The sequence below is a fragment of the Oncorhynchus mykiss genome, chromosome 13 (genome assembly GCF_013265735.2).
Source record: "Oncorhynchus mykiss isolate Arlee chromosome 13, USDA_OmykA_1.1, whole genome shotgun sequence".
NCBI lineage: Eukaryota > Metazoa > Chordata > Actinopteri > Salmoniformes > Salmonidae > Oncorhynchus > Oncorhynchus mykiss.
The window spans coordinates 8,922,334-8,994,422 of NC_048577.1; the positions used below are offsets into that span (position 1 = coordinate 8,922,334).

A 72,089-nucleotide genomic window follows, 5' to 3' on the forward strand; every position below is an offset into this window, starting at 1 on the left:
CTCTGCGCTTTTAACGGACCTCTGAGACTATCACAGTGCAGGTGCATTTATACGGAGACTTGATTACACACAGGTGGATTGTATTTATCATCATTAGTCATTTAGGTCAACATTGGATCATTCAGAGATCCTCACTGAACTTCTGGAGAGAGTTTGCTGCACTGAAAGTAAAGGGGCTGAATAATTTTGCACGCCCAAGTTTTTGATTTGTTAAAAAAGTTTGAAATATCCAATAAATGTCGTTCCACTTCATGATTGTGTCCCACTTGTTGTTGAGTCTTCACAAAAAAATACAGTTTTATATCTTTATGTTTGAAGCCTGAAATGTGGCAAAAGGTCGCAAAGTTCAAGGGGGCCGAATACTTTCGCAAGGCACCGTACATTATAGGAACACCTGTAATTACAAAAGTACAATGGTTCATGTTTTGCTTTAGCTTGAGATTTAGAATCAGTGCTAGAGACTTTAAGTGTATGAAGAGATCAACTGTACAGAAGTCAGATGTCTGTGTGTTTAAACTATACTTTCAGTTCCTGTTGATACTATGTTCCAGTCTTACTTCTGCTGGCACCTGATAGCAATAGGAGGAAGAAGGATTGGTAACTAACTGCAAATAACAATAAGCTGAACTCCGCCTAGCAGAGACATCTTTGTATTAGCAACTATTAATTATGAGCTTATGGTATTAAAGTGAAGGGACATCACCCTGGGCGGTGTGATCCTCAGTAGGGGATACAAAGGGAAAACACCATCTTTTGTACTGAGTGTGTTACTTGCAAATTACTGTAAGTGTAAACTCCGTCTTGCAATCCTTAATGAACAAACTAATCTCTGATCAAATAGGTTTACTGTGGTATCTTGTATAACATAGGGCAAAATTCCCTTACAGAGGTGAACAATCCCTTATTGCAGTGTTTCCCAACCCTGGTCCTCCAGTTCCCACAACATACATTTGAATTGTAACTGGTCAAGCACACCTGATTCAACTTGCCAACTAATCGTCAAGCCCTCAATGAGTTGAGTGAGGTGTTTGTCCAGGGCTATAATTAACATGTGTACTGTTGGGGGTGTTGGAGGACCAGGGTGAGGTGTTTGTCCAGGACTATAATTAACATGTGTACTGTTGGGGGTGTTGGAGGACCAGGGTGAGGTGTTTGTCCAGGGCTATAATTAACATGTCTACTGTTGGGGGTGTTGGAGGACCAGGGTGAGGTGTTTGTCCAGGGCTATAATTAACATATCTACTGTTGGGGGTGTTGGAGGACCAGGGTGAGGTGTTTGTCCAGGGCTATAATTAACATGTGTACTGTTGGGGGTGTTGGAGGACCAGGGTGAGGTGTTTGTCCAGGGCTATAATTAACATGTCTACTGTTGGGGGTGTTGGAGGACCAGGGTGAGGTGTTTGTCCAGGGCTATAATTAACATGTGTACTGTTGGGGGTGTTGGAGGACCAGGGTGAGGTGTTTGTCCAGGGCTATAATTAACATGTGTACTGTTGGGGGTGTTGGAGGACCAGGGTGAGGTGTTTGTCCAGGGCTATAATTAACATGTGTACTGTTGGGGGTGTTGGAGGACCAGGGTGAGCTGTTTGTCCAGGGCTATAATTAACATGTGTACTGTTGGGGGTGTTGGAGGACCAGGGTGAGGAAACACTGACTTATTGAATAGATCTGTCAGTAGCTCTGTTTACACTGTATACATGATTCATTTATAGCTTCAGATGTGTAATATTCTCATAATCCTGACTATAGTACTGATACCTGGGGCTCTATCATTATCAGAAGAGATGGTGTATCACTAAATCTATCAAACACAACACTACAAGATATACAAGTCAAGTGTACTTAGAGTGAAGAGAAGGGGGGGGGGGTCAACTTACTGGCAGTGAATAGAAACAGGAAGTGCGAGTTCTGTGGTTGACATATATTTGAAATAGTCAGGACAAAAGTGGCTGATACAGAACTTCCTCTATAAGTCATTAGCCTGCATGACGCAGTCTACTTATTACTATTATAATAAGACATGGAATTTACAGAGTGCTTTTCAAAGACCTAAAGACACATGCAACATGACTAATGATGTCACATGGGCCTACAGATCTGTGCCCCAGTTAACAGAGTAGATGACTATATATTGAACAGAGAGGAGAAAGATGGTCATTATTATTATTATGTAGATTACACCTATGTCAAGTTATGCTATCGTTTGAATAAAGACAACCTATTTAATTACTGATAATGCTAATTACTGAATGCAATTAAGTGGTATCAGGCGTTTCATTAATTGGCTCCATTTTAGGACCACTATCGTTTTCACTATATATTTGACCTCTTGGTGATGTCATTCGGAAACATAATGTTCAACTTTTACTGCTATGCGGACGACACACAGCTGTACATGTCGATGAAACATGGTGAAGCCCCAAAATTGCCTGTGAAACACAGGAAGCCTGTGTTTCAGACATAAGGAAGTGGATGGCGGCATATTTTCTATTTTCAAATTCAGACAAAACAGAGATGCTAGTTCTAGGTCCTAAGCAACAAAGATATCTGCTGTTTGACCTGACAATTAATCTCAATGGTTGTACATTAGTTTTAAAACTGAAGGACCCCTGAAGGACAACGAAAAGATGGCGCCGATAGAGATGGTCGCCTCGCTTCAGGTCCTTAGAAAACTATGCAGTCATTTTTTTAAATGTATTATTTCTTACATTGTTAGCCCAGAAAATCTCAAGTGTTATTACATACAGCCGGGAACAAACCACCAAGAACAAGTAGAATGGTAATGTAAAAGGTACTTACAGAGTGAAGAGAGGAGTTTGGTAGGAGACCTTATACTGGCTGTGTGAAACAGAAGAGTGTGAGTTCTGTGGTTGACACCAACTAGATGTACTGAGGGGCTTCCTGTCCTCACAAAGCTTCTTCCTGACAACCAACAAATCAGTAAATGGCTTATAAACAATATGTGAACATCTTTTTGGAGCACACTTATTAGAAAAGGAGGAATGTTGGAAAATAACCCTATTAAAATTATTTTAAATGTTAACATAATTTGACCATACTAATAAGCCTATGGTTTCTCTGTAGTTCTGTATGTCCAACCAGCTACACTAAAACCTGGTGTTTTCAGTGTACTGTACCACAGGGCTCTCTACTGGCAGCTCAACAAAACAACCATCAATCTGACTGAAAGACAGTCTATTGAGTAGCACTGTGTCACAGCTGTTGAAGGAGGAGGACCAAGGTGCAGCGTGGTGAGCGTACATATTCCCTTTTTATTCAGGATGACGCCGACAAAAACAATAACCAATCCAAATCCAAGCTTAAGGCAATAGTGCCAACAAACAAAGACAACTTCCCACACAGAAAGGAGGGAAAGGGCTACCTAAGTATGGTTCCCAATCAGAGACACCGATGGACAGCTGTCCCTGATTGAGAACCATATCCGGCCAAAACATAGAAATACAAAATCATAGATAACAAAACATAGAATGCCCACCCCAAATCACACCCTGACCAAACCAAATAGAGACATTAAAAGGCTCTCTAAGGTCAGGGCGTGACACACTGGGGAGGTTGAATTTCACAGCAGCGTACTGGACATCCTGGTCCTGTTTCTGGGGCTGACGCAGCTGCTTCCTTCAAATATAATTGTTCCCCAACAGACAATACAGGAGTGTGGAGATTATTGTAGCCTTCTACGGTACATGAGACAAAACTGACATATTGGTTTCTCATCTATAAATAACTACTAACTACTAATAATTTGAAATAAAATTGTATTTCTACATATTTTAGGATGATTTTGTTAGCAGTTATTCTTCAATAACACAGACCCCAAAGCAAATCCGTGGGAGAAAGATATATGTATTCAAAGAGAAGAAGTTGTTATGCTGGGAAGTAGATGGTAGATGTTTATTCTTCCCTGTCCTCAGTGTTTTCTCCACTGAACAAAGAGACAGGATATAGTTATACCCAAGCCTAGTCTGTGGTTGACCAAATAGAATTCATTGCAGTAAAATTGGGCCAATGGCCAAATACCAATATCCTGTTTCAGGCCCAATGTATAGACACGATCCGGCTGTTTGGTCACACATATGACTCAGTGTAAAGCATCCTATGGGCCAGATGCGGTCCAAATGTTGAAGATATTTGCCTGGTTAAAATGTTATTTTACAGGGAACAGTGGGATAAGTGGCTTGTTCAGGGGCAGAATGACAGATTTTAACCTTGTCAGCTCGGGGATTTCATCCAGCAACCTTTTGATTACTGGCCCAATGCTCTAACCACTAGGCTACCTGCCGCTCCAAAAGTTGCGGATGGTTTGTCCTCTGAGAAATCAATGGTAAGTTCCGGTGTTCCTCAAAGTTCAGTTTTAGGACCACTATTGTGTTCACTATATATTCTACCTCTTGGTTATGTCATTCGGAAACACAATGTCAGCTTTCAATGCTTTGCAGACGACACACTGTTGTACGTTTCAATGAAACCGAAGCCCCAAAATTGCCTACCCTGGAGTCTGTGTTTCAGACATAAGGAAGTGGATGGCAGCAAATGTTTTGGTTTTAAATTCAGACAAAACAGAGATGCTAGTTCTAGGTCCTAAGAAACAAAGATATCTGCTGTTTGACCTGACAATTCATCTCAATGGTTATACATTCATTTCTAATAAAGCTGAAGGATCACTGATTTCTCTTTTGACAAAACATTTTCAAGAGCAGTTTTTTCCATCTTGGTAACAGCTAAAATGTCTGAAACCTTTTCTCCAAAAATGATGCAGAAAAGCTTATCCATGCTTTTGCACATCAAGATTAGACTTCTGCAATGCTCTACTCTCCAGCTACTCGGATAAATAACTAAATAAACTTCAGCTAGGGATAAATACGGCTCCTAGAATCTTGACTAGAACCATAAAATGTTGCTCCAGTGCTAGCCTCTCTACACTGGCTTCCTGTTAAGGTTTGCTAACCTACAAAGCATTACATGTACTTGCTCCTACCTATCCCTCTGATATGGTCCTGCCGTATATACCTGCATGTACGCAACGGTCACAACATGCAGATCGCCTTACTTTTCCTAGAATTTCTAACCTGGAGGCAGGGCTTTCTCCTACAGAGAAACATTTTCATGGAATGGTCTGTCAATCCATGTGATAGACGCAGACTTGGCATCAACCTGTAGCCTTTTCCTGCAGTCAAATGACCTAGTGGCCTCATGGGTGGAATGATATTAATATTTTTCATAATTTCATAATTAATAGACATATTTTTTGTAATGTAATGTGTATAAAGTGTAATATTGGGATGGAAACTCAAAATGGAATCAATTTAAACTCTGTAGCTGACATGGTACAGGTGTCTTCTTTTTTGTAAGCCCATAACCATGTGTTTGAGGTGAATACTTTTGTTTCAAAGTAGATTTGTTTGGCTACCAAGAAACACTCTGTGTGACCCTGATTTAGCCCACTGCAGTAACAGGTTAAGTCTTTACTGAAGACTCATCTCTTCAGTTGGTCCTATGATTGAGTGTCCCAGGGGTGCGAAGGTGAACGGCAAGGCACTGGAGTGACGAACCACCCTTGCTGTCTCTGTCTGGCTCCCCCCTCTCCATTTGGGATTCTCTGCCTCTGACCCTATTGCGGGGGCTGAATCACTGGCTTGCTAGTGCTCTCCCATGCCTTCCCTAGGAGAGGTGCATCACACCGTGCCAGGCTTTTTTCGCTATGCTCTAATTGAGTGAGTTGAGTCACTGACATGATCTTCCTGTCCGGTTCTGCTGTATTTGGGCTTGTGCAGTGGAGGAGATCTTCATGGGCTATACTCCACCTTGTTTAGTTGTATTTAGTCATTTATTGAGGACCTCACCTCATTAAACAAGGTGGCATAGCAGCTACAACCTTCAACCTGTTGAACTGGTATCATTTGTTTGGCCCTTAACAGTTAAAGTGGAAATCTGTGTCTGAAATGTCACCTGACAGTAGTTAGGGAATAGGATGCCTTTCCAGACACAGACTATGTGTAGGTTTAGTGTGGTGTATGGATGGGATGTTTAAATCACTGATTGATAGTACATTTACTATAAGATCTCATGAATAACGTTGGTTATATTGTGTTATTTAAAGCTGGAATCCTTAATGCTGAAACTGTCTGTTTGAGATATGACAACAACAAGGAAGTTACTGTAAAAAAAAAAATATCTTCCCCCGCCCCTCTCTTTTGAGCAGCACTGGGGCTGTTGAATTTCACAGTAGTGTACTGGAAATCCTCGTCCTGTTTCTAGGGGTGAGACGGTGGGACGGTGGAGTCCAGAGGCACTTCCTGGTTACTGTGTTGGATGCTGGGGTAGGTAACGTCATCCTGCTCGTCTGTGATCGCTCTCTGTGCTGCAGTAAGGGCCATGGTCATGCCTGAGATGTTGTCATACACTGGACTAGAGTCTCTCTGATGGGGAGAGAGGACAGACAACATGAGGGGTGAAATATATTACCACAGTCATTGAGTCCATCTAAATACAGATCACTGTAGCTCTTAGTCAACTGATTCCAGAAGACTCACCTGTCCGTTCTCTGCTGTGTCTCTTCTGTCTCTTGTGTCAGAGGTGGAATTGGAGGCCTTCTTCCTGTTTTGTGAATGAATGAATCAATTAATACATCAATCAACAATCAATCAAGCAATATAAATGATTTTGATCATTATAAAATATAATTTGAAAAAGGATCAATTCATCTCACTCACCTGAACCCAAAGAGACAGAGTATTAGAATCAGAACAACAACTATGATTCCTACAACATCATTCTTCAAAGACTAACGTAACAGGCAATTCTCGTAGTCTTCAACAGCACAGGAGTAGCTGCCTGTATCCTCACTGCTGACTGGGTCTAGGATCAGGAAGTTATCTTGGGTGTTTGGGTTGGTGAGAAGTTGTCCGTTCTTGTACCAGATGTAGGTGGGGTTGTCAGTTAGAGTACAGGTGGTGATACAGGTCAGTGTCACCTTCCCTTCCTCTGTGCCAGGAGTCTCCTTCACCTGCAGGTCTGAAAAGAAGGAAATTAAGACAAAATAACACAATCATCATTATTTCCACCAATCATATAATGACTTAGACTAGATTATATAATACTGTAAGGACAGTATTACCTGTGACAATCAGAGTTGTTCCAGGGAAGCTGTATCCCCATTTTACCGCAGTTGTTGTAAATCTAAACTTATATTCAGCTGAGTCACTCTCTCTCAGGTCTGTGATTCTCAGGGTGGAGCCCTTGTCTGTAGTTGGTTGGTACTTCATACTACCTGCATACTCTGGGTCCTGGCTTAGATCTGTAGTAACTCCAGACTCCCATTTGTTGAACCAGGATACTTCTGTGACGTTATGCCAGCTGGGAGGTCTATACATTCAGGTAATGTCCACTGTTGACCCCTTCATGGCACAGATACTCCTCTTGGTGTAAGTCACATTCAAACAGCTCTGACCATGAACACCAGAAACTAAATGTATCTGGTCAATTCCTCAAACGATAATGAGACTATTTTCAAGTGTTTTAGACGTATTGGACTGGTTCATTTAAAATGAATTAAATATATAGACACACACAGTGCATTCAGAAAGTATTCAGAACCCTTGACTTTTTAATTTTGTTACGTTACAGCCTTATTCTAAAACTAATTCCAAAATTATAATTCTAAAACAGTATAACAAGATAACATACCATCAGCAATGTTCTACCTTTTCTATTATACTGTATAGTTCCTACTAGTGTTACTATCCAAGAGTGCACCGATTTGTCTGTTTTCCCCACATGTTCTACTATTGGTCCACAGACCTTAATGATTGATACTTAAGATTATTATTATAGGTGAGTTCAGACTCACACAATGTAGGAGCGAGAAAATCCTCATGGCCTTTTACAGCACAGGAGTAACTGTCTGTAGAGTAACACCAGACCACTAGAGTATTACAGGAGTATTGTTGGGAAGTAGGGTCATGGAGATGTTGTCCGTTCTTGTACCAGATGTAGGTGGGGTTGTCAGTCAGAAGACAGGTGGTTCTACAGGTCAATGTTCTCTTCTATTCCTCTGTGGAGGAAGACACCTTCACCTGCAGCTCTGAATGATTCTAATGAATTATTAGAATTAGATATTATATATATTACCTGTGACAGTAAGAGTTGTTCCAGGGAAGCTGTACCCCCATTCTGCATACTGTGTTGTAAATCTGAACTTGTACTCAGCTGAATCTCTCTCTCTCAGGTCTGTGATTCTCAGGTTGCAGTCTTTCTCTTTAGTTCCAAGGTACTCAGCCCGACCTGCATACTCTGGACTGAGCTCAGGATTTTAGGCGTCTCATTATATTTATCTTGGATATACCAGTTTGGTTCTGAGACTACATGATTACTTGGATGTTGATATGTGCAGGGCAGTTCCACTGTTGAGCCCTTCACAGCACAGATACTCTGACAGGTTTAAGTCACGTTGACAGTTCTGACCCACAACACCTAAAACAGTAGTAGGCCCATTCATTATTCAATTAGTTAGTTCTATAATTATATCACTCAACAAAACATACATTTGTACGATTTTACTGAATTACAGTTCATATAAAGAAATCAGTCAATTGTTATAAATGAATTAGACCCTAATCTATGGATTTCACATGACTGGGAATACAGATACAATTAAAGTCAGAAGTTTACATACACTTAGGTTGGAGTCATTAAAACTTGTTTTTCAACCACTCCACAAATTTCTTGTCAACAAACTATAGTTTTGGCAAGTCGGTTAGAACATTTACCTTGTGCATGACACAAGTCATTTTTCCAACAATTGTTTACAGACAGATTATGTCACTTATAATTCACTATATCACAATTCCAGTGGGTCAGAAGTTAACATACACTAAGTTGACTGTCTTTAAACAGCTTGGTGTCACGTTCCTCGTAAGAACATTCGGACCAAAGCGTATTGTGATATGGGTTCCACATGTTTATTAAATGAAACGCACAAAAACAATAAAGAACGAACGGAACGTGAAGTAGATGAATTGCTGACGCAACTACACATAAACAAGATCCCACAATACACAGTGGGGAAATGGCTGCCGAACCAAAATAGAGAATAAAAAGGCTCTCTCCCGGACTGGGCACCGGCGCAGAGGAAGGCTCCTGCCATGGAGCTGGACTGGACGCCGTGCCTGGACTGGGCACCGGCGCAGAGGAAGGCTCCTGCCTTGGAGCTGGACTGGACGCCGTGCCTGGACTGGGCACCGGCGCAGAGGAAGGCTCCTGCCATGGAGCGGGACTGGACGCCGTGCCTGGACTGGGCACCGGCGCAGAGGAAGGCTCCTGCCATGGAGCTGGACTGGACGCCGTGCCTGGACTGGGCACCGGCGCAGAGGAAGGCTCCTGCCATGGAGCGGGACTGGACGCCGTGCCTGGACTGGGCACCGGCACAGAGGAAGGCTTCTGCCATGGAGCGGGACTGGTTCCGGACTGTTGACCGTCGCTGGAGGTTCCAGACTGTTGACCGTCGCTGGAGGTTCCAGACTGTTGACCGTCGCTGGAGGTTCCAGACTGTTGACCGTCGCTGGAGGTTCCAGACCGTTGACTGTCGCAGGAGGTTCCGGACTGTGAACCGTCACAGGAAGCTCTGGACTGTGAACCGTCACAGGAAGCTCTGGACTGGGAACCGTCGCCGGAAGCTCTGGACTGTGAACCGTCACAGGAAGCTCTGGACTGTGAACCGTCACAGGAAGCTCTGGACTGTGAACCGTCACAGGAAGCTCTGGACTGGGAACCGTCACAGGAAGCTCTGGACTGGGAACCATCACAGGAAGCTCTGGACTGGGAACCGTCACAGGAAGCTCTGGACTGGGAACCGTCGCCGGAAGCTCTGGACTGGGAACCGTCACAGGAAGCTCTGGACTGGGAACCGTCACAGGAAGCTCTGGACTGGGAACCGTCACAGGAAGCTCTGGACTGGGAACCGTCGCAGGAAGCTCTGGACTGGGAACCGTCGCCGGATGCTCTGGACTGGGAACCGTCGCCGGAAGCTCTGGACTGGGAACCGTCACAGGAAGCTCTGGACTGGGAACCGTCGCCGGATGCTCTGGACTGCCAAATACTAATTGAGTGTATCTAAACTTCTGACCCACTGGGTATGTGATGAAAGATATATAAGCTGAAATAAATCACACTCTACTATTATTCTGACATTTCACATTCTTAAAATAAAGTGGTGATCCTAACTGACCTAAAACAGGGAATTCTTACTAGGATTAAATGTCATGATTTGTGAAAAACTGAGTTTAAATGTATTCGGCTAAGGTGTATGTAAACTTCCGACTTCAACTGTATGCATCTGTTGGTCACAGATACCTTTAAAAAAACGGTAGTCAGTATCTGGTATGACCACCATTTGCCTCATGCAGTGCGGCATAAGATAAAGGATTTAATGTGTTTTTGTATTGAATACATGTGTCGTGGAAATTACTACCAAGGACTCAGTCAAACTTAAATTAATAATTATTTATTATCAGCCAGCTGGAGAGATTCCAACAAACTTAATGCACCATAGTACACATCGGTCAGGAGCTCTTTCAGGGCAGTCCCGTTAGTCCTCTTATATACTGCTTACACAGACAAGTTATATTTGCATGATTTACATTATTCATCATTAACATATGGTTCCTGCATGTAACTTATAGAACATATTCTGAGCGTTCTGCCAAAAGGTCTGAGGGGGTCATGACCGTCTCCCCTCATAACTCTACCTACAGGAACCAATGATTGTATGAGACAAGTACAATTCAAGGCTCTCTCTTCAGATAACATTTCCCCCACACATGAATATACACCTACCATTGGTGAAACATTTTATTATACATTATTTAATGGATAATATGAGATCATAAATTAAAAGATAGCTCTGAACACCTCCTCCCCCACCCCACCACACACAGCACTTCTACTCCAAGACGCTTGTAACATACGGATCCAGAGCTGCATATTATGCTACACATGTTACCATGGCAATCAGACTTACTAAAGTGTTAGAGAATGGGAGATGGATGACTGTTTACAAGATGTTTTCTATGTAAACTTTATTTAGGGATCTGGAACCGGTGCCAGAGAGAAGGGAGATGAAAGACGACATGTTTGTGCTTTCTGGTGTTTTATCAGTGACCCTGAACGAGCAAAGCTCTTTCCACACTGATCACAGCTATAAGGCTTCTCTCCTGTGTGTATGCATTGGTGTATAGTCAGGTCTCCTGATCGACTGAAGCTCTTCCCACACTGAACACAGCTATATGGCTTCTCTCCTGTGTGTATGCGTTGGTGTGCAGTCAGGTGTCCTGATTGATTGAAGTTCTTCCCACATTGATCACAGCTATAAGGCTTCTCTCCTGTGTGTATGCGTTGGTGTGCAGTCAGGGTTCCTGATTGATTGAAGCTCTTCCCACACTGATCACAGCTATAAGGCTTCGCTCCTGTGTGTATGAGTTGGTGTGTAGTCAAGTCTCCTGATCGACTGAAGCTCTTCCCACACTGAACACAGCTATAAGGCTTCTCTCCTGTGTGTATGCGTTGGTGTATAGTCAGGAGTCCTGATTGATTGAAGTTCTTCCCACATTGATCACAGCTATAAGGCTTCACTCCTGTGTGTATGCGTTGGTGTAGAGTCAGGTCTCCTGATCGACTGAAGCTCTTTCCACAATGATCATAGCTATAAGGCTTCGCTCCTGTGTGTATGAGTTGGTGTCTAGTCAGAGATTCTGATCGACTGAAGCTCTTCCCACACTGATCACAGCTATAATGCTTCTCTCCTGTGTGCATGCGTTGGTGTTTGATCAGGTCTCCTGATCGACTGAAGCTCTTTCCACAATGATCACAGCTATAAGGCTTCTCTCCTGTGTGTAAATCAAATCAAATCAAATTTTATTTGTCACATACACATGGTTAGCAGATGTTAATGCGAGTGTAGCGAAATGCTTGTGCTTCTAGTTCCGACAATGCAGTAATAACAAGTAATCTAACTAACAATTCCAAAACTACTGTCTTGTACACAGTGTAAGGGGATAAAGAATATGTACATAAGGATATATGAATGAGTGATGGTACAGAGCAGCAAAGGCAAGATACAGTAGATGGTATCGAGTACAGTATGTACAAATGAGATGAGTATGTAAACAAAGTGGCATAGTTTAAAGTGGCTAGTGATACATGTATTACATAAGGATACAGTAGATGATATAGAATACAGTATATACGTAGGCATATGAGATGAATAATGTAGGGTAAGTAACATTATATAAGGTAGCATTGTTTAAAGTGGCTAGTGATATATTTACATAATTTCCCATCAATTCCCATTATTAAAGTGGCTGGAGTTGAGTCAGTGTCAGTGTGTTGGCAGCAGCCACTCAGTGTTAGTGGTGGCTGTTTAACAGTCTGATGGCCTTGAGATAGAAGCTGTTTTTCAGTCTCTCGGTCCCAGCTTTGATGCACCTGTACTGACCTCGCCTTCTGGATGATAGCGGGGTGAACAGGCAGTGGCTCGGGTGGTTGATGTCCTTGATGATCTTTATGGCCTTCCTGTGACATCGGGTGGTGTAGGTGTCCTGGAGGGCAGGTAGTTTGCCCCCGGTGATGCGTTGGTGTAGAGTCAGGTCTCCTGATCGACTGAAGCGCTTTCCACAATGATCACAGCTATAAGGCTTCGCTCCTGTGTGTATGAGTTGGTGTCTAGTCAGGGATTCTGATCGACTGAAGCTCTTCCCACACTGATCACAGCTATAATGCTTCTCTCCTGTGTGCATGCGTTGGTGTTTGATCAGGTCTCCTGATCGACTGAAGCTCTTTCCACAATGATCACAGCTATAAGGCTTCGCTCCTGTGTGTATGCGTTGGTGTGCAGTCAGGTGTCCTGATTGATTGAAGTTCTTCCCACATTGATCACAGCTATAAGGCTTCTCTCCTGTGTGTATGCGTTGGTGTAGAGTCAGGTCTCCTGATCGACTGAAGCTCTTTCCACAATGATCACAGCTATAAGGCTTCGCTCCTGTGTGTATGCGTTGGTGTGCAGTCAGGTGTCCTGATTGATTGAAGTTCTTCCCACATTGATCGCAGCTATAAGGCTTCTCTCCTGTGTGTATGCGTTGGTGTGCAGTCAGGGTTCCTGATTGATTGAAGCTCTTCCCACACTGATCACAGCTATAAGGCTTCGCTCCTGTGTGTATGAGTTGGTGTGTAGTCAGGTCTCCTGATCGACTGAAGCTCTTCCCACACTGAACACAGCTATATGGCTTCTCTCCTGTGTGTATGCGTTGGTGTGCAGTCAGGTGTCCTGATTGATTGAAGTTCTTCCCACATTGATCACAGCTATAAGGCTTCGCTCCTGTGTGTATGAGTTGGTGTGTAGTCAGGTCTCCTGATCGACTGAAGCTCTTCCCACACTGAACACAGCTATAAGGCTTCTCTCCTGTGTGTTTGTGTTTGTGTTTAGTCTGGGCTCCTGACTGGTTTAAGTATTTCCCACAATCCAAGCAGGTATAAGGTCCCTCCCCTGAATTAATTCTCTGGTGAGATTTTAAGGTATTAGATGCATGCTCTAGAGTGTGAATTTGCTCATGATTTGTCAAGTCCTGTTTAGCCAAACTCTTCCCACAGTCAGAGCAGCAGTGTTGAGGTTTCTTCCCTGTACCTCTATGCTGGTGCTTCTTGAGGTGTTCTGATCTGGAGAGACTCTTCTCTTTCTTGTCAGCATCATGATGTTGTTGAGGCTCCCCAGATAAGCCCCTCCCTCTAAGAGAGCAACGATTAGGGATGTCCCCTGTGAAACAAAGGCATTGAATAGTTAGGTTTTGCAAATATGAGTCCGTAAACAGATGTGTCCTTCCATGAAATTAAGGCCTTTTGGGTCCCTTTCATATTTTCCAGCAGAAATTGTACATCAGCATTATATTTTAAATCATTGACATGCTTTGAAAGAACAATCTCTCTAATAAACCTGTTTACATGGACACATCTGAAATCAGGCTGATGGGACTTTGATAAACGCAGAAAATGGCCAATCAAAATAAACTTTCTACCACAGCCACTTATTTTTTATGAAGCAATAGGGAAAAATAAGGTTTGTATGTGCAAACTATTTCTAAGCTGCATAATTTCAGTTTTTCCTGAACTCACTGCACTCGGTCAAAAGAAGTTAGCTGGCGCTGCTTGTGTTAGCACACACACAGATTAAATACACCTCTATAACTCTGATTAAAGTGTTTACATGTCCTAATCATTCTAAAGAATTCTCAGAAAACCAGGTGTTTTTAAAGGCGTATCCTTACTTCGGTTATGACATTACACCAATTAAGATCAGCAGTGTAAGGTGTTTAATGGCAAATTATGAGTGTGCATGTAAAGCCCTAGTTATTTGGTTACTTTGACAGTCATTTCTGAACATTATTTATTTCATTTAATTAGTGATTCATTTACGTCTGTCCCTCATTTTAAGGCCATGTTGTAATATGGTGAAACTGTTCCTTACATTTTTGGGGCAAAAGAAAAATTGGACATTAAACAGTCAAATCATAGAGCAAAGGCAGGTAAGCTGGTTCTAGTCTTTTTATCAGTTATCTGGTGTTTTTTGTAGAAAACCGAGCAAGTGAACCATTTTGCCCATAAATTGATATGGTAGAATTGAAGCTTGTATTCAATGTTCAATCCCGGTGGAACAAAAGTAGCTTCCATTGACCCTGTCATAAGCACATTTGTGGCTGATTTAAAAGGACTATTTTACCAATGTAAACTAGTGGTTTTGTTGTTTTCAGTTGTCCTGTTACTTTATTTAGCACATTGGCACTTAGTACAGTATTTATTTTCATATAACTTCTGGAGAAAACATGTTTTTATGAAGTTGAACATGTGCTCTTCATGAAAGAATGTTAAAATTAGGTGAAATCTGAAAGTGTTTTGGGGGGATCTTCTCAAAATTAGGTGGAACGACCAGATATTTTCAGCAATATATAATTAACCAATTTATTGTTACAGAAGCAGACTGTAATCTAATCCACATGGTTCTTACTTAATGAAATCATATCTCCATGTTCCTCTTCTCCTCTCTCAGTTCCACTCTGCCCCGGTGTTTTCCTGCAGTCGACCAGAACCAGCAGTAAAGTACGGAGAGGCAGTTGACCTGGGGACTCCTGGAGGGTGGAGGGGGACGGGCTAGCTTTGTCCTGTTGGCCGCAAGAAGTTTTACAGTTGACCATTAAACCAAATATTGTATTAATTCAGTCTAAACCTCTGATTTGGGTGCATCCCTCGAATATCTCCTTTTTACCTGAAATGTTCAATCGTTCACTATAAGCCACAAATCTAAGAGCGTTGGATTGGTGGGTATGGGCTAGTTTCCATCACATTTCTTATACCAGTCATTTCCTATCAAACAGCGTGGAAGAGGAGAAGCAAGAGGGATAACTGGGCCCAAAATCTGGCTTCTGGCTTATTTGATCATATATACATTTTCGAAACGAGTAGGTTGTTAGGAGTGTATTGGTAAAAGTAGGCCACGTCACATCCAGGCAACTTTGAGAAAAAAAAAACTGAGGGAATGGAGACTAAAACAATTGCAAACTCTTTAGGCGAAATAGGGATCTTGTCAAGTGATAAGGATAGGATATTATTTCTGAACCAATATTCTAAAAACAAAGTTGAATTGTTATACAATATGTGCTGATTATTCCAGATATAATATATGTGTGGAGAGAAGTGATGCTTCTAAATGAAGGTTAATGACTAGAAAACCTGCTGATGAAAAGCAGAGTTTCACTGGAACTTTGTCAATAGCAAACCAACATGAAGTTAAGGCCACCAAAGTAGAAAAGGCATGATGAGGAATAAAGTTTCACATAGAAGTAGGTCTTCTTAGGAAGTGTTTTATCAAATTGATCTTAAAAGTATTATTTAAGGTAGGAATGTCCAGAAAATTCAGCCCACCATACTGATAAGTGTTCATTACAACAGTTTCCTAATGTGACGGGTTCGGTTTCTCCACAGAAAGTTAAAAAGCATCTGGTCTGTTGAAAGGGTTCTACATGGAACCCTAAAGAGTTCTACCTGGAACCAAAGAGGTTCTAACTGAAACACAAAAGGGTTCTTCAAAGGGTTCTCCTATGGGGACAGCCGAAGAACCCTTTCAGGTTCTAGATAGCACCTTTTTTTCTTAGAGTGTAGTACTGCTACACCCACTCCTCTACAACACTTCAACCGACCAAATAAATGATGTCATGGAGCATCACCATGGCGATGATGATTTGTGAGACGTCATTGGGTCGACAATCCACAATAGTGACTTAATGACATTTGGAGTTCCTGACATCATTTGTTTTGGCTTCTAACTGTTAGAGAGGATGGCTGCATCTGAAATGTCACCTGACAGTATATAGGTAATAGGATGCCATTTCAGACACAGACTCTGTGTAGGTCTATTCTAGTCTGATGGATGGATGGATGGTGTAATAGATTGGTCCTGAGTGGAGTAGCGGTCTCAGGTACAGCATCTCAGTGCAAGAGTTGTCACTGATGGAAGACAAGACTAAATGAAAAGTGGATCGGCGGTGGCTAGAAGGTCGGTGACGTCGAACGCCAAACGCCGCCCGAACAAGAGGGGACCAACGTCGGCGGAAGTTGTGACACACGAGTGCTTTCTGGTGTTTTATCATTGACTCTTTCCACTGTGGTGGACATTTTAATATTATAATTTTATATTATTATACTATACTGTTAAATTAGACATACTATACTGTTAAATTAGACATACTATACTGTTAAATTAGACATACTATACTGTTAAATTAGACATACTATACTGTTAAATTAGACATACTATACTGTTAAATTAGACATACTATACTGTTAAATTAGACATACTATACTGTTTTTACTTAGAGAATTGTCTATTGTTATATGCTAATATATTACTGAGAGAATTGTCTATTGTTATATGCTAATATATTACTGAGAGAATTGTCTATTGTTATATGCTAATATATTACTGAGAGAATTGTCTATTGTTATATGTTACTATATTACTGAGGGAATTGTCTATTGTTATATGCTAATATTCTTTGCTGATACAGGCTTGTCTTGTGTGACTTCGTCATAACTCTGAGCGTACAGATGTATGAGCTGTTTAGGTGCTACCACAGTATGTGACCTCCGCTGTTTACAATCAGCAGGAATGTAGCTATGTGGGAAGTGCAAGAAGGAACAGTGAGTGGTGGTGATATCAGCCGTCATGATCTACACAGACCAGCTAAATTACTTCATACAAATCTGTTTCCAGTGCCTGTTTCTGCACATCTGCTAACTGTCAAAGATAAAAAAGGATGTACTTTCAATAAAAGGCAAAAGACAGCTCTGTTCATTGAGCTTTCAACACGGACTATTCTTAGTGATGGTTGATTGCTTCATTTTTGCATATCTTACAATAAATATATTGTTTGAAAAGTCTCTCTTCCTATAGCATTTCTCTGACACCACAAAGACAGGAGTGAGGATTCTCTCCAGCGTGTGCAAGCAGGAATTGAGTTTAATAAGAAGAACATTGTTAGATACAGTCGTAAATATTGATACTTTTAAGAGAACAGGGCTGGGAGACAGGATTTAGTTGCTGGCCCACACTCCAGTACAGTAGGTGGTGTAATGTACCATAAAGTTGATAGGATTTAGTTGCTGGCCCACACTCCAGTACAGTAGGTGGTGTAATGTACCATAAAGTTGATAGGATTTAGTTGCTGGCCCACACTCCAGTACAGTAGGTGGTGTAATGTACCATAAAGTTGATAGGATTTAGTTGCTGGCCCACACTCCAGTACAGTAGGTGGTGTAATGTACCATAAAGTTGATAGGATTTAGTTGCTGGCCCACACTCCAGTACAGTAGGTGGTGTAATGTACCATAAAGTTGATAGGATTTAGTTGCTGACCCACACTCCAGTACAGTAGGTGGTGTAATGTACCATAAAGTTGATATGATTTAGTTGCTGGCCCACACTCCAGTACAGTAGGTGGTGTAATGTACCATAAAGTTGATAGGATTTAGTTGCTGGCCCACACTCCAGTACAGTAGGTGGTGTAATGTACCATAAAGTTGATAGGATTTAGTTGCTGACCCACACTCCAGTACAGTAGGTGGTGTAATGTACCATAAAGTTGATAGGATTTAGTTGCTGGCCCACACTCCAGTACAGTAGGTGGTGTAATGTACCATAAAGTTGATAGGATTTAGTTGCTGACCCACACTTCAGTACAGTAGGTGGTGTAATGTACCATCAAGTTGATAGGATTTAGTTGCTGGCCCACACTCCAGTACAGTAGGTGGTGTAATGTACCATAAAGTTGATAGGATTTAGTTGCTGACCCACACTCCAGTACAGTAGGTGGTGTAATGTACCATAAAGTTGATAGGATTTAGTTGCTGACCCACACTCCAGTACAGTAGGTGGTGTAATGTACCATAAAGTTGATAGGATTTAGTTGCTGGCCCACACTCCAGTACAGTAGGTGGTGTAATGTACCATAAAGTTGATAGGATTTAGTTGCTGACCCACACTCCAGTACAGTAGGTGGTGTAATGTACCATAAAGTTGCTAGGATTTAGTTGCTGACCCACACTCCAGTACAGTAGGTGGTGTAATGTACCATAAAGTTGATAGGATTTAGTTGCTGACCCACACTCCAGTACAGTAGGTGGTGTAATGTACCATAAAGTTGATAGGATTTAGTTGCTGGCCCACACTCCAGTCAGTAGGTGGTGTAATGTACCATAAAGTTGATAGGATTTAGTTGCTGGCCCACACTCCAGTACAGTAGGTGGTGTAATGTACCATAAAGTTGATAGGATTTAGTTGCTGACCCACACTCCAGTACAGTAGGTGGTGTAATGTACCATAAAGTTGATAGGATTTAGTTGCTGACCCACACTCCAGTACAGTAGGTGGTGTAATGTACCATAAAGTTGATAGGATTTAGTTGCTGACCCACACTCCAGTACAGTAGGTGGTGTAATGTACCATAAAGTTGATAGGATTTAGTTGCTGGCCCACACTCCAGTACAGTAGGTGGTGTAATGTACCATAAAGTTGATAGGATTTAGTTGCTGGCCCACACTCCAGTACAGTAGGTGGTGTAATGTACCATAAAGTTGATAGGATTTAGTTGCTGGCCCACACTCCAGTACAGTAGGTGGTGTAATGTACCATAAAGTTGATAGGATTTAGTTGCTGACCCACACTCCAGTACAGTAGGTGGTGTAATGTACCATAAAGTTGATAGGATTTAGTTGCTGACCCACACTCCAGTACAGTAGGTGGTGTAATGTACCATAAAGTTGATAGGATTTAGTTGCTGGCCCACACTCCAGTACAGTAGGTGGTGTAATGTACCATAAAGTTGATAGGATTTAGTTGCTGACCCACACTCCAGTACAGTAGGTGGTGTAATGTACCATCAAGTTGATAGGATTTAGTTGCTGACCCACACTCCAGTACAGTAGGTGGTGTAATGTACCATAAAGTTGATAGGATTTAGTTGCTGACCCACACTTCAGTACAGTAGGTGGTGTAATGTACCATCAAGTTGATAGGATTTAGTTGCTGGCCCACACTCCAGTACAGTAGGTGGTGTAATGTACCATAAAGTTGATAGGATTTAGTTGCTGACCCACACTTCAGTACAGTAGGTGGTGTAATGTACCATAAAGTTGATAGGATTTAGTTGCTGGCCCACACTCCAGTACAGTAGGTGGTGTAATGTACCATAAAGTTGATAGGATTTAGTTGCTGGCCCACACTCCAGTACAGTAGGTGGTGTAATGTACCATAAAGTTGATAGAATTTAGTTGCTGGCCCACACTCCAGTACAGTAGGTGGTGTAATGTACCATAAAGTTGGATGCCAACCACCGATAAACCCCAAAGAAGAATATGTATTTTCATTGTCAGAGTGAGTATCTGGTCATTTAATGGATAATCTGACTTTCAAATCAGTGGAGGTGAACAAGTGCACATTTTGGGAGGAAGTAGAGATATATTAGGTAATATGACAGATTTCCAAACATGATATAGCTGTAGATTAACGTTACTTTGCTGAGGGAAAAAATATCCTAACAAGTTTTACAATCATGTTTATTTTTGTCCAGCAGTTTAAACCGAACACAGGAATGTAGAGGATTAAAGGTGATGAAAACTAGTCCTAGACATTTTATACAACACAGCGGGCATATGTTAAAACCAGATTTACCTGATCCATTGAGGAAGCCATTGTTTCTTTGTATGGCATGAAATGTTGTAGGGTACAGTTTGACAACTTTGTTGTAGTGTTCGGATAATGACAGCTAGTAATGAGTTGCTGAGAGAAAATTCGATTCTCAAGACTGCAACAGATGCGCCCCTAGACCAGAGCAATCAAACATCTATTTAAATATCCAAACGTAAGTTAGAACAAATAAACGTCTCATGTAGCCTAGTATTACTTCAGAAAGTTCCTGGATAACATTTTACGTGATCAATAAAAGTCGAGTAAAGTCAAGAAAATGTTCAACAACACCCCTTTCACTAAGAATCCTGTTGTCTGCTATCGTCTACTTTTACCTGGCAGCCACTTGGAACAGATGCACAAAGAGGGAGGATCTCAACAGGCCTCTCTCTCGTGAGGGAGTGTCTGGGAATGAAATGTTCCGTCTTTCGCTGCTGATACAATGGCACCTGCTGTTCACTACCAGCACAGACAGGAAAAAAAGAGCTATTTATGCAAGTCTTTGCAATGGGTGCATCAAACCTAATTCACAAGTAATTCTCCGGTCAAAAATAAGTCCAGTGGTGAACAACTGACCCAATTGTCATACCTGAGTAAAGTGAAGATACCATAATAGAAAATGACTCAAGTAAAAGTCACACAGTTAAATCTACTTGAGTAAAAGTATTTGGTTTTAAATATACTTAAGTATCAAAGGTAAATGTAATTGTTCAAGTATAAGTATGAGTAATTCAAATGTCTTTATACAAAGCAAACCGGAAGGCACAAATGTATTGTTTTTTAAATTATTTACGGATAGGCAGGGGCACACTCCAACACTCAGACATAATTTACAAAAAAAGTATTTGTATTTAGTGAGTCCGCTAGATCAGAGGCAGTAGGGAGGACCAGGGATGTTATCTTGATAAGTGTGTGAATTGAACCATTTTCCGGTCCTGCTAAGCATTCAAAATGTAACGAGTACATTTAAGGAGTAAAAAGTACATCATTTTCTACAGGAATGCAGTAAAGTAAACATTTTCAAATATATAAATAGTAAAGTACAGATACCCCAAAAAACTAATTATGTAGTACTTTAAAATATTGTTTATTTAAGTACTTCACACCCCTGTGTAAGTCTTTCTTCTTAACTAAACTACAGCCAAATGTACTGTATTTATAACTAACACCCTTCTGTCTATGTATATAACTGGTATACAATAAATACACAAAAGCAAAGCACAGCACAGCAGGCCTATACTGTTAAAAGTAAACCAGACTTACCGGATCCATCGTGGAAGCTATTGTTTTCTTCAGTGTTTCTTACTAAGACAAGAAATGGGTAGGCTACATACAGTACAGTTACTTTGTTCTCACAGAGTTCAGATAAGGATTAGGGGGTTGCAGGGGGAGAATTCCTGTCTCAAGTCTGCAACGGATGCACCCCTAGACCAGAGCAATCAAACATCTATTGAAATATCCAAGCTTGATTACGTTATGACAGCATAACGTCTCACATCTTTATTTAACTAGGCAAGTCAGATAAGAACACATTTTTATTTACAATGACGGCAGAGGAACAGTGGGATAACTGCCTTGTTCAAGGGCAGAACTAAAGTTGTTTACCTTGTCGGCTCGGGATTCGATTTAGCAATCTTTCGGTTACTGGCCCAACGGTCTAACCACTAGGCTACTGCCCCAGGCTAATCTTACTTCAGAAAGTTCCTGGATAAGATTTTACCAAAACTATACAGATTGAGTAAAGTCAAGAAAATGTTCAACAACACCCCTTTCCAAAAGTATCCTGTTGTCTGCTATCGTCTACTTTTACCTGACAGCAACTTGGAACAGAGTTCTATTTGAGTTCAGATGTTCTCAAGGCTGTTGTTGCATCTCCCTCCCTTCAGCCTAGAAACATAAAGAGAGACAACAAACACACTTTATAACTGATGAAAAACTACACCTGGTACTTCCATTAAGCAGGAAAAAGTCTCTATTATAACAGATGTGTAGCACTGTAAGACACGTGTTTCTCTGTTGATTGTTTAAAACCTGTTTTATTCTCAGGACCAGGACTATAACACTGAGTATTGGGGCCCAGGCCAACAACATATCCTGGTCTCTATTCTCAGGACCAGGACTATAACACTGAGTATTGGGGCCCAGGCCAACAACATATCCTGGTCTCTATTCTCAGGACCAGGACTATAACACTGAGTATTGGGACCCAGGCCAACAACATATCCTGGTCTCTATTCTCAGGACCAGGACTATAACACTGAGTATTGGGGCCCAGGCCAACAACATATCCTGGTCTCTATTCTCAGGACCAGGACTATAACACTGAGTATTGGGGCCCAGGCCAACAACATATCCTGGTCTCTATTCTCAGGACCAGGACTATAACATTGAGTATTGGGGCCCAGGCCAACAACATATCCTGGTCTCTTCTACAGAATTCAACTAAACATTTAAAAAAATACATATTTAAAAAAAAATGTATATCCAATCATCAACGTAAAAGAAAACATGAAACCACATTCGTATGTATGTTTTACAATGACATTTACATGCAAGCATTCGTTCCACATAACAAATCACCAATAAAAAGTTGAATGGTGAGGTATAAGATATTATCAAGTGTAGTTCCAGTGTGAAGAGAGAGAGGTTTGGTAGGAGAACTTACTGGCTGTGAGGAAACAGAAGAGTGTGAGGTCTGTGTTTGACATGACCTACAGGTACTGATGGGCAGAGCTGACTTCCTGCCCCCATGATGCCTCTTCCTAACAACCAACACATCATTCGATTCACAATCAAATGTGTGAACATCTCTCTGGAGCACACTTAATACACAATAAGGAAAGTTCAAAGATATCACAAATTAAATCCTTTAAAATAAATTCAACAACTTAATTTGACGACACTAATAGTCCTATGTCTTCTGTACTTCTATGTGTCCCATCAGCTACACTAAAACCTGGTGAAAGGTTTTAAAATAAATATGTGAACATCTTTTAGGAGCAAACTAATTATACAAGAGGACTATGGTCCTTTTAAAAATTGATTATTAGATTTTTAAAAACATATAATCAATGTCATAAGCAGATGTTGTTGAGCAGATAATGGAATATATTTATTGATATATTGAATACATGAATACACACCTTGTATTGTTGAAACATTATACAATTCATTAATAGATAATAGGAGTTATTGAAGTAAGATACAGCTCTGAACATCCCCACCCCACCACACACCACTCCTACTCCAAGACGCTTGATACATGGTTCCAGAGCTGCATATTATCAACACAGGTTACCATGGTAATCAGACTTAGAGAATGGGAGATAATAACTCTTTACAATATGTTTTCTGTTCAAACTTTATTTAGATATCTTGAACTGGTGCCTAAGAGGAGGGATGAAAGAAAACATGTTGGTGCTTTCTGGTGTTTTTTCAGTTACCCCGATTGAGCAAAGCTCTTTCCACATACACCTTACTCCTGTCTCTCTCCAGTGTGTAGGCGTTGGTGTGTGCTCAGGGCTGCTGATTGATTAAAGCTCTTCCCACACTGATTACAGCTATAAGGCCTCTCTCCTGTGTGTATAAGTCGGTGTTTGGTCACGGTGAAATCTCAAGCAAAACTTCCCACACTTATCACAACTATAAGGCTTCCCTCTAGCATGAATCCGCTGGTAAATGACCAATTTTCTCTGTTTAGCAAAACTCTTCCCACAGTCAGAGCATCGGTGGTGAGGTTTCTTCCTATAAGTCTTTGCTGGTGTTCATTGAGACGTTCTGATCTGGAGAGACTCTTCTGGAGAGACGACTTGTCAGCATCATGTTGTTGTTGAGGCTTCCCCTTATGATAAGCCCCTCCCACTGAGAGAGCTACGGGTAGAGTTGACCGCTGTGAAACAAAGCTAATGAATAGCAGGTTAACTGATGGGACATTGATAAATGCATAAATTTGCCTATCAAAATAAACGTACTACCACAGCGTCCATGTTATTTTTGATTACCATATTTGATTCCGATTTCGGACATATTAAGTTTGTATGTGAAAACTATATCTAAGATGCATACTTTCAGTTTACCTGAACTTACTGCACTCGAGCAAAAGGAGGAAGCTTGCGCTGCTTGTGCTAGAACATGTGCAGATTAAATATGCCTCTATGAATCTGAAGGCCTTTACGTGTCCTAATATATTTTAAAAATTGCTCAGAAAACCAGGTGTTTTTAACAGCGTCACTTCGATTGTCAACTTAAGCCAATTAAGATAAGCAGAGTAAGGTGTTTAGGTGACCTACTGGGTGCTGGGTACTGTACCTACTGGGTACTGAGATCACGCGGGGTGCAGTATGTCCTCCAATACTTGCAGCCTCGCTTGGATGAGGGCTTAGCAGCCTCTACACTGAGAGGGTATTTGGCCGCTATATCTGCCTGCCATGTGTGGTGGATAGACAGGCCAGTGGGGCGCCATCCCTTGGTCTCCAGGTTTATGAAGGGGGTTCGTCGCCTGCGTCCAGCTAGGACGCGCTCAATGGCGAGCTGGGATCTGGATGTGGTCTTGGCAGCTTTGGCAAAGCCGCTTTTCGAACCGTTGGAGTCTGCCTCCCTGAAACACATCTCTACGAAGGTGGCTTTCGTGGTAGCAATAACTTCCATGAAGAGGGTGGGTGAGCTCCATGCTCTTTCAGTATGTTCTGAGTGCTACCGGATGGACCCCGGTAGGAGGAGTATATCTCTTCGCCCCAACTCTTCATTCCTCTGTCTGTCAGACAGTTATGTCAACATCCCTTTTATCCTGTCTGCTTACGACCCCCCGGGAGCGGCGGAAGAGCCTGGCGCTCCCTCCGGCATGCTGTGCCCTGCGTGGGCTCTGGCTGTCTATGTGGAGCGGACACGGGCAGTGAGAACAACAGACCAGCTCTTTTTCTGCTATGGTGAGAGTCCTGGGGACTGGGTTATCAAAGCAGAGGCTCTCTCACTGGATCGTGGACACGATTACGACAGCATACCGCCTGGCTGGAAGGCCAGTGCTGGGATCTGTGGTGGCATATTCAAAGGTAAATGTAATTGTTCAAGTATAAGTATGAGTAATTCAAATGTCTTTATACAAAGCAAACCGGAAGGCACAAATGTATTGTTTTTTAAATTATTTACGGATAGGCAGGGGCACACTCCAACACTCAGACATAATTTACAAAAAAAGTATTTGTATTTAGTGAGTCCGCTAGATCAGAGGCAGTAGGGAGGACCAGGGATGTTATCTTGATAAGTGTGTGAATTGAACCATTTTCCGGTCCTGCTAAGCATTCAAAATGTAACGAGTACATTTAAGGAGTAAAAAGTACATCATTTTCTACAGGAATGCAGTAAAGTAAACATTTTCAAATATATAAATAGTAAAGTACAGATACCCCAAAAAACTAATTATGTAGTACTTTAAAATATTGTTTATTTAAGTACTTCACACCCCTGTGTAAGTCTTTCTTCTTAACTAAACTACAGCCAAATGTACTGTATTTATAACTAACACCCTTCTGTCTATGTATATAACTGGTATACAATAAATACACAAAAGCAAAGCACAGCACAGCAGGCCTATACTGTTAAAAGTAAACCAGACTTACCGGATCCATCGTGGAAGCTATTGTTTTCTTCAGTGTTTCTTACTAAGACAAGAAATGGGTAGGCTACATACAGTACAGTTACTTTGTTCTCACAGAGTTCAGATAAGGATTAGGGGGTTGCAGGGGGAGAATTCCTGTCTCAAGTCTGCAACGGATGCACCCCTAGACCAGAGCAATCAAACATCTATTGAAATATCCAAGCTTGATTACGTTATGACAGCATAACGTCTCACATCTTTATTTAACTAGGCAAGTCAGATAAGAACACATTTTTATTTACAATGACGGCAGAGGAACAGTGGGATAACTGCCTTGTTCAAGGGCAGAACTAAAGTTGTTTACCTTGTCGGCTCGGGATTCGATTTAGCAATCTTTCGGTTACTGGCCCAACGGTCTAACCACTAGGCTACTGCCCCAGGCTAATCTTACTTCAGAAAGTTCCTGGATAAGATTTTACCAAAACTATACAGATTGAGTAAAGTCAAGAAAATGTTCAACAACACCCCTTTCCAAAAGTATCCTGTTGTCTGCTATCGTCTACTTTTACCTGACAGCAACTTGGAACAGAGTTCTATTTGAGTTCAGATGTTCTCAAGGCTGTTGTTGCATCTCCCTCCCTTCAGCCTAGAAACATAAAGAGAGACAACAAACACACTTTATAACTGATGAAAAACTACACCTGGTACTTCCATTAAGCAGGAAAAAGTCTCTATTATAACAGATGTGTAGCACTGTAAGACACGTGTTTCTCTGTTGATTGTTTAAAACCTGTTTTATTCTCAGGACCAGGACTATAACACTGAGTATTGGGGCCCAGGCCAACAACATATCCTGGTCTCTATTCTCAGGACCAGGACTATAACACTGAGTATTGGGGCCCAGGCCAACAACATATCCTGGTCTCTATTCTCAGGACCAGGACTATAACACTGAGTATTGGGACCCAGGCCAACAACATATCCTGGTCTCTATTCTCAGGACCAGGACTATAACACTGAGTATTGGGGCCCAGGCCAACAACATATCCTGGTCTCTATTCTCAGGACCAGGACTATAACACTGAGTATTGGGGCCCAGGCCAACAACATATCCTGGTCTCTATTCTCAGGACCAGGACTATAACATTGAGTATTGGGGCCCAGGCCAACAACATATCCTGGTCTCTTCTACAGAATTCAACTAAACATTTAAAAAAATACATATTTAAAAAAAAATGTATATCCAATCATCAACGTAAAAGAAAACATGAAACCACATTCGTATGTATGTTTTACAATGACATTTACATGCAAGCATTCGTTCCACATAACAAATCACCAATAAAAAGTTGAATGGTGAGGTATAAGATATTATCAAGTGTAGTTCCAGTGTGAAGAGAGAGAGGTTTGGTAGGAGAACTTACTGGCTGTGAGGAAACAGAAGAGTGTGAGGTCTGTGTTTGACATGACCTACAGGTACTGATGGGCAGAGCTGACTTCCTGCCCCCATGATGCCTCTTCCTAACAACCAACACATCATTCGATTCACAATCAAATGTGTGAACATCTCTCTGGAGCACACTTAATACACAATAAGGAAAGTTCAAAGATATCACAAATTAAATCCTTTAAAATAAATTCAACAACTTAATTTGACGACACTAATAGTCCTATGTCTTCTGTACTTCTATGTGTCCCATCAGCTACACTAAAACCTGGTGAAAGGTTTTAAAATAAATATGTGAACATCTTTTAGGAGCAAACTAATTATACAAGAGGACTATGGTCCTTTTAAAAATTGATTATTAGATTTTTAAAAACATATAATCAATGTCATAAGCAGATGTTGTTGAGCAGATAATGGAATATATTTATTGATATATTGAATACATGAATACACACCTTGTATTGTTGAAACATTATACAATTCATTAATAGATAATAGGAGTTATTGAAGTAAGATACAGCTCTGAACATCCCCACCCCACCACACACCACTCCTACTCCAAGACGCTTGATACATGGTTCCAGAGCTGCATATTATCAACACAGGTTACCATGGTAATCAGACTTAGAGAATGGGAGATAATAACTCTTTACAATATGTTTTCTGTTCAAACTTTATTTAGATATCTTGAACTGGTGCCTAAGAGGAGGGATGAAAGAAAACATGTTGGTGCTTTCTGGTGTTTTTTCAGTTACCCCGATTGAGCAAAGCTCTTTCCACATACACCTTACTCCTGTCTCTCTCCAGTGTGTAGGCGTTGGTGTGTGCTCAGGGCTGCTGATTGATTAAAGCTCTTCCCACACTGATTACAGCTATAAGGCCTCTCTCCTGTGTGTATAAGTCGGTGTTTGGTCACGGTGAAATCTCAAGCAAAACTTCCCACACTTATCACAACTATAAGGCTTCCCTCTAGCATGAATCCGCTGGTAAATGACCAATTTTCTCTGTTTAGCAAAACTCTTCCCACAGTCAGAGCATCGGTGGTGAGGTTTCTTCCTATAAGTCTTTGCTGGTGTTCATTGAGACGTTCTGATCTGGAGAGACTCTTCTGGAGAGACGACTTGTCAGCATCATGTTGTTGTTGAGGCTTCCCCTTATGATAAGCCCCTCCCACTGAGAGAGCTACGGGTAGAGTTGACCGCTGTGAAACAAAGCTAATGAATAGCAGGTTAACTGATGGGACATTGATAAATGCATAAATTTGCCTATCAAAATAAACGTACTACCACAGCGTCCATGTTATTTTTGATTACCATATTTGATTCCGATTTCGGACATATTAAGTTTGTATGTGAAAACTATATCTAAGATGCATACTTTCAGTTTACCTGAACTTACTGCACTCGAGCAAAAGGAGGAAGCTTGCGCTGCTTGTGCTAGAACATGTGCAGATTAAATATGCCTCTATGAATCTGAAGGCCTTTACGTGTCCTAATATATTTTAAAAATTGCTCAGAAAACCAGGTGTTTTTAACAGCGTCACTTCGATTGTCAACTTAAGCCAATTAAGATAAGCAGAGTAAGGTGTTTAGGTGACCTACTGGGTGCTGGGTACTGTACCTACTGGGTACTGAGATCACGCGGGGTGCAGTATGTCCTCCAATACTTGCAGCCTCGCTTGGATGAGGGCTTAGCAGCCTCTACACTGAGAGGGTATTTGGCCGCTATATCTGCCTGCCATGTGTGGTGGATAGACAGGCCAGTGGGGCGCCATCCCTTGGTCTCCAGGTTTATGAAGGGGGTTCGTCGCCTGCGTCCAGCTAGGACGCGCTCAATGGCGAGCTGGGATCTGGATGTGGTCTTGGCAGCTTTGGCAAAGCCGCTTTTCGAACCGTTGGAGTCTGCCTCCCTGAAACACATCTCTACGAAGGTGGCTTTCGTGGTAGCAATAACTTCCATGAAGAGGGTGGGTGAGCTCCATGCTCTTTCAGTATGTTCTGAGTGCTACCGGATGGACCCCGGTAGGAGGAGTATATCTCTTCGCCCCAACTCTTCATTCCTCTGTCTGTCAGACAGTTATGTCAACATCCCTTTTATCCTGTCTGCTTACGACCCCCCGGGAGCGGCGGAAGAGCCTGGCGCTCCCTCCGGCATGCTGTGCCCTGCGTGGGCTCTGGCTGTCTATGTGGAGCGGACACGGGCAGTGAGAACAACAGACCAGCTCTTTTTCTGCTATGGTGAGAGTCCTGGGGACTGGGTTATCAAAGCAGAGGCTCTCTCACTGGATCGTGGACACGATTACGACAGCATACCGCCTGGCTGGAAGGCCAGTGCTGGGATCTGTGGTGGCATATTCAAAGGTAAATGTAATTGTTCAAGTATAAGTATGAGTAATTCAAATGTCTTTATACAAAGCAAACCGGAAGGCACAAATGTATTGTTTTTTAAATTATTTACGGATAGGCAGGGGCACACTCCAACACTCAGACATAATTTACAAAAAAAGTATTTGTATTTAGTGAGTCCGCTAGATCAGAGGCAGTAGGGAGGACCAGGGATGTTATCTTGATAAGTGTGTGAATTGAACCATTTTCCGGTCCTGCTAAGCATTCAAAATGTAACGAGTACATTTAAGGAGTAAAAAGTACATCATTTTCTACAGGAATGCAGTAAAGTAAACATTTTCAAATATATAAATAGTAAAGTACAGATACCCCAAAAAACTAATTATGTAGTACTTTAAAATATTGTTTATTTAAGTACTTCACACCCCTGTGTAAGTCTTTCTTCTTAACTAAACTACAGCCAAATGTACTGTATTTATAACTAACACCCTTCTGTCTATGTATATAACTGGTATACAATAAATACACAAAAGCAAAGCACAGCACAGCAGGCCTATACTGTTAAAAGTAAACCAGACTTACCGGATCCATCGTGGAAGCTATTGTTTTCTTCAGTGTTTCTTACTAAGACAAGAAATGGGTAGGCTACATACAGTACAGTTACTTTGTTCTCACAGAGTTCAGATAAGGATTAGGGGGTTGCAGGGGGAGAATTCCTGTCTCAAGTCTGCAACGGATGCACCCCTAGACCAGAGCAATCAAACATCTATTGAAATATCCAAGCTTGATTACGTTATGACAGCATAACGTCTCACATCTTTATTTAACTAGGCAAGTCAGATAAGAACACATTTTTATTTACAATGACGGCAGAGGAACAGTGGGATAACTGCCTTGTTCAAGGGCAGAACTAAAGTTGTTTACCTTGTCGGCTCGGGATTCGATTTAGCAATCTTTCGGTTACTGGCCCAACGGTCTAACCACTAGGCTACTGCCCCAGGCTAATCTTACTTCAGAAAGTTCCTGGATAAGATTTTACCAAAACTATACAGATTGAGTAAAGTCAAGAAAATGTTCAACAACACCCCTTTCCAAAAGTATCCTGTTGTCTGCTATCGTCTACTTTTACCTGACAGCAACTTGGAACAGAGTTCTATTTGAGTTCAGATGTTCTCAAGGCTGTTGTTGCATCTCCCTCCCTTCAGCCTAGAAACATAAAGAGAGACAACAAACACACTTTATAACTGATGAAAAACTACACCTGGTACTTCCATTAAGCAGGAAAAAGTCTCTATTATAACAGATGTGTAGCACTGTAAGACACGTGTTTCTCTGTTGATTGTTTAAAACCTGTTTTATTCTCAGGACCAGGACTATAACACTGAGTATTGGGGCCCAGGCCAACAACATATCCTGGTCTCTATTCTCAGGACCAGGACTATAACACTGAGTATTGGGGCCCAGGCCAACAACATATCCTGGTCTCTATTCTCAGGACCAGGACTATAACACTGAGTATTGGGACCCAGGCCAACAACATATCCTGGTCTCTATTCTCAGGACCAGGACTATAACACTGAGTATTGGGGCCCAGGCCAACAACATATCCTGGTCTCTATTCTCAGGACCAGGACTATAACACTGAGTATTGGGGCCCAGGCCAACAACATATCCTGGTCTCTATTCTCAGGACCAGGACTATAACATTGAGTATTGGGGCCCAGGCCAACAACATATCCTGGTCTCTTCTACAGAATTCAACTAAACATTTAAAAAAATACATATTTAAAAAAAAATGTATATCCAATCATCAACGTAAAAGAAAACATGAAACCACATTCGTATGTATGTTTTACAATGACATTTACATGCAAGCATTCGTTCCACATAACAAATCACCAATAAAAAGTTGAATGGTGAGGTATAAGATATTATCAAGTGTAGTTCCAGTGTGAAGAGAGAGAGGTTTGGTAGGAGAACTTACTGGCTGTGAGGAAACAGAAGAGTGTGAGGTCTGTGTTTGACATGACCTACAGGTACTGATGGGCAGAGCTGACTTCCTGCCCCCATGATGCCTCTTCCTAACAACCAACACATCATTCGATTCACAATCAAATGTGTGAACATCTCTCTGGAGCACACTTAATACACAATAAGGAAAGTTCAAAGATATCACAAATTAAATCCTTTAAAATAAATTCAACAACTTAATTTGACGACACTAATAGTCCTATGTCTTCTGTACTTCTATGTGTCCCATCAGCTACACTAAAACCTGGTGAAAGGTTTTAAAATAAATATGTGAACATCTTTTAGGAGCAAACTAATTATACAAGAGGACTATGGTCCTTTTAAAAATTGATTATTAGATTTTTAAAAACATATAATCAATGTCATAAGCAGATGTTGTTGAGCAGATAATGGAATATATTTATTGATATATTGAATACATGAATACACACCTTGTATTGTTGAAACATTATACAATTCATTAATAGATAATAGGAGTTATTGAAGTAAGATACAGCTCTGAACATCCCCACCCCACCACACACCACTCCTACTCCAAGACGCTTGATACATGGTTCCAGAGCTGCATATTATCAACACAGGTTACCATGGTAATCAGACTTAGAGAATGGGAGATAATAACTCTTTACAATATGTTTTCTGTTCAAACTTTATTTAGATATCTTGAACTGGTGCCTAAGAGGAGGGATGAAAGAAAACATGTTGGTGCTTTCTGGTGTTTTTTCAGTTACCCCGATTGAGCAAAGCTCTTTCCACATACACCTTACTCCTGTCTCTCTCCAGTGTGTAGGCGTTGGTGTGTGCTCAGGGCTGCTGATTGATTAAAGCTCTTCCCACACTGATTACAGCTATAAGGCCTCTCTCCTGTGTGTATAAGTCGGTGTTTGGTCACGGTGAAATCTCAAGCAAAACTTCCCACACTTATCACAACTATAAGGCTTCCCTCTAGCATGAATCCGCTGGTAAATGACCAATTTTCTCTGTTTAGCAAAACTCTTCCCACAGTCAGAGCATCGGTGGTGAGGTTTCTTCCTATAAGTCTTTGCTGGTGTTCATTGAGACGTTCTGATCTGGAGAGACTCTTCTGGAGAGACGACTTGTCAGCATCATGTTGTTGTTGAGGCTTCCCCTTATGATAAGCCCCTCCCACTGAGAGAGCTACGGGTAGAGTTGACCGCTGTGAAACAAAGCTAATGAATAGCAGGTTAACTGATGGGACATTGATAAATGCATAAATTTGCCTATCAAAATAAACGTACTACCACAGCGTCCATGTTATTTTTGATTACCATATTTGATTCCGATTTCGGACATATTAAGTTTGTATGTGAAAACTATATCTAAGATGCATACTTTCAGTTTACCTGAACTTACTGCACTCGAGCAAAAGGAGGAAGCTTGCGCTGCTTGTGCTAGAACATGTGCAGATTAAATATGCCTCTATGAATCTGAAGGCCTTTACGTGTCCTAATATATTTTAAAAATTGCTCAGAAAACCAGGTGTTTTTAACAGCGTCACTTCGATTGTCAACTTAAGCCAATTAAGATAAGCAGAGTAAGGTGTTTAGGTGACCTACTGGGTGCTGGGTACTGTACCTACTGGGTACTGAGATCACGCGGGGTGCAGTATGTCCTCCAATACTTGCAGCCTCGCTTGGATGAGGGCTTAGCAGCCTCTACACTGAGAGGGTATTTGGCCGCTATATCTGCCTGCCATGTGTGGTGGATAGACAGGCCAGTGGGGCGCCATCCCTTGGTCTCCAGGTTTATGAAGGGGGTTCGTCGCCTGCGTCCAGCTAGGACGCGCTCAATGGCGAGCTGGGATCTGGATGTGGTCTTGGCAGCTTTGGCAAAGCCGCTTTTCGAACCGTTGGAGTCTGCCTCCCTGAAACACATCTCTACGAAGGTGGCTTTCGTGGTAGCAATAACTTCCATGAAGAGGGTGGGTGAGCTCCATGCTCTTTCAGTATGTTCTGAGTGCTACCGGATGGACCCCGGTAGGAGGAGTATATCTCTTCGCCCCAACTCTTCATTCCTCTGTCTGTCAGACAGTTATGTCAACATCCCTTTTATCCTGTCTGCTTACGACCCCCCGGGAGCGGCGGAAGAGCCTGGCGCTCCCTCCGGCATGCTGTGCCCTGCGTGGGCTCTGGCTGTCTATGTGGAGCGGACACGGGCAGTGAGAACAACAGACCAGCTCTTTTTCTGCTATGGTGAGAGTCCTGGGGACTGGGTTATCAAAGCAGAGGCTCTCTCACTGGATCGTGGACACGATTACGACAGCATACCGCCTGGCTGGAAGGCCAGTGCTGGGATCTGTGGTGGCATATTCAATAAGAGGTGTGGCTGCATCCTGGGCTCTACTGAGAGGAGGGCCGCTCGCTGATATCGTTGCTGCAGCCAGCTGGGCTTCCTCTTGCACCTTTGCTAGGTACTATCGGGTAAATGCGGCACCTCTCTCTGCAGTTGGTTCAGTGGTCCTGGGCATCGCATCCCCTTCCGGGGACTGTGCCGGAACCCACCTTCCACATTGACGGCCCCTGCGTCTCGTTCCCGCGCTGGGACTTCGCCGTTGGCTGGCAGGGTCCCTCTAGCACCGACTAAATCTGGTACGGGTATACCAGTATATTGGAGTGATCCAATATAGTGAAACATAATGAAGGTAACGTATGTAACCGCGGTCATGGGAGCTATATGGATCACGCCAATCCTCTACGGTGCTAGAGGCTCCTCAAAAATTATGTAGAGAACGTGTGTCGCGGCCATGGGTTCTATATATTGGGGCGGACCCCAGTCATGACACAGGTGTACACGGGTGTGAATCTGTAAGTCCTCACCTTTGATGTATCCCTCCGCCGCGGAGTGATACCAATATATTGGACATATCCGTATAGCGTACATAACCATGGTAACATACGTAACCTCTGTTTTGTTGTTTTTAGTAGTCCCCTGTTACTGTCAACCCTGTTACTTTATTTGGCACATAGTATAGGAATATTTGAATTCAATGTCTTAATAAAAAACATGTTTTCTTAAGTTGACAGAATGTTAAAATTAGGTGAAAAATATTTTTGGACCAAGTTACACTTTTAAAAATGAGTGGAATGAAACATTTAAAATATATCTAACGGTCGCCACCAGCGTGAGTTTTATGCACGTGATGTCAGAATGCACTCACTGTTACAAAATGTGATTATTACGCAACAGGACAGTTAACACGCGCTGCCTGCTAATTATCTATAGGGTGTAATACTTAGTCCAACATTTGCCAACAATTTCAGGTATGTTCATCCCAATTTCTTTTCGTTTGCTTCTGTTCAAGAAACATTTTAACAGAATTGGCGGAACGAACACATCCCTGATGACACGTAGACACAGGAGAGCAATGTAGAATACAGTGAACTCAGCAAAAGGAGTAATTTGTGGTAAGTAATGCAGGCCGCCATCTTTATGCACCTCCGCTATTGTTTCAGAAGCAGATTGTAGTCTAATCTACACACCATGGTTCTAAATGAAATCAAATCTCCATCTTCCTTATCTTCTTCTCCTCTCTCAGTTCCACTCTGCCCCAGTGTTTTCCTGCAGTCGACCAGAACCAGCAGTAAGCGGAACCAGGAGATGTTTGACCTGGGGACTACGGGAGGGTAGAGGGGAACGGGCTAGATTTGTCCTGTTGGCGGCAAGAAATATTAAACATAGTTTATCATTAAACCAAATATTGTATTAATTTAGTCTATTTGGGAATCCCTAGAATCTCTTTTTTCCTCAAATGTTCAATTGTTAACTACTTCCCACAAATCTAATAGCATTGGGTTGGTAGAGGCATGGGCTGGTCAAGAGTTTCCACCATATTTATTATACCAGTAATTTCCTTTCAAAACAGAGGAAGAGGCGACTTGTAACGTAAATGATTGAATATACATTTCGTAATTATTAGGTTGTTACGATTGTACTGATAAAAGAAGGACACGTGACATGCCAGCAACTTGGAGAAAAAAAACAACAGTATTGCCAGGTTGACATTAGTTACCACAGCCACAAAGTCATGAACCACGACTATTTCAAAAATGTATCTACTTAAAATGTCATCTTAAACCTAACCACACTGTTAACCTTATGTTTGTTTCCATGACTTCCACAACATACATTTTTGACTTTGTGGCTGTGGTAACGACTGCCTTACATTTAAGAAATGCATTCTCACTGCCATTACATATTAGAAGGCAATCGCTGGGAATTAATTATTGGGCTAATTTATAGGAACATGATATGTCTCACCCCACAAGAGATGCTACAGAAAAGTTAGGAGAATGAACATGGACAGAATAATAGCTTTGGGTGAGAACCAGGCGAGGCAGATGGAATTGTATGGCAGGGACTTAAGCCCCACAGTACCTATCGCTGTGAGTCCACCATGGCTACTGCCACCTCCAGTAGTTGATTTACACGTGTTGGAGAGAGTACAGAAAGACAGGGAGGGGGTTGATCCATGACAGTTCTTTAAAAGGGGACTAGAAACTGTAAATCAGGATTATTTTGCCCATAAATACAGATGGATCAAAAGACCCAAGGACAGGTCAGACTGGACCAGCTGTTGTTGAACAGGAAAGTGAGGTGGCTGTCAGGAGACGTATTACAGACCACCTGGCTGAGCTAATGGTCGTACTGTTGGCCTTGCAGTAGTTGGAGGAAGTCAAGCATAGTTATATGTTCTGACTCATGTGCTGTGTTGATGAGTCTGCAATCATTTAGCTCACATAGCAGACAAGGCCTGCTATATGAAGGAATTCAAATTCATGCCCGAGTGAGACAGATGGGTGTCCTCATAAGCTTTTCTTGGGTCCCGGCCCATGTGGGGGTGGAAGGGAATGAGGAAGTAGATGTGCTAGCTAAACAGGCCCATAGGAGACAGGAAGTGGAGGTGCCACTGAGCAAGTCAGAGGCTAAGGGAATGATATGGGCAGTGGTGGTGCAGAGATGGCAGGAGCAGTGGAACAGGGACAATAAGGGCAGGCATCGATTCATTAATTACATTTTAGTCATTTAGCAGAAACTCTTATCTAGAGCGACTTACAGGAGCAATTAGGGTTAAGTTGCTCAAAGGCACATTGACATATTTTTCACCTAGTCGGCTCAGGTTACTGGCCCAACGCTCTAAACCACTAGGCGACCTGCCACCCCTATTCCAGGTACAGAATAAAGTAGGGGAGGATGGTAGTAATGGACAGAAGAGAGGAGGCTTTCCTTACAAGGCTGAGTAGGACACAGCCAGCTGAATAAGTGATTACATGTGATGGGAAATCATTAAACAGGAAGATGTGATTACTGTCAGGAAACAGAGACAGTGGAGAATGTACTGATACAGTGTGGGCAGTATGATAGGGAAACAGAGACAGTGGAGAATGTACTGACACAGGATGGGCAGTATGATAGGGAAACAGAGACAGTGGAGAATGTACTGATACAGGATGGGCAGTATGATAGGGAAACAGAGACAGTGGAGAATGTACTGATACAGTGTGGGCAGTATGATAGGGAAACAGAGACAGTGGAGAATGTACTGATACAGTGTGGGCAGTATGATAGGGAAACAGAGACAGTGGAGAATGTACTGATACAGTGTGGGCAGTATGATAGGGAAACAGAGACAGTGGAGAATGTACTGATACAGTGTGGGCAGTATGATAGGGAAACAGAGGCAGTGGAGAATGTACTGATACAGTGTGGGCAGTATGATAGGGAAACAGAGACAGTGGAGAATGTACTGATACAGTGTGGGCAGTATGATAGAGAAACAGAGGGGGGGAGAATGTACTGATACAGTATGGGCAGTATGATAGGGAAACAGAGACAGTGGAGAATGTACTGATACAGTGTGGGCAGTATGATAGGGAAACAGAGACAGTGGAGAATGTACTGATACAGTGTGGGCAGTATGATAGGGAAACAGAGACAGTGGAGAATGTACTGATACAGTGTGGGCAGTATGATAGGGAAACAGAGACAGTGGAGAATGTACTGATACAGTGTGGGCAGTATGATAGGGAAACAGAGACAGTGGAGAATGTACTGATACAGTGTGGGCAGTATGATAGGGAAACAGAGACAGTAGAGAATGTACTGATACAGTGTGGGCAGTATGATAGGGAAACAGAGACAGTGGAGAATGTACTGATACAGTGTAGGCAGTATGATAGGGAAACAGAGACAGTGGAGAATGTACTGATACAGTGTGGGCAGTATGATAGAGAAAGAGAGAGACTGATCTAGTATGAGGGAGAAAGGGGTACAGGAATTGAGTTTGATCAGCATACTGAGTAGAACATCATTAGATACAGTGTGGGCAGTATGATAGGGAAACAGAGACTGATCCAGTATGAGGGAGAAAGGGGTACAGGAATTGAGTTTGATCAGCATACTGAGTAGAACATCATTAGATACAGTATAGGCAGTATGATAGGGAAACAGAGACTGATCCAGTATGAGGGAGAAAGGGGTACAGGAATTGAGTTTGATCAGCATACTGAGTAGAACATTGTTAGAAACAGTCACAAATATTGTTATTTTTTAAGAGAAACAGGGCAGATAGGATTTAGTTCCTCAATCCCTGTCGCTGGCCCACACTCCAGCACAGGAGATGGCTTAATGCACCATAATGTTGGTTTGCCTACCGCTGATAAACCCCACAGAAGACGTATTTTCATCGTTAGTGTCTGGTCATGTGATGGATAATCTGACTTTCAAATCAGTGGAGGTGAATAAGTACACACTTTACGAGGAATGAGAGATAATTAAGTAAGAGACACAGATTCCTACACTTAATAAAGTAGTGAGTTACTTTGCGGTTGGAAGAAAAATCCCAACCAGTTTTACCGTCATGTTTTCTTTGTCCAGCCATTAACAGTCCACAGGGATGTGGTGGATCAAAGACTATGAAAACTAGTTGTAACCGGTTCTGTACCGGTACCGTTCTGCATTGTGTTCTTGTAAGGTGTAGGTGGAAGACAAGGCTCTGGACACAATTCTGCCGGTTGTCTCTCTTTTAATGACTGCATGGAATAGATACAAATACAAGACTAAGGTTGGTGCTGCTGTCTGGACTCCCATACAAGTATATTTGCCTCTCCTCATCACGCTCTGAGCAAACTCATTAGTAAAAGCATAAACAAAAAAATATATTGAAAATATGAACTTGTACAAAAGACTCACATTTCATTTGATAAATGTTGTACATCAATACAATAATAATTTGCTAATAAGTGATACATATTTCTTAGTGTACTATTGTACCATTATACTTGAGGCATACAAATGAAGCAACAATGCCATTTTTGACATGACCGGACAGGTAGCAAAATGAACGACAGCTAACTAGGCACATTAAACATGAAATACAATATCGTCCCATTTCACAACATACCTGCATGGAACAGATACAAGGCTAAAGTTAATGCTACCGTCTGGACTCCCATACAACTATATTTGCCTGATAAAAGACAGTGCAGAATGCCAGTGAGAAAAGTATTTTTGTATCTCAGCTGCCGTCCACCTATCAGCTGTTTTGAACTTGAAAGCCGAAGAAAGAGAAGGATCTGGGCAGTGTTTCACAAACATCATCTCGTTACCTCTCGGCTGAAGTACTCGATGTGCCGACCCTGCCTCCTCAAACACTCCTCGGCCACATCTATTGCCTTGTTCAACCGGATCCAGTACTCCATGCCATTTCCTCCTAGTACTGGCAAAGTGTTATAAAAAGAAAATCGGCAAGAGACATGGTTGAATATGTCGACTCACTGAAAAGTTATTTCAGTATATCTATCACTTTGGGGGTTCTCGTGAGGTTTCAGAGATGTATTGCTGCGGAGTTTTATCTTTACGATGTCTCTACCTCTCCGCAGAAGCTTGGTCATGATCTCCTGTGACTGTTCTATGACCGGCACGCCCCTCTTTCTCAGGTAAGCGTCCATAAGCTCCTCCCATTCATGTACTGAGTACTTGTCAGACCCCTCCCCTCTGAAACATGGAGTCTCTCTCACGTCAGACTGCACGAACTTCATACCAGATACATGAAGGGAGGGTGTGTCAGTGAATGTCTGTCCTGCACTGGAGCTCTGTGAATGTGTGCCTCTATCCTCCTTCCTCTCACCTTCCTTCCTAATTTGAGCTGATATAGACTGTCCTATCTGATGGGCGAGTTGTGTGGTAAGATTTCCCAAGTCAGGGCTGGCCACCTCTGAACTATCTGAGTGTCACTAAGCATAATGAAAGGAGCCGAGGGTGTGTCGTTAGGCACCCGAGTAGAGCAAAAATGTGGTGAATCGACATAGTTCTAGCTATAGTTCTAGCTGGGGTCTGAGGCAACTACCTGAAAAACATCCCTCTCCCAAGACCCAGTTGAAGCTCATCACTGAAAACACGGTCTCCTTTTTCAACAATATACAGTTGAAGTCGGAAGTTTACATACACCTTAGCAAAATACATTTAAACTCAAGTTTCACATTTCCTGACATTTAATCCTAGTACAAAAATCCCTGTCTTTGGTCAGTTAGGATCACCACTTTATTTTAAGAATGTGAAATGTCAGAATAATGGTAGAGAATTATTTATTTCAGCTTTTTTCTTTCATCACATTTCCAGTGTGTCAGAAGTTCACGTACACTCAATTAGTATTTGGTAGAATTGCCTTTAAATTGTTTAACTTGGGCCAAACATTTTGGGTAGCCTTCCACAAGCTTCCCACAATAAGTTGGATGAATTTTGGCCCAATCCTCCTGACAGAGCTGGTGTAACTGAGTCAGGTTTGTAGGCCTCCTTACTCACACATGCTTTTTCAGTTCTGCCCACACATTTTCTATAGGATTGAGGTCAAGGCTTTGTGATGGCCACTCCCAATACCTTGACTTTGTTGTCCTTAAGCCATTTTGCCACAACTTTGGAAGTATACTTGGGGTCATTGTCCATTTGGAAGACCCATTTGAAAACCAAGCTTTAACATCCTGACTGATGTCTTGAGATGTTGCTTCAATATATACACATAAGTTTCCTCATCATGATGCCATCTATTTTGAGAAGTGCACCAGTCCCTCCTGCAGCAAAGCAGCCCCACAACATGATGCTGCCAGCCTTGTGCTTCACGGTTGGGATGGTGTTCTTCGGCTTGCAAGCCTCCCCCCTTTTCCCCCAAACATAATGATGGTCATTATGGCCAAACAGTTGTTTTTGTTTCATTAGACCAGAGGACATTTCTCCAAAAAGTACGATCTTTGTCCCCATGTGCAGTTGCAACCCGTTTTTTAATGGCGGTTTTGGAGCAGTGGCTTCTTCTTTGCTGAGCGGCCTTTCAGGTTATGTCGATATAGGACTCGTTTTACTGTGGATATAGATACTTTTGTACCTGTTTCCTCCAGCATCTTCACAAGGTCCTTTGCTGTTGTTCTGGGATTGATTTGCACTTTTCGCACCAAAGTACGTTCATCTCTAGGAGACAGAACGAGTCTCCTTCCTGAGCGGTATGACGGCTGTGTAGTCCCATGGTGTTTATACTTGAATACTATTGTTTGTACAGATGAACGTGGTACCTTAAGGCATTCGGAAATCGCTCCCAATGATGAACCAGACTGGTGGAGGTCTACAATTCTTTTTCTGAGGTCTTGGCTGATTTCTTTTGATTTCCCCATAATGTCAAGGAAAGAGGCACTGAGTTTGAAGGTAGGCCTTGAAATACATCCACATGTACACCTCCAATTGACTCAAATGATGTCAATTAGCCTAACAGAATCTTCTAAAGCCATGACATCATTTTCTGGAACTTTCCAAGCTGTTTAAAGGCAGTAAACTTAGTGTACATAAACTTCTGACCCACTGGAATTGTGACACAGTGAAATAATATGTCTATACAATTGTTGGAAAAATGACTTGTCATGCACAAAGTAGATGTCCTAACAGACTTGCCAAAACTATAGTTTGTTAACAAGAAATTTGTGGAGTGGTTGAAAGACGAGTTTTAATGACTCCAACCTAAGTGTACGTAAACGTCGGACTTCAACTTGAAGTCATATTCACTATCAAAATACACAAATAAAATGGAATATATGTAACAACAATTTCAAATGTATCAGTTAATCTAAGAGATATACCAAACAAACCATTAGCTATTTTTTGGTGTGTTTAAGAGATTTCACTTCCAACCTATTTATAGCATAGCAACTCCCGGTGACCAAGCTGGTGTTGATCAACGACGATTCATAATGATCCACGTTGATCTGGATCACGGCACCAATGTAACCGGCTCGGCACCGGTACCGTTCTGCATTGTGTTCTTGTAAGGTGTAGGTGGGAGACAAGGCTCTGGACACAATTCTGCCGGTTGTCTCTAGTAATGACTGCATGGAATGGATACAAATACAAGGCAAACGTTAATGCTGCCGTCTGGACTCCCATACAAGTAAGTATATTTGCCTCTCCTCATCACGCTCTGAGCAAACTCATTAGTAAAAGCATCAACAGAAAAATATTTCGTTTTAAAAATGTTGTACACCCATACAATAATAATTTGCTAATAAGTGCTAAATATTTCTTAGAGAGAGTACTATTGTACCATTATACCTGAGGCATACTAATGAAGCAACAAAGCTTTTTTTACATAACCGGACAGCAAAAAAAAAAATTGCGACAGCTAACTAGGCACATTAAACATGAAATACAAAATCGTCACATTTCACAACATACCTGCAAGGAATGGATGCAAATACAAGGCCAATGTTAATGCTGCCGTCTGGACTCCCATACAAGTATATTTGCCTGATAAAAGACAAAAGACAGTGCAGAATGCCCGTGAGAAAATCACCAGAAAACTCAAGATGTCTGCACCTGAAAGAGACCCTCTCCCGCAACAAAGCTAACGGTAGCTGGGCTAGCCTTGCAAAGTTGCACTCGGAACATGATCCCCATTCACATGAATATATATTCATATAAACAGCAATGCAACAGTAAATCAGTGACGATGTCACTTTTGCTTGTCTCTTCTTGTGCATTTGTGAAAAGACCGGAGCATACATACATACATACATACCTCTCCTCATCAGGCTCTGAGAAAACTGAGGAGTAAAATAATGGCTCCCGTTGATGACATCACAGCATTAACACAATTTAGAAAATAATGACAATAAAATAGTTCACTCATGAAAGTAATGTAATATATCCCAAAATAACCTTAAAATAAATATGAGGGATTTTCGGTGAAATACATAACGTATATTTTACACCTGTTACATTGGCCTATACATTTTATATTGCAACAGCAGGCCTATACTGGTAAAAGAACCAGACTTACCGGATCCATTGTGGAAACTACGCGTTTCTTCGCTTGTCTTAGAAAATAAGAGTGTTGGCTACAGTAGTACAGTTACTTTGTTTTAAGTGTTCCGGGAGTCGACATTTCCTTCCGCAGGAAGGGCACTCTGAGTCCTTAACGAAACACAAAACATAACGGGCAATTGATCTTACTTCGAATCTGAAACCTAATAGTAAGCATCAACTTCAATGACAGTTAACATAAAGTTAAAACACAAATATGACATTCCTGCGCCACAATAACATTGTCGCCGAGGATGGCTAACTAACGTTAGTGTTTGATTCAGATCAACCGTTTTGTCATAAAACAGGGACATATGTGCTTCAGGAGTCTGTGGGTTTGATATTATTCCACCATGGGCAACAACAACTGGCTACTAGTTGGTTTTCTGACATATGTAATCCAATATCTTGCATTACTGCATCAATACTATAGTATACATCCATGTATGCTTTAGAGACAGGCAGACATGTATGCAATTACTGCATTTCACGGAGGAAAACGGGGGAGGGTCATGCTATTTCAATTTCAGTCGGGGAGGATTTTGTGTTTTTTAAAGTTTAGTCCAGGGCAGGGTCATTTAATTTGTAATTGATTAAATGTCAGTATTTGTCATCATTTTGGAATGTACGTATTGAATTCCCATCTAACCTCAGTGTACAACCCTGCTCTCTCTCTCTTTTCTTCCCCTCTCTCTTTCTCTCTCAATTTCAATTTAAGGTGCTTTATTGGCATGAAAAACACATGTTTACGAGTGAAATGGTTAATAAACAAAGTGAAATAAACAATACAAAAATGAACAGTCAATTTTACACTCAAGAAAGTTCAAAATGAATGAAGACAATTCAAATGTCATATTATGTCTATATACAGTTTTGTAATGATGTGCAAATAGTTATTGCACAAAAGGGAAAATAAATAAACATTAATATAGGTTGTATTTACAATGGTGTTTGTTCTTCACTGGTTGGCCTTTTCTTGTGGCAACAGGTCACAAATCTTACTGCTGGGATTGCACAACTGTGGTATTTCACCTAATAGATACAGTGCCTTGCGAAAGTATTCGGCCCCCTTGAACTTTGCGACCTTTTGCCACATTTCAGGCTTCAAACATAAAGATATAAAACTGTATTTTTTTGTGAAGAATCAACAACAAGTGGGACACAATCATGAAGTGGAACGACATTTATTGGATATTTCAAACTTTTTTAACAAATCAAAAACTGAAAAATTGGGCGTGCAAAATTATTCAGCCCCCTTAAGTTAATACTTTGTAGCGCCACCTTTTGCTGCGATTACAGCTGTAAGTCGCTTGGGGTATGTCTCTATCAGTTTTGCACATCGAGAGACTGACATTTTTTCCCATTCCTCCTTGCAAAACAGCTCGAGCTCAGTGAGGTTGGAAGGAGAGCATTTATGAACAGCAGTTTTCAGTTCTTTCCACAGATTCTCGATTGGATTCAGGTCTGGACTTTGACTTGGCCATTCTAACACCTGGATATGATTATTTTTGAACCATTCCATTGTAGATTTTGCTTTATGTTTTGGATCATAGTCTTGTTAGAAGACAAATCTCTGTCCCAGTCTCAGGTCTTTTGCAGACTCCATCAGGTTTTCTTCCAGAATGGTCCTGTATTTGGCTCCATCCATCTTCCCATCAATTTTAACCATCTTCCCTGTCCCTGCTGAAGAAAAGCAGGCCCAAACCATGATGCTGCCACCACCATGTTTGACAGTGGGGATGGTGTGTTCAGCTGTGTTGCTTTTACGCCAAACATAACATTTTGCATTGTTGCCAAAAAGTTCAATTTTGGTTTCATCTGACCAGAGCACCTTCTTCCACATGTTTGGTGTGTCTCCCAGGTGGCTTGTGGCAAACTTTAAACAACACTTTTTATGGATATCTTTAAGAAATTCTGTTGCTTTCTTCTTGCCACTCTTCCATAAAGGCCAGATTTGTGCAATATACGACTGATTGTTGTCCTATGGACAGAGTCTCCCACCTCAGCTGTAGATCTCTGCAGTTCATCCAGAGTGATCATGGGCCTCTTGGCTGCATCTCTGATCAGTCTTCTCCTTGTATGAGCTGAAAGTTTAGAGGGACGGCCAGGTCTTGGTAGATTTGCAGTGGTCTGATACTCCTTCCATTTCAAGATTATCGCTTGCACAGTGCTCCTTGGGATGTTTAAAGCTTGGGAAATCTTTTTGTATCCAAATCCGGCTTTAAACTTCTTCACAACAGTATCTCGGACCTGCCTGGTGTGTTCCTTGTTCTTCATGATGCTCTCTGCGCATTTAACGGACCTCTGAGACTATCACAGTGCAGGTGCATTTATACGGAGACTTGATTACACACAGGTGGATTGTATTTATCATCATTAGTCATTTAGGTCAACATTGGATCATTCAGAGATCCTCACTGAACTTCTGGAGAGAGTTTGCTGCACTGAAAGTAAAGGGGATGAATAATTTTGCACGCCCAATTTTTCAGTTTTTGATTTGTTAAAAAAGTTTGGAATATCCAATAAATGTCGTTCCACTTCATGATTGTGTCCCACTTGTTGTTGATTCTTCACAAAAAAATACAGTTTTATATCTTTATGTTTGAAGCCTGAAATGTGGCAAAAGGTTGCAAAGTTCAAGGGGGCCGAATACTTTCGCAAGGCACTGTATGTGAGTATATCAAAATTGTATTTGCTTTCAAATTCTTTGTGGGTTTATTTAATCTGAGGGAAATATGCGTCTCTAATATGGTCATACATTTGGCACGATGTTAATTAAGAAGTTAGGAAGTGCAGCTCAGTTTCCACCTCATTTTGTGGGCAGTGTGCACTTGGCCTGTCTTCTCTTCTCTATGCTCACTGAGTCTGTACATAGTCTAAGATTTCCTTCATTCTGGGTCAGTCTCAGAGGTCAGGTATTCTGCCACCGTGTCCTCTCTGTTTAGGGCCTAATAACTTCTAGTTTGCTCTCTTTTTCCTTCTTCATCCCCTGAAGATTTCTCCAGCAGTTCACTTCATCCTGGCTCATCAACCCCATTACTCCTCAAAACTAATAACAATCGCTCCCTTTCCCTCACATATTTCTGGCAATGATCACACCTCCCAGTCAGATGTCTCCCAACCAATTTCAATGTACTATTGAGCCTTGTGTTTCTCAGCCTTGTGACAACACTTTCCTCCCTTCTCTCTCGGCCTAAGGACCTCCCTGCCCCCTCCTTTTCCTGGATCTCATACAGGTGTCTTCCCTTTCTCTCCTTGTTCCTGGATCTCATACAGGTGTCTTCCCCTTCTCTCCTTGTTCCTGGATCTCATACAGGTGTCTTCCCTTTCTCTCCCTGTTCCTGGATCTCATACAAGTGTTTTCCCTTTCTCTCCTTGTTCCACAACTCTTGCCATTTGTTTTTAACCACTGTTCTTATTAACCCTTTGGCTTCTGCTTTAAGGATTGACAATTCCATCTCAACATTACACACATGCTGATTGCCTAGTCACTTTTACCCCTACCTACATGTACATACTACCACAATTACCTAAACGACCTTGTACTCCTTCACATTGACTTGGTACCGGTAGTCCTTCACATTGACTTGGTACCGGTACTCCTTCACATTGACTTGGTACCGGTACTCCTTCACATTGACTTGGTACCGGTACTCCTTGTATATAGCTTCGTTATTATTATTTAGTGTTACTATTTTCCAAAGCATTTAAAAAACAACTTTTTAACTCTGCATTGTTGAGAAAGGGCTCGGCAGTTACCTGTATTTGCTTGTGATAAAATGTAAACTTAATCCACAGTTATTTTTTGAAACTATTGATCCTCTGTGGCTAAATGATGCTCTCTGGTGTATTTAGAAAATTGAGAGTGAGCTCCTGTGGTTGGATACAAAAATAAAAAAACAGAAAAACCTTTGTTATTATATTGTCATGAGCCTCGATCCATTTCAACTTTTGTGCACGTCTATGGCACCGACAGCAGGGGGAGGCTTGGAGAACATCCATAACAATGACATGACACTACCCACTGGTTGAGGTGCCAACCTATGGCACCGACAGCAGGGGGAGGCTTGGAGAACATCCATAACACTGACATGACGCTACCCACTGGTTGAGGTGCAACCTATGGCACCGACAGCAGGGGGAGGCTTGGAGAACATCCATAACAATGACATGACGCTACCCACTGGTTGAGGTGCCAACCTATGAATAAGCAACATGTGTTTTACATGTGTCTATTTTCCCTGCTCTCAGACTCTGTGTTTCTCTGTCTGTCTGCCTTGGACTTCCAGATGTGGCTGGAGGAGTGGTGGCCACTGGAAGGCAACTTTAATACTGGAGAAAATGGAAGAGCTCATCATCATAAAATGTGCATATATATATATATAACAACTGGTACAAATATTCTATATGTATTGGTACTACTACAGTGGTAGCAGGTGAGCCCTCATTTATTAAGCATATTTCATGAATGTACAGGGTCCATTTTGACACAAGACAACAATCCAGACTAAGAATTTACCAAAGGTCAGATACTAATGAATACAAGTGTTTATATGGACAGAGTCGACCTGATCCCAGATCAGCACTCCTACTCTGATGGCGAATTCTCTCTCCCTGATCATCCTTTCCATCATTTCACAACGTCATCAGGTGGGGAGGTGTAACCAGGGTGTAGTGATGTAGTATATTAATGTCACCAGGTGTGGAGGTGTAACCAGGGTGTAGTGATGTAGTAAATTAATGTCACCAGGTGTGGAGGTGTAACCAGGGTGTAGTGATGTAGTAAATTAATGTCACCAGGTGTGGAGGTGTAACCAGGGTGTAGTGATGTAGTATATTAATGTCACCAGGTGTGGAGGTGTAACCAGGGTGTAGTGATGTCACCAGGTGTGGAGGTGTAACCAGGGTGTAGTGATGTAGTAAATTAATGTCACCAGGTGTGGAGGTGTAACCAGGGTGTAGTGATGTAGTATATTAATGTCACCAGGTGTGGAGGTGTAACCAGGGTGTAGTGATTTCACCAGGTGTGGAGGTGTAACCAGGGTGTAGTGATGTAGTAAATTAATGTCATCAGGTGTGGAGGTGTAACCAGGGTGTAGTGATGTAGTATATTAATGTCACCAGGTGTGGAGGTGTAACCAGGGTGTAGTGATGTAGTAAATTAATGTCACCAGGTGTGGAGGTGTAACCAGGGTGTAGTGATGTAGTATATTAATGTCACCAGGTGTGGAGGTGTAACCAGGGTGTAGTGATGTCACCAGGTGTGGAGGTGTAACCAGGGTGTAGTGATGTAGTAAATTAATGTCACCAGGTGTGGAGGTGTAACCAGGGTGTAGTGATGTAGTATATTAATGTCACCAGGTGTGGAGGTGTAACCAGGGTGTAGTGATGTAGTATATTAATGTCACCAGGTGTGGAGGTGTAACCAGGGTGTAGTGATGTCACCAGGTGTGGAGGTGTAACCAGGGTGTAGTGATGTCACCAGGTGTGGAGGTGTAACCAGGGTGTAGTGATGTCACCAGGTGTGGAGGTGTAACCAGGGTGTAGTGATGTAGTATATTAATGTCACCAGGTGTGGAGGTGTAACCAGGGTGTAGTGATGTCACCAGGTGTGGAGGTGTAACCAGGGTGTAGTGATGTAGTATATTAATGTCACCAGGTGTGGAGGTGTAACCAGGGTGTAGTGATGTAGTAGGTTAATGTCACCAGGTGTGGAGGTGTAACCAGGGTGTAGTGATGTAGTATATTAATGTCACCAGGTGTGGAGGTGTAACCAGGGTGTAGTGATGTAGTATATTAATGTCACCAGGTGTGGAGGTGTAACCAGGGTGTAGTGATGTAGTATATTAATGTCACCAGGTGTGGAGGTGTAACCAGGGTGTAGTGATGTAGTATATTAATGTCACCAGGTGTGGAGGTGTAACCAGGGTGTAGTGATGTCACCAGGTGTGGAGGTGTAACCAGGGTGTAGTGATGTAGTATATTAATGTCACCAGGTGTGGAGGTGTAACCAGGGTGTAGTGATGTAGTATATTAATGTCACCAGGTGTGGAGGTGTAACCAGGGTGTAGTGATGTAGTAAGTTAATGTCACCAGGTGTGGAGGTGTAACCAGGGTGTAGTGATGTAGTATATTAATGTCACCAGGTGTGGAGGTGTAACCAGGGTGTAGTGATGTAGTATATTAATGTCACCAGGTGTGGAGGTGTAACCAGGGTGTAGTGATGTAGTATATTAATGTCACCAGGTGTGGAGGTGTAACCAGGGTGTAGTGATGTAGTATATTAATGTCACCAGGTGTGGAGGTGTAACCAGGGTGTAGTGATGTCACCAGGTGTGGAGGTGTAACCAGGGTGTAGTGATGTAGTAAGTTAATGTCACCAGGTGTGGAGGTGTAACCAGGGTGTAGTGATGTAGTATATTAATGTCACCAGGTGTGGAGGTGTAACCAGGGTGTAGTGATGTAGTATATTAATGTCACCAGGTGTGGAGGTGTAACCAGGGTGTAGTGATGTAGTATATTAATGTCACCAGGTGTGGAGGTGTAACCAGGGTGTAGTGATGTCACCAGGTGTGGAGGTGTAACCAGGGTGTAGTGCTGCTGGAGCTTTAATTAATAAAATACTTTGTGATCTTAACTCACCTGTCGGCCGTCTGCTGTGTCTCTTATGTCAGAGTTGGATTTGGAGGCCTTCTTTCTGTTTTATACGTGAATGAATAAAGAATCAAGTTATTAAATCAAAATGATAACGTGAAGTGAAAGTCTTAGATTCTCACCTGAATCACATGAATCCAGAGAGATGGAGTATGAGAATCTGTGATTCCTACAGCTGAACACTTCTACACTTCACATAACTGAGGTCTGTTTCCCTAAAGGTTCAACAACAAGGTGGAGGATATGAATACATGTTATTATATAGAGCATCTTGAAATGAAATAGCACCATTCTCAGGTTTCACACCAGACCATCTATAGGACCATGATGCTTTTATGACTGTATGACCTCTGGGATATGTGTAAGTGCAGGATAGATCCACTGTTGACCCCTTCACGGTAAAGATACTCTGAGTAGTCACACTCCAGCCATCCTGACCCAGTACCACCGAAACACAATCGCTCAAAATAAGGACATTAAATTAAGCACAAACCTGTTGGCTCATACTGACAGTAGAGTTTGTCCACACTTGTTTACCATAGTTGCAGAGTTGAGTGTGAATAGCAACCTCAGACAAGCATCCCTCTGATCCCTCTGACTCAGTTAGTTTCACAGTTGCTCAGAGAGTTATGGAAACCACTAGTGCATCTGTGAAGAACAGCTCCTAAATATGAACAATGCATGCCAGAAAAACATTGAGAAACAACTTTCCTTTATTAAAAAATGTCTATAGATTGAATTGCAAAGCATAGGAGAAAAATGGTTACTGAAATATTATGAATGGGGCCAAACCTGTCACAGAACAGAGAAAGACCAACACACTTCCTGCTGTTCTCGAGGCCGTTGTTGCATCTCCCACCCTGCAGTCTTAGAAACATGAAGATGAACAACTAAAACATACTTTATAACTGGTAAATAACTAATACTGATACTTCAATTGAAAAAACACTTATTATAACAGATGTGTAGCACTGTAAGACACGTGTTTCTCTGTTGTTGTTTTAAACCTGTTTTATTCTCAGGACCAGGACTATAACACTGAGTATTGGGGCCCAGGACAACAACATATCCTGGTCTCTATTCTCAGGACCAGGACTATAACACTGAGTATTGGGGCCCAGGCCAACAACATATCCTGGTCTCTATTCTCAGGACCAGGACTATAACACTGAGTATTGGGACCCAGGCCAACAACATATCCTGGTCTCTATTCTCAGAACCAGGACTATAACACTGAGTATTGGGGCCCAGGCCAACAACATATCCTGGTCTCTATTCTCAGGACCAGGACTATAACACTGAGTATTGGGGCCCAGGACAACAACATATCCTGGTCTCTCTATTCTCAGGACCAGGACTATAACACTGAGTATTGGGACCCAGGACAACAACATATCCTGGTCTCTATTCTCAGGACCAGGACTACAACACTGAGTATTGGGACCCAGGCTAACAACATATCCTGGTCTCTATTCTCAGGACCAGGACTACAACACTGAGTATTGGGGCCCAGGCCAACAACATATCCTGGTCTCTATTCTCAGGACCAGGACTACAACACTGAGTATTGGGACCCAGGCGAACAACATATCCTGGTCTCTATTCTCACGACTATAACACTGAGTATTGGGACCCTTGCCAACAACATATCCTGGTCTCTATTCTCAGGACTATAACACTGAGTATTGGGACCCAGGCCAACAACATATCCTGGTCTCTATTCTCAGGACTATAACACTGAGTATTGGGACCCAGGCCAACAACATATCCTGGTCTCTATTCTCAGGACCAGGACTACAACACTGAGTATTGGGACCCAGGCCAACAACATATCCTGGTCTCCTCTACATACTCAAATAGTCTTTCTTTTAAACAGTCTTTATTAAAACATTTATGTGGAATCAGCATGAAATCAGCATGAAAATATATGAATATTGGTCTCTCCATGTTCACCAAACATTAGTATGTCCAGATGTAACAAATGAAGTTATGGGTCTTTGCTAATGTAGTCCTGTACATTAGCTAATGTAATTAATTGGCAAGAGTTTTGCTCAGAAACAGCAAATGCACTAGGTGACATCATTTCTGCATTAGCCAAATGTAATTATTGGCCTGATCTCTTCTCAGAAATGGCAAATGTAATTAGTGACATCTAATTATCTCCCACACACTCTCCTTGGGCCATCTAGTGTTGGGAATGACATACACATGAACATACAGTGTAACCAAAGTATAATACTAGAATTAAATTACAGTGAGATTATATATATGTATAGTACTTACATGTGACAGTGAGTCTCTTCAGCAGAGGGGAGATCCTCATGGCCGTTTACGGCACAGGAGTATCTGTCTGTATCCTCACTGCTGACTGGGTCTAGGTAGATATTTTGGTATTTGGGTTGGTGAGACGTCCGTTCTTGTACCAGATGTAGGTGGGGTTGTCAGTCAGAGTACAGGTGGTGCTACAGGTCAGTGTCAGTCTGTCCCTCTGTCACTATAGTTGGAACATTTGCCTTCAGGCCTGGGATTAGAAATAAACATTATAACCTTTTCAATTTATCCAACAACCATTGTAATCAAATGACACAAGACATTCATATTACATACAGACTATCATTCCTAATGTACTGTATAATGTCAAATTAAAACAGATTTCCAAAGGCTTTAATGTAACTGATAAGCATGACAAAATAGTGTACCTGTGACAGACAGCCTGACTCCAGGACTGCCAGAATATCTGTCACTTGTCACACTTTGAAAGACATGACCTTGAATGATCTGAGTCTTGAATGTGAACCAGTCCTCAGCTGAGTCTCTCTCTCTCAGGTCTGTGATTCTCAGGGTGCAGCTACTCACTATGTCCCCATAGTACTCCACACGATAATCATTCTGAGGTTTCACACCAGACCATCTATAGAACCATGATGTCTCTGTGACTGTATGACCTCTGGGATATGTGTAAGAGCAGGACAGATCCACTGTTGACCTCTTCAAGGCACAAATACTCTGAGGGGTGTAAGTCACACTCCAACCATCCTGCCCCAGTATCACTGCAACACAATCACACATCAAAAGGATATTAAATTAGGCACAGACCTATTAGCTCACACAGACAGTTTGTCAACACTTTGTTGCCATAGTTGCTGCGTTCAGTGTGAATAACAACCATGGAGAAGCATCACAAGATGTGTTGTTGTCTCTACCTTCTTGCCCTTTGTGCTTTTGTCTGTGCCCAATAATGTTTGTACCATGTTGTGTTGCTACCATGTTGTTGTCATGTTGTGTTGCTACCATGCTGTGTTGTCTTGTGTTGCTGCCTTGCTATGTTGTTGTCTTAGGTCTCTCTTTATGTAGTGTTGTCTCTCTTGTCGTGATGTGTGTTGTAGTGGTTGGATGGTTGGAGTGTGATATATATATATATATAAATCCCAGCCCCAGTCCCCGCAAGAGGCCTTTTGGAAGCCCGTCATTGACTTTCCTAGTTAAATAAAGGTTCAATAAATGTTAAAAATCCCTCTGAAGCAATTTGTTACACAGTTGCTGAGAGATGTGTGTAAACCACAGGCCTGTGTATCTATTCCTGCTTTTCTCAAGCCAGTTGTTACGTCTCCCTCCCTTCAGCCATAGAAACATCAAGACAACAAACACACTTTATAACTGGTGAATAACTACACCTGACAGTCTAATTAAGCAGGAAAAATAACTTCTCATAACACTGTAAGTAACGTGTTTCTCTGTCGATTATTTTGAACCTGTTTTATTCTCATGACTATAACGCTGATGGTACTTCACAACATCAGACCACTAGAGTATTACAGGAGTATTGTTGGGAAGTAGGGTCATGGAGATGTTGTCCGTTCTTGTACCAGATGTAGGTGGGGTTGTCAGTCAGAAGACAGGTGGTGCTACAGGTCAGTGTTCTCTTCTATTCCTCTGTGGAGGAAGACACCTTCACCTGCAGCTCTGAATGATTCTAATGAATTATTAGAATTAGATATTATATATATTTCCTGTGTCGGTCAGAGTTGTTCCAGGGAAGCTGTACCCCCATTCTGTGTTTTAAATCTGAACATGTACTCAGCTGAATCACTTTCAGGTCTGTGATTCCCAGGGTGCAGTCTTTCTCTTTAGTCCCAAGGTACTCAGCACAACCTGCATACTCTGGACCGAGCTCAGAATTTAGGCACCTCATTATATTTCTCTTGAAAGAGTTCTGACCCAGAACACCTAAAACAGTAGGAGGCCCATTCATTTAGATTCTTCAATTATTATTATCAACAAAAATATAAAGAACAATTTCTAAGATTTTACTGAGTTACAGTTCATACAAAAATATCTGTCAATTGTTATGAATTAATTAGGCCCTAATCCATGACTGGGAATACAGATATGACTCTGTTGGTCACAGACACTTTTTAAAAAGGTAGTCAGTATCTGGTGTGACCACCATTTGCCTCATGCAGTGCGACATCTCCTTCATGTAAGACAATGTATTTAATGTATTGAATACGTGTCGTGGAAATTAACACCAGGGACTCAAAGTAAAACTTAAATGAATAATGATTTATTATCAGGAAGCTGGAGAGGTTTCAGCAAACTTAAAACACCAGAGTACGGTCTGGAGCTCTTTCGGGACAGTCCCGTTAGTTCTCTTATATACTGTTTACACAGACAAGTTATATTTGCATGATTTACATTAATCATAAATTTATTCATCATTGACGTTTGGTTCCTGCATGTGACTGGCACCGTCTCCTATCTTAACTTATTGAACATATTCTGCCAAAAGGTCTGAGGGGTCATGACCGTCTCCCCCTCACATTTCTACCCAGCATCAACAGGAACCAATAATTGTATGAGACAAGATGTACAATTCAAGGCTCTTTCTTCAGACAACAACATTTCCCTCACACATTAATATGAACCTACAATTGTTGAAACATTATTCTACATTATTTAATGGACAACAGGAGTTAATGAAATAAGATACCGAACTCCAAGACGCTTGATACATATGGATCCAGAGCTGCATATCATGCTACACAGGTTACCTTGGTAATCAGACTTAGTAAACTGTTAGCGAATGGGAGATGGATGACTCTTTACAATATGTTTTCTATTGAAACTTCATTTAGAGATCTGAAACTGGTGCCGGAGAGGAGGGAGATAAAAAAACAACATATTTGTGCATCCTGGTGTTTTTTCAGTGACCCTGAATGAGCAAAGCTCTTTCCACATAGACAGGAATAAGGTTTCTCTCCAGTGTGTATTCGCTGGTGTGTAGTCAGGGTGAAATCTAGAGCAAAACTCTTTCCACACTGATCACAGCTATAAGGCTTCTCTCCTGTGTGTATGCGTTGGTGTTTAGTCAGGTGTCCTGATTGAATGAAGCTTTTCCCACACTGATCACAGCTATAAGGCTTCTCTCCTGTGTGTATGCGTTGGTGTTCAGTCAGGTGTCCTGATTGAATAAAGCTTTTCCCACACTGATCACAGCTATAAGGCTTCTCTCCTGTGTGTATGCGTTGGTGTTCAGTCAGGTCTCCTGATCGACTGAAGCTCTTTCCACACTGATCACAGCTATAAGGCTTCTCTCCTGTGTGTATGCGTTGGTGTTTAGTCAGGTTTCCTGATTCATTGAAGCTCTTCCCACACTGATCACAGCTATAAGGCTTCTCTCCTGTGTGTATGCGTTGGTGTCTAGTCAGCTCTACTGACTGATTGAAGCTCTTCCCACACTGATTACAGCTATAAGGCTTCTCTCCTGTGTGTATGCGTTGGTGTCTAGTCAGCTCTACTGACTGATTGAAGCTCTTCCCACACTGATTACAGCTATAAGGCTTCTCTCCTGTGTGTATGCGTTGGTGTTTAGTCAGGTTTCCTGATTGATTGAAGCTCTTCCCACACTGATCACAGCTATAAGGCATCTCTCCTGTGTGTATACGTTGGTGTTCGCTCAGGGTACCTGAATGATTGAAGCTCTTCCCACACTGATCACAGCTATGAGGCTTCTCTCCTGTGTGTATGCGTTGGTGTCTAGTCAGGCCTCCTGATTGATTGAATCTCTTCCCACACTGATCACAGCTATAAGGCTGTCCTGTGTGTTTTTGTGTAGTCTGGGATCCTGATTGTTTGAAGCATTTCTCACAATCAAAGTAGGGGGAAGGCCTCTCCCCTGTATGAATTCTCTGATGAGATTTTAAAGTTTTAGATGCAGTGAAACTCTTCCCGCACCGAGAGCAGTGGAACGGTTTCTCTCCGGTGTGAATTTGCTCATGAATAGTCAAGTCTTGTTTAGCAAAACTCTTCCCACAGTCAGAGCAGCAGTGGTGAGGTTTCTTCCCTATACCTCTATGCCGGTGTTTCGATCTGAAGAGACTATTCTTTTTCTTGTCAGTATCATGATGTTGTTGAGGCTCCCCAGATGATAAGCCCCTCCCTCTAAGAGAGCAACGATTAGGGATGTCCCCTGTGAAACAAAGGCATTGAATAGTTAGGTTTTGCAAATATGAGTCCGTAAACAGATGGGTCCTTCCATGAAATTAAGGCCTTTTGGGTCCCTTTCATATTTTCCAGCAGAAATTGTACATCAGTATTACATTTTAACAAGTTCCTCCATCAACCCTGTGTCACATCAACCCTGTGTCACATCAACCCTGTGTCACATCAACCCTGTGTAACTTCTAGAAAGATTTTAACCCAACTAATACAATAATTACTCCAAGTTTTACCATCGTTGAGTAAAGTTACAAGTCCAGAATAATACGATTATTGTGAAGTCAATTAGTATAAGAGTTTGATTTAAACGTTGACATGCTTTGAATGAACAATTTCCCTAATAAACCTGTTTACATGGACACAACTAAAAAAATGGACAATCAAAATAAACGTTCACTGCACTCGGTCAAAAGAAGTTAGCTGGCGCTGCTTGTGTTAGCACCTACACAGATTAAATACACCTCTATAACTCTGATTAAAGTGTTTACATGTCCTAATCATTCTAAAGATTGGTCAGAAAACCAGGTGTTTTTAAAGGCGTATCCTTACTTCGGTTATGACCTTACACCAATTAAGGTCAGCAGTGAAAGGTGTTTAATGGCAAATTATGAGTGTGCATATAAAGCCCTAGTTATTTGGTTACTTTGACAGTCATTTCTGAACATTATTTCATTTAATTAGTGATTAATTTACGTCTGTCCCTCATTTTAAGGTCAACCCATGTTATAATATGGTGAAACTGTTCCTTACATTTTTGGGCAAAAGAAACATCGAACATCAAACAGTCAAATCATAGAGCAAAGGCAGGTAAGCTGGTTCTAGTCTTTTTATCAGTTATCTGGTGTTTTTTGTAGAAAACTGAGCAAGTGAACCATTTTACCCATAAATTGATATGGTAGAATATATTTTTGTGTGATTTGTGGCTGATTTAAAAGGACTATTCTACCTATGTAAACTAGTGGTTTTGTTGTTTTCAGTTGTCCTGATACTTTATTTAGCACATTGGCACTTAGTACAGTATGTATTTTCATATAACCTCTTGGGAAAACATGTTTTTATGAAGTTGAACATGTGCTCTTCATGAAAGAACGTTAAAATGAGGTGAAATCAAACGTTTGGGGGAGCAAGTTGCACTTCTCAAAATTAGGTGGAACGACCAGATATTTTCATCAGTACATAATGAACCAATTAATTGTTACAGAAGCAGACTGTAATCTAATCCACATGGTTCTTACTTAATGAAATCACATCTCCATGTTCCTCTTCTCCTCTCTCAGTTCCACTCTGCCCCGGTGTTTTCCTGCAGTCGACCAGAACCAGCAGTAAAGTACGGAGAGGCGGTTGACCTGGGGACTCCTGGAGGGTGGAGGGGGACAGGCTAGTCTTTTGCTGTTCGACAAGACGTATTACAATTGATCATTAAACCAAATATTATATTAATTCAGTCTAAAACTCTGATTTGGGTGCATCCCTCGAAAATCTCATTTTACCTGAAATGTTAAATCGTTCACTGCAACCCACAAATATAAGAGCGTTGGATTGGTGGAGGCATGGGCTAATTTCCACCGTATTTCTTATACCAGTCATTTCCTATCGAACAGCACGGAAGAGGAGAAACCAGAGGGATAACTGTGCCCAAAATCTGGCTTATTTGATCATATATACATTTTCGTAACGAGTAGGTTGTTAGGAGTGTATTGGTAAAAGTAGGCCACGTCACATCCAGGCAACTTTGAGAAAAAAAAACACTTTGTATGGAAGTAGTGCCTGGTCATCACTAGTTACCACAACCCACGCCCAGTTATACAACTGGTCTTTTTAAATGTGATTTTAACCCTAACCTAGCAAACACTAACTTTATGCATAACCCTAAATTAATAAAAATACGTTATAGGCGTTTGACTCTGTGGCTGTGTAACTCGTGGAAACACGCATATCTGCCCTCTCATTGCCTATAATGGTCCCATCTGATCTTGCATCTTCCTGAGTGCCTTCCAGCTACATTTCAAATTCAACAGCCCTCGGCTCTAAATCCTCAGCCCTTGAATGACGTTTTACATCCGAGTGTACCTTAAAAATGTCCATTGCCCAAGCGAGGGAGAGTGATTATGGGAGAGGCAACGTCCTTGGTGGAAATCTTGAAGTTTAACTTAAAAACAACCAACCTAAAGCGATTAATGAACCTAGTAAGCTAACGTGCACTCCTGTCCGGTAGCTAGCTACAGTTACCCATAGTTTGGTCATTTATTCCAATACATTTCTGAATTGCACTCATCACTACGAAACTGAGCCAATTTTCCAAAGCTACAATCAATAGATTTTTTTAGACAGCTCGATTCATATTCCTGAGATGCTGAAAGTGCAGGTTGTTGATTAAATTTGACACTTCGCGGCCACCAGAGTTTGACATGTGACTACAGTTTGTATTGAATTGTGGGTCATATCATCCCCGCAAGCGACCAAAGTTGTTCACTCGCTCCTTCAAGCAAAATCGAGGGCCAATTTAAGGGAATTAGACCTCCCTTAAAATGGCAATCAAACTGCATCCGGTTTCGACGGGGATACCACGAGGGAAAAACAACGTGTTTTAAACTGCAGCCATTTATTTTCTTTGTTAGAACGGCCACTTGAATATCTGGTTAAATAATGGCTCATGTGTAAGAAATCAGTGAAGGAATGTGAACATGTGCACACTGGGCGGAAGGAGAGAATTAGGTCATAGTCACAGATTCCTAAACATGATTGTATGAATTGTCTTAATTTTGCTGGACCCCAGGAAGAGTATCCATAATAAATACAAATTATATAGTTGTAGGCTATTTAAAAAAAGATATAATAACTAGGCAAGTCAGTTGAGAACAAATTCTTATTTCCAATGACTGACCATCAACAGTGGGTCACCTGCCTTGTTCAGGAACAGAACGACATATGTTTTATCTGGTCAGCTCGGTGATTCGGTTACTGACCCAACGCTCTAACCACTAGTCTACCTGCCGCTCCAAACAGAACACAGCAATGTAGAGGTTCAAATATGATGAAAACTAGGCCTAGACATTTTATACAACACAGCGGGAATATAATGTTAAAACCAGACTTACCCGATCCATTGTGGAAGCTACTGTTCCTTTGTATGATATGAAATGTTTTCAGCTACAACAGTACAGTTAAAGCTGCTTTGCTCTAATCTTGTTCTTCTTTAAGGTTTTATGGCAGACTACACCTATTGCCGTATTGCTGCCACCTACTGTACGGCGAGTGAATGAATAATAAAAATGTCCAAATGATCCAAATGATTTCTATCGTCGGTAAAGAATGAATGTAATACGTCTCTCCATAATAGTGTCAAATCTAAATGCAGATTTTCCATTATAAATCTACTGATGTCTTGCCAAAATTTCTTTACATTAATACCATTCAAAAAAAGATGCAAAACTGTTGCAAAAGGTACAATTTGAATGTATCGATTTTTAAATCTTCATTTAGTGGTTGGCAGGGTAATATTAATGAATTATTTTATAATAACCTTCCTTAATTGTGTTAGAAAGTACGTATGTATGAGACAACAGATATTATCAATAAAACGATTCCAATAAGGAATTACATAAGGTGTATAGAGAGATACAAAATCCTGTTGATACAAGGCAAGTATCACTCTGTTGTTGAATGGACTAAAACAAACAAAAACAAATCTTTACTACTATTGAGTCAACAGGGGTAATCGAAGGTAGGTTCTGAGGGTCTTAACATGTTCCTGAATAATGGGGCGGCAGGTAGCCTAGTGGTTAAAGCATTGGACTAGTAACCGGAAGGTTGCGAGATTGTTGTTCTGCCCCTGAACAAAGCCGTTTTTAACCCGCTGTCATTGAAAATAAGAATTTGTTCTTAACTGACTTGCCTAGTTAAATAAGTAAATAAAAAATAAAGCAACACTTGAGGGAATGGAGACTAAAATAATTGTAAACTCTTTAGGCCTTACAGGAATCTTGTAAAGTGATAAGAATGAGTCATAATGAAGTAAAATACTCTGCATTTACAGGTTGTCTCACCAATAGGATATTATTTCTGAACCAATATTTTAAAAACAAAGATTTATTGTTATTCAATATGTGCTGATTATTCCAGATATAATATATGTGTGGAGAGAAGTGATGCTTCTAAATGAAGGTTAATGACTAGAAAACCTGCTGATGAAAAGCAGAGTTTCACTGGAACTTTGTCAATAGCAAACCAACATGAAGTTAAGGCCACCAAAGTAGAAAAGGCATGATGAGGAATGCAGTTTCTACTCCGCTAGCCAGCACCTCGTCTTAATAGGTGTGCGTTTATTTTTCTTCTAGATCGTTCTGTTACCCAGTAAACAGCACCCTACCGATAAAAAAGCTCTTAAACGATGCCGAATGATAATTATTTTCCTGACTCTGGAAAATAGACCAGATTACTTTGAATATAGCCAAAGGGAGCGTGATAATATCATTATTTCGGAGTCCCTTTTTGACATGCCGGGAGGTAATTCTGACCTCTCGAAAGAACTGTTACATTTATCTAAGCGCCAGACGAGAACGCATCTACATATAGTCACTCTTAGTGATTATGTGCGTCGAGGCATTATTCCACGGGGACTCAGGTGGCAAAAATAACCATCATTGGGACAGCGCACAGATGATTACTGTGAACGCTGGTGTGCCATCCTGAATAAATGCTCTATTGATTTAATGACATTAATTGTTGACCAGTTAAAAAGGGATTTTATTGAAATGGTCTACAAACAGCTGTTAATGATGATGGCATATTCAATGAATTGATGAAAACTAACCAAGCGCTCCAGGACAAGTTGTCTACAGAAATAAAGGAACTTAAAATCAAGAAATTCAACCAAGACAAAAAAAGACAAGGCCGATGGTAAAGTCTACTTCTGGAGAAACCCTCCCCCTCTCCATGACAGACGCAGGAGGGACGCCGCTTACTTCTATCCACCCTTGTCTGATCAACGCTCTACAACCAGCGCCTCATCGGCTTCCAGCGGTAGTTTTTTATTCAACGAGAGACTGGACGGACCGAAGGGCGGAGGAGGCCGCAGGCACGCGCATCGACGAGATGTCGCACCCGACGGGGTAAGAAGAAACGAATATCAGAGGCAGAGGAGACCGTTCACACGGTCCCAGAACCCACGGGACTGAGTGTCTTTAATTTATCAAGCAAGATATTGAGCCCTGCCCATGTCTCTTTGCTTAATAAAGGGTTATCTTTTGTGCCTACAACTCAGTGCAACGATTTTGATGTTAAGGTAGACATGTTTAAGTTTTTCAGAAACATCCGTTTAAGGGAATACTTTAGCTCCCCTAATTCGTACACTTCTATTGAACCAGTAGGTTGCTCTCCTGCACATACTCCGACTCCCTAGAAGCAAGAGTTATTTTATACCTCCAGCCAATCGCAATCACTCTATCGAGACATATTGCAGACTTGTGGAAAATGATGTTGGACTTCTCCTTAAGAATAAACAGGGGTCCAAATCTTTCCATAATTTACCCAAGAATGAAAAACAAGTTTTGCTTGATTTACAATCTGATACGTCAGACCTTATTCGTCCTGCTGATAAGGGTGGGTCGGTTGTAGTCATGGATAGGACAGCTTATGTACATGAGTGTCATAGACAGCTGCTTGACAACACCTTTTAGAAGAAACTCAGAAATGACCCCACTTCCCAATTTCAGAATACTATCTTTACTGTCCTAGAGGGGTATTTAAGTTCTGGTCAGATAACCAAAAAATAACATGTTTTTTTGGCTATTCAACACCCTAAAATTGCCACTTTCTATACTTTGCCGAAATTACACAAGAATGTTACACAACCTCCAGGGCGCCCTATTGTAGCGGGCATTGATGCAGTAACGCCCCCTCTATCTACTTTTGTTGACTTTTTTATTAGACCACTCGCAGAACAGCTCCCCTCCTTTGTAAAGGACACCAGCAGTATGATCTCTATCATTGAATCTCTTGATCCGCTCCCTGAGAATACCTTGTTAGTTACTTTTGATGTTGAGTCATTACACTAATACACTAATACACTAATATTCCACACGAGGGCGGTATTGAAGCTATGGAACATTTTCTTCTGCAACGTGACCCTAACGTACTCCCGCATAACTATTTCATGTTTCTAAATGATTTCTTTATTCAGACTAAAGGGACTGCTATGGGATCCCCCATGGCTCCTAACTATGCTAATTTGTATGTGGGTTACATGGAGAAAAAGTATATTTTCAATCCTCTCAAAAATGTTTTCTTGCCTCACATCATTATTTGGAAACGGTATATTGATGATATTTTTGTTCTATGGAGGGGTGATGTAAAACAGCTCCAGGCGTTCCATGCTTTTCTTAACTCCTGTTCTGAGCATCTGAGATTTACTATGCAATCTGAAACACGTCTAATCAGTTTTCTTGATCTTCTGATCTTGTGTGAAGATAATGTTCTATACACTGATCTTTACAGGAAACCTACTGATCGTAACAGTTTGTCGAGGGCTGATAGTTGTCACCCACTTCCCTTAAAAAATAGTTTGCCCTAACAGCCAATTCTGTCGAATCAAAAGAATTCGCAAAAAACAGTCAGATTTCGACAGAAATATGGCTGAGACGCAAAGAAAGTTCAAGGAGAGGGGCTACAAGAATGATCAGATTAATATTGCCATTGAGAAAATTCAAAACAAAACGAGACATGACCTTTTTCAAGGTCAGTCTCGCAAAAAGACGCATTATTGCGTTCTAACTACCCGCTATTCAAAGTGCTCTGAACAAATTAAGGGAATTGTTCACAAACATTGGCACATTCTAAAATCCGATGATAGTCTCGATAATGTGTTTTCGGACCTTCCCTTGGTCGTATTCTCGCGGGGCAGAAATCTCAGAGACCAATTGGTAAACTCTGATTTACCACCCCAAGATATTCCTGCACCACGTCTATTTGCGTCTCCACTGGATGGAAATTACAAATGTAATGGCTGTGCGCAATGCAATGGCACTTATAAATGTAGATCCTTCAAACACCCACAAACAGGGAAATCGATCCCAATAAAAGGTGTTATTACGTGCTCCACTAAGGCAGTTATTTATCTTATAACTTGTCCTTGTGGTAAAAATGATGTAGGTAAAACAAAGCGCGAATTAAAAGTACGTATCTCAGAGAATCGTAGCACCATTAGGTGTAAAAACTTTACTTATCCAGTTGCGGCCCACTTCTTGGAGGCAGGCCACTCGATTTCGTCTCTGCGTTATATTGGCATCGAACATGTCACCCTCCCTAGGAGAGGGGGTGACCTTGATAATTTATTGTTAAAACGAGAGGCTGCCTGGATCTTTAATTTAAAGACCCTTGCGCCCTTCGGTCTCAACGTAGACTTTGATCTGAAGCCATTCTTGTGATTATTGTGACTTTGCCATTGTAATTGTGTGTAAACTTGTATAGTCCGATTAATCTATGATCGTATGCTATCCATTTGTTTGTATGCTGTTCTTTGTATGACATTTTAATATTTGATTATTAACCAATGATATTAGGCCACTCCTGGCCATGATTACAGACACCTGTGTCTTTTGACACTATATAAACGAGTCATCCCGCAGTGTTTGTGATTATACCCTGATGAAGACAGCTTGGCTGTCGAAACGTTGGAGCTCAGATGCAAAAATGTTAATACCAAGAGTGTGCCGCTCTCTTTTATTTTCGAGGAATGCAGTTCCACATAAAAGTGGGTCTTCTTAGTCAGTGTTTTATCAAACTGATCTTAAAAGTATTATTTAAAGGTAGGAATGTCCAGAAAATTCAGCCCACCATACTCATAAGTGTCAATGCAACAGTTTCCTAATGTGACGGGTAGCACCTGGTCTGTAGAAAGAGTTCTACATGGAACCCTAAAGAGTTCTAGCTGGAACCAAAGAGGTTCTACCTGAAACTCAAAAGGGTTCTCCTATGGGGACAGCTAAAGAACCCTTTAAGGTTCTAGATAGCACCTTTTTTCCAAAGAATGTAGTGTTATGCCCACTCCTCAACAACACTTCAACCATCCAAATAAATGTCATGGAATATCACCATGGCGATGATGATTTGTGAGACGTCATTGCATCGACAATCCACAATAGTGACTTAATGACATTTGGAGTCCCTGACATTTGTTTGGCTTCTAACTGTTAGAGAGGATGGCTGCATCTGAAATGTCACCTGACAGTATATAGGTAATAGGATGCCATTTCAGACAGACTCTGTGTAGGTCTGTTCTAGTCTGATGGATGGATGGATGGATGGATGGATGGATGGATGGATGGATGGATGGATGGTGTAATAGATTGGTCCTGAGTGGAGTAGCGGTCTAAGGTACAGCATCTCAGTGCAAGAGTCGTCACTGTCGTCCCTGGTTTGAATCCAGGCTGCATCACATCCGGCTGAGTCCCATAGAGTGGCACACAATTGGCCCAGCATCGTCCAGGTTTTGACTTGCCTAGTTAAATAAAGGTTAAAAAAAAAATATTTGAGCATGGTAATCTGCCTAGATACAATTATCGCTTACCTGATTGGTTGTTACCCTTTCTATTAGCTTATAATATAAACAGTGAAGTTGTAAGAAAAATACATGTTAAGGAAAAAAATAAAACAAATAATGAAGGAGTAGCAGTAAAATAGCATTAGTGAGGGTATATACAGGGGGTACCGGTACAGAGAATCAATGGGCACTGGTTAGTCGAGGTAATTGAGGTAATATGTACATGTAGGTAGGGGTAAAGTGACTATGCATAGATAATAAACAAGTTAGTCGAGGTAATTGAGGTAATATGTACATGTAGGTAGAGGTAAAGTGACTATGCATAGATAATAAACAGGTTAGTCGAGGTAATTGAGGTAATATGTACATGTAGGTAGAGGTAAAGTGACTATACATAGATAATAAACAGAGTAGCAGCAGCGTAAAGGGGGTCAATAGTCTGGGTAGCCATTTGATTAGCTGTTCAGGAGTCTTATGGCTTGGGGGTAGAAGCTGTTAAAAAGCCTTTTGGACCTAGACTTGGCGCTCCGGTACCGCTTGCCGTGCGGTAGCAGAGAAAACAGTCTAAGACTAGGGTAGCTGGAGTCTTTGACCATGTTTAGGGCCTTCCTCTGACACCGCCTGGTATAGAGGTCCTGGATGGCAGGAAGCTTGGACCCAGTGATGTACTGGACTGTACGCACTACCCTCTGTAGGGCCTTGAGGTCGGAGGCCGATGGTGCAGCTATAGAACATTTTGAGGTTCAGAGGACCCATGCCGAATCTTTTCAGTCTGCTGAGGGGGAATAAGATTTAAAGATGTTTGAAGTGTATACAGTTTACACAACTTCCAATGGGAAAAAGGGCGTTACAATGAATGTGACATTGGCTGGAAAGGATTTGGACATGCAATTAGACACAGAGGACGCTGTTTCTCTGGTCTCGGAAATGTGTTACCATGATGCTCTGAATCACCTGCCATTAAGGACAACGCAGTGAGAAAATTCCTTTGCTAGGTGAGACGATTCCTTTGCTAGGTGAGACGATTCCTTTGCGAGGTGAGAACGTTCCTTTGCAAGGTGAGAACGTTCCTTTGCGAGGTAAGTAAGAACATTCCGTTGTGAGGTGAGAACATTCCGTTGTGAGGTGAGAACGTTCCTTTGTTAGGCAAGTAAGAACATTTCGTTGTGAGGTGAGAACATTCCTTTGTGAGGTGAGACCATTCCTTTGTAAGGTGAGAACATTCCGTTGTGAGGTGAGAACATTCCTTTGTGAGGTGAGAACATTCCGTTGTGAGGTGAGAACATTCCTTTGTGAGGTGAGAACCTTCCTTTGTGAGGTGAGAACATTCCTTTGTTAGGTAAGAACATTCCTTTGTTAGGTGAGAACATTCCTTTGTGAGGTGAGAACATTAATTTACGAGGTGATAATCGACAGCCATTCAAAGTGTTTGGAAGTTTTTCACATAACTTCCATGACATCAACGAACTTCATCAAAAACCTACGAAGGCTGTTTGCAGTCTATGGATTGTGCAAATAAATTGTCTCTGATAATGGACTCCAGTTGGTCTCTTCTGATTTCAAACAATTCCTACAAAACAACAGAATCAAACAGACCCTTGTTCCTGCTTACCATCCTGACTCGAATGCGCAGCAGAAAAGTCAGTCTAGATACTCAAGCGAGCTGTGAAAAAAAAACCTATTGGAGGACAAGAGACAATCTACTGTCTTTCTCAAGCATCGCTGAGCCAATGTTCTGCAGGACCCCCCACAGAGTCACATGTCGGACCCCTGCTGAGCTCTTCCTGAAGCGCCAGATCTGAACAAGCTTCAACCTACTCTGACCTGACTTAGCTAAAACAGTGGAAGAAAAACATGCCAAACAAAAGAAACACCATGACCATGGTAGACTACACCTTCGAGTTTTCCAGGAGGAAGAACAAGTGTGACAGGGAAATGGATTCAGGCGACAGTAATCTGGAAACTGGGACCTGTGACTTACCTCATTCAGGACGGAAAGAGAAAACATTTAAATCACTGTGTAGATTTATTGTTAGGCCTCATTAAATAAAGCTGATTATATTGTGTTATTTAATACATGGAGCGTACTTAGTGAAATCAAGTCCAGCATATACTTTTGTTTTAAAAGGGATGATTTAACTCAATCTCTCATGATAAATGATATTGATTTTACTAAAATTCAAAACAATTACAATGTTAATTGCATGATGTGTATGAAGGGCCCGATTCAGACTTGAGACATGTTGACGTAACATGGAGTTAAGTCAATAAAACGTGGACATTTGGCAATATTTTGGGACTCTCGTCGATGTTAAGTTCTCAAGTCTGAATAGGGTCCAAAGTGTGGGTGTATAGTCTTGTGCATTAATGAAGTTACAGAAATTATTTCCCAGTTTGTTGTGCCATGACCCATGACACTTTACAACATTATGGGCAGCAGTTTCCTCTCGCTAAAATACACACACAGAGCTAAAACAAAACCTGTGTAATGACGAGTTTGGTATTTTATCTTGTTCCCTTTCAGATATACCAAGCAAAGCTTTTAGCCACAGCTCAGTCTCAAGCCATGAGCCTGCGACCCATGACGAAATTGTCCAAGACCTTTATTTTATATACTATATATATTATATCAAACCCTATAGTCGACTCTATAGTATATTATATTAAACCCTATAGTATACTATATTAAACCCTATAGTATACTATATTAAACCCTACAGTAGACCCTATAGTATATTATATTAAACCCTATAGTATACTATATTAAACCCTACAGTAGACCCTATAGTATATTATATTAAACCCTATAGTAGACCCTATAGTATATTATATTAAACCCTACAGTAGACCCTATAGTATATTATATTAAACCCTATAGTATATTATATTAAACCCTATAGTATATTATATTAAACCCTATAGTAGACCCTATAGTATATTATATTAAACCCTATAGTAGACCCTATAGTATACTATATTAAACCCTATAGTATATTATATTAAACCCTACAGTAGACCCTATAGTATATTATATTAAACCCTATAGTATACTATATTAAACCCTACAGTAGACCCTATAGTATATTATATTAAACCCTATAGTAGACCCTATAGTATACTATATTAAACCCTATAGTATATTATATTAAACCCTACAGTAGACCCTATAGTATATTATATTAAACCCTATAGTATATTATATTAAACCCTATAGTATACTATATTAAACCCTACAGTAGACCCTATAGTATATTATATTAAACCCTATAGTATACTATATTAAACCCTACAGTAGACCCTATAGTATATTATATTAAACCCTATAGTAGACCCTATAGTATACTATATTAAACCCTACAGTAGACCCTATAGTATATTATATTAAACCCTACAGTAGACCCTATAGTATATTATATTAAACCCTATAGTATATTATATTAAACCCTACAGTAGACCCTATAGTATATTATATTAAACCCTACAGTAGACCCTATAGTATATTATATTAAACCCTATAGTATACTATATTAAACCCTACAGTAGACCCTATAGTATATTATATTAAACCCTATAGTAGACCCTATAGTATATTATATTAAACCCTATAGTATATTATATTAAACCCTACAGTAGACCCTATAGTATATTATATTAAACCCTACAGTAGACCCTATAGTATATTATATTAAACCCTACAGTAGACCCTATAGTATATTATATTAAACCCTACAGTAGACCCTATAGTATATTATATTAAACCCTACAGTAGACCCTATAGTATATTATATTAAACCCTACAGTAGACCCTATAGTATATTATATTAAACCCTACAGTAGACCCTATAGTATACTATATTAAACCCTATAGTAGACCCTATAGTATACTATATTAAACCCTACAGTAGACCCTATAGTATATTATATTAAACCCTATAGTATATTATATTAAACCCTATAGTATATTATATTAAACCCTACAGTAGACTCTATAGTATATTATATTAAACCCTATAGTATACTATATTAAACCCTATAGTATACTATATTAAACCCTACAGTAGACCCTATAGTATATTATATTAAACCCTATAGTATATTATATTAAACCCTACAGTAGACCCTATAGTATACTATATTAAACCCTATAGTAGACCCTATAGTATATTATATTAAACCCTACAGTAGACCCTATAGTATATTATATTAAACCCTATAGTATACTATATTAAACCCTACAGTAGACCCTATAGTATATTATATTAAACCCTATAGTATACTATATTAAACCCTACAGTAGACCCTATAGTATACTATATTAAACCCTACAGTAGACCCTATAGTATATTATATTAAACCCTACAGTAGACCCTATAGTATATTATATTAAACCCTATAGTATATTATATTAAACCCTACAGTAGACCCTATAGTATATTATATTAAACCCTATAGTATACTATATTAAACCCTACAGTAGACCCTATAGTATACTATATTAAACCCTACAGTAGACCCTATAGTATATTATATTAAACCCTATAGTATATTATATTAAACCCTATAGTAGACCCTATAGTATATTATATTAAACCCTATAGTATATTATATTAAACCCTATAGTATATTATATTAAACCCTATAGTATATTATATTAAACCCTATAGTATATTATATTAAACCCTATAGTAGACCCTATAGTATATTATATTAAACCCTATAGTATATTATATTAAACCCTATAGTATATTATATTAAACCCTATAGTATATTATATTAAACCCTATAGTATACTATATTAAACCCTACAGTAGACCCTATAGTATACTATATTAAACCCTACAGTAGACCCTATAGTATATTATATTAAACCCTATAGTATATTATATTAAACCCTATAGTAGACCCTATAGTATATTATATTAAACCCTATAGTATACTATATTAAACCCTACAGTAGACCCTATAGTATACTATATTAAACCCTATAGTAGACCCTATAGTATACTATATTAAACCCTACAGTAGACCCTATAGTATACTATATTAAACCCTACAGTAGACCCTATAGTATATTATATTAAACCCTATAGTATATTATATTAAACCCTACAGTAGACCCTATAGTATATTATATTAAACCCTACAGTAGACCCTATAGTATATTATATTAAACCCTATAGTAGACCCTATAGTATACTATATTAAACCCTATAGTATATTATATTAAACCCTATAGTATATTATATTAAACCCTATAGTATATTATATTAAACCCTATAGTATACTATATTAAACCCTACAGTAGACCCTATAGTATACTATATTAAACCCTACAGTAGACCCTATAGTATATTATATTAAACCCTATAGTAGATTATATTAAACCCTACAGTAGACCCTATAGTATATTATATTAAACCCTATAGTATATTATATTAAACCCTACAGTAGACCCTATAGTGTACTATATTAAACCCTACAGTAGACCCTATAGTATATTATATTAAACCCTATAGTATATTATATTAAACCCTACAGTAGACCCTATAGTGTCATGTACTGTCATGTTGTCTTGTCTCTGTCCTTTCCCTTCACCCTGTCTCCCTCTGCTGGTCGTGTTAGGTTACCTTTTCTCCCCCGCTTTCCCCCAGCTGTCCCTTGTCTCCTCTAACTACCCATTCACCCCGTTCCCCACCTGTTCCCTTTTTCCCTCTGATTAGGTCCCTATATCTCTCTCTGTTTCTGCTCCTGTCCTTGTCGGATTCTTGTTTGTTTGTGTCATTCATGCCTGAACCAGACTGTCGTCATGTTTGCTGTAACCTTGTCCTGTCCTGTCGGAATCTGCCGGTCCATCTGAGCCTACCTGTGTGTGGTAATTAAAGAAGCTCTGTTTAAGTTGATTCGCTTTTGGGTCCTCATTCACGCACCGTAACATATAGTATATTATATTAAACCCTATAGTATATTATATTAAACCCTACAGTAGACCCTATAGTATATTATATTAAACCCTATAGTTTATTATATTAAACCCTATAGTATATTATATTAAACCCTATAGTAGACCCTATAGTATATTATATTAAACCCTATAGTATATTATATTAAACCCTATAGTATGTTATATTAAACCCTATAGTATATTATATTAAACCCTATAGTATATTATATTAAACCCTATAGTATATTATATTAAACCCTATAGTATATTATATTAAACCCTATAGTAGACCCTATAGTATACTATATTAAACCCTATAGTATATTATATTAAACCCTATAGTAGACCCTATAGTATATTATATTAAACCCTATAGTATATTATATTAAACCCTATAGTATATTATATTAAACCCTATAGTAGACCCTATAGTATATTATATTAAACCCTATAGTATATTATATTAAACCCTATAGTATATTATATTAAACCCTATAGTATATTATATTAAACCCTATAGTATATTATATTAAACCCTATAGTAGACCCTATAGTATATTATATTAAACCCTATAGTAGACCCTATAGTATACTATATTAAACCCTATAGTATATTATATTAAACCCTATAGTAGACCCTATAGTATACTATATTAAACCCTATAGTATATTATATTAAACCCTATAGTATATTATATTAAACCCTATAGTATATTATATTAAACCCTACAGTAGACCCTATAGTATATTATATTAAACCCTATAGTATATTATATTAAACCCTACAGTAGACCCTATGGTAAATGCTATGGAGGTTGGATTATGTGTTATTACCTTTAAAATGTAAGTGCAGCATGCCTGTCTATAATGCAACTTTGACTGAATCTTTTTGTGTTCAGAGTGCATCCAAAATGGCACCTATTTCCTACATCGTGCACTAGAGGGAACAAGGTACCATTTGGAACATTTCTACATCTGGTGAAATGTCTCATTGTTCTGTTGTAGTATCACAGAACAATGAGACAGATATTTCACCGGATGTAGAAATGTGAAGCATCCGCTTGGCGTTTCCAAATATGGTAGTGAGAGGAAGCCCATCCTGAATTTAGGTCTTGTTGTGTTCAGGTCTGTTGATTGTGGTCTTTTTGGTTCTGGGTTTGTTGACTGTGGTATATAGTACAGAGGGGTCCTCCCAAGCTTCTTGTGCCGGAGGTCTGTTATTTATTTTGATTGAACCTTTATTTAACTAGGCAAGTCAGTTAAGAACAAATTCTTATTTACAATGACGGCCTACCCCGGACAACACTGGGCCAATTGTGCGCTCCGTGGGACTCCCAATGACGGCCGGATGTGATAGCCTGGAAGAAAGGAGATGCAACAAGTCATC

General features: G+C 40.8%; 3 protein-coding genes and 3 long non-coding RNA genes across 10 annotated transcripts; all 6 read right to left on the bottom strand.

The window, feature by feature from the left end:
* Window positions 1-6,272: 6,272 nt before the first annotated feature.
* On the bottom strand, window positions 6,273-7,391 carry LOC118938526 (sialoadhesin-like). The gene is made up of 4 exons (XM_036942578.1): window positions 7,136-7,391; window positions 6,813-7,032; window positions 6,552-6,615; window positions 6,273-6,437 (listed from the first exon to the last, which is right to left on the bottom strand). Exons 1-4 carry the CDS (start codon window positions 7,389-7,391, stop codon window positions 6,273-6,275), a joined length of 705 nt encoding a protein of 234 aa, XP_036798473.1.
* A 3,209-nt stretch (window positions 7,392-10,600) lies between these two features.
* On the bottom strand, window positions 10,601-16,312 carry LOC118938527 (zinc finger protein 271-like). The gene is made up of 3 exons (XM_036942579.1): window positions 16,284-16,312; window positions 12,641-13,884; window positions 10,601-11,909 (listed from the first exon to the last, which is right to left on the bottom strand). The coding sequence occupies exons 1-3, from the start codon at window positions 16,310-16,312 to the stop codon at window positions 11,098-11,100; spliced, it is 2,085 nt and encodes a 694-aa protein (XP_036798474.1). The 3' UTR covers window positions 10,601-11,097.
* Window positions 16,313-22,946: 6,634 nt separating this feature from the next.
* LOC118938196 lies at window positions 22,947-26,043 on the bottom strand. Its single transcript, XR_005035448.1, has 3 exons — window positions 25,915-26,043; window positions 24,608-25,327; window positions 22,947-24,188 (listed from the first exon to the last, which is right to left on the bottom strand). It is a non-coding gene; the product is annotated as an uncharacterized LOC118938196 (long non-coding RNA).
* A 1,255-nt stretch (window positions 26,044-27,298) lies between these two features.
* On the bottom strand, window positions 27,299-30,395 carry LOC118938195. Its single transcript, XR_005035447.1, has 3 exons — window positions 30,267-30,395; window positions 28,960-29,679; window positions 27,299-28,540 (listed from the first exon to the last, which is right to left on the bottom strand). It is a non-coding gene; the product is annotated as an uncharacterized LOC118938195 (long non-coding RNA).
* An 11,226-nt stretch (window positions 30,396-41,621) lies between these two features.
* On the bottom strand, window positions 41,622-50,148 carry LOC110494947. Of its 2 annotated transcripts, XR_005035445.1 has the most exons (4): window positions 49,713-50,148; window positions 43,048-43,181; window positions 42,444-42,515; window positions 41,622-42,097 (listed from the first exon to the last, which is right to left on the bottom strand). It is a non-coding gene; the product is annotated as an uncharacterized LOC110494947 (long non-coding RNA). The 2 variants fall into 2 exon arrangements; XR_002469350.2 differs by lacking the exon at window positions 49,713-50,148 and having other exon boundaries at window positions 43,048-43,393.
* Window positions 50,149-54,266: 4,118 nt separating this feature from the next.
* On the bottom strand, window positions 54,267-59,442 carry LOC110494900 (zinc finger protein 501). Of its 4 annotated transcripts, XM_036940166.1 has the most exons (4): window positions 59,321-59,422; window positions 57,458-57,611; window positions 55,573-56,193; window positions 54,267-55,488 (listed from the first exon to the last, which is right to left on the bottom strand). In XM_036940166.1, the coding sequence occupies exons 1-4, from the start codon at window positions 59,327-59,329 to the stop codon at window positions 54,827-54,829; spliced, it is 1,446 nt and encodes a 481-aa protein (XP_036796061.1). In that variant the 5' UTR covers window positions 59,330-59,422; the 3' UTR covers window positions 54,267-54,826. The 4 variants fall into 4 exon arrangements, with proteins under 4 accessions (XP_036796061.1, XP_021425902.2, XP_036796060.1 ...); XM_021570227.2 differs by having other exon boundaries at window positions 54,267-56,193; window positions 57,458-57,578; window positions 59,321-59,442; XM_036940165.1 differs by having other exon boundaries at window positions 54,267-56,193.
* Between the last annotated feature and the right edge of the window lie 12,647 nt (window positions 59,443-72,089).

What these genes read in the sequence shown, in the direction of transcription:
- LOC118938526 (XM_036942578.1), bottom strand. Translation starts at nt 7,391, where the DNA reads ATGTATAGACCTCCCAGCTGGCATAACGTCACAGAAGTATCCTGGTTC. An exon ending in AACAACTCTGATTGTCACAG is followed by an intron (nt 7,033 to 7,135) that starts GTAATACTGTCC and finishes CCTTCTTTTCAG; the next exon opens with ACCTGCAGGTGAAGGAGACT. An exon ending in GAAGACTACGAGAATTGCCT is followed by an intron (nt 6,616 to 6,812) that starts GTTACGTTAGTC and finishes TTCACAAAACAG; the next exon opens with GAAGAAGGCCTCCAATTCCA.
- LOC118938527 (XM_036942579.1), bottom strand. Translation starts at nt 16,312, where the DNA reads ATGACGTCTCACAAATCATCATCGCCATG. An exon ending in CACAAATCATCATCGCCATG is followed by an intron (nt 13,885 to 16,283) that starts GTGATGCTCCAT and finishes ATTTCATGGAAG; the next exon opens with GACACATCTGTTTACGGACT. An exon ending in CCTGACTCTACACCAACGCA is followed by an intron (nt 11,910 to 12,640) that starts TCACCGGGGGCA and finishes TTTGATTTGATT; the next exon opens with TACACACAGGAGAGAAGCCT.
- LOC110494900 (XM_036940165.1), bottom strand. An exon ending in TGGAGATGTGATTTCATTAA is followed by an intron (nt 56,194 to 57,457) that starts GTAAGAACCATG and finishes TTTGTTTCACAG; the next exon opens with GGGACATCCCTAATCGTTGC.